The sequence below is a fragment of the Raphanus sativus genome, chromosome 4, assembly GCF_000801105.2.
Source record: "Raphanus sativus cultivar WK10039 chromosome 4, ASM80110v3, whole genome shotgun sequence".
Taxonomy (NCBI): domain Eukaryota; kingdom Viridiplantae; phylum Streptophyta; class Magnoliopsida; order Brassicales; family Brassicaceae; genus Raphanus; species Raphanus sativus.
The window spans coordinates 28694523-28765317 of NC_079514.1; the positions used below are offsets into that span (position 1 = coordinate 28694523).

General features: G+C 33.8%; 9 protein-coding genes across 10 annotated transcripts; 5 read left to right on the forward strand and 4 right to left on the reverse strand.

The window, feature by feature from the left end:
* Positions 1–10661: 10661 nt before the first annotated feature.
* Positions 10662–11836, reverse strand: LOC108853211 (agamous-like MADS-box protein AGL97). The gene has a single exon (XM_018626657.2). The coding sequence runs from the start codon at positions 11739–11741 to the stop codon at positions 10710–10712; it is 1032 nt and encodes a 343-aa protein (XP_018482159.2). The 5' UTR covers positions 11742–11836; the 3' UTR covers positions 10662–10709.
* Positions 11837–22620: 10784 nt separating this feature from the next.
* On the reverse strand, positions 22621–24252 carry LOC108849462 (uncharacterized). Its single transcript, XM_018623017.2, has 5 exons — positions 24107–24252; positions 23958–24014; positions 23646–23886; positions 23512–23564; positions 22621–22986 (listed from the first exon to the last, which is right to left on the reverse strand). The coding sequence occupies exons 2-5, from the start codon at positions 23994–23996 to the stop codon at positions 22804–22806; spliced, it is 516 nt and encodes a 171-aa protein (XP_018478519.2). The 5' UTR covers positions 23997–24014; positions 24107–24252; the 3' UTR covers positions 22621–22803.
* A 4255-nt stretch (positions 24253–28507) lies between these two features.
* On the reverse strand, positions 28508–29615 carry LOC108852499 (uncharacterized). The gene is made up of 3 exons (XM_018626001.2): positions 29340–29615; positions 29129–29256; positions 28508–29062 (listed from the first exon to the last, which is right to left on the reverse strand). The coding sequence occupies exons 1-3, from the start codon at positions 29562–29564 to the stop codon at positions 28888–28890; spliced, it is 528 nt and encodes a 175-aa protein (XP_018481503.2). The 5' UTR covers positions 29565–29615; the 3' UTR covers positions 28508–28887.
* Positions 29616–30210: 595 nt separating this feature from the next.
* LOC130510773 (uncharacterized) lies at positions 30211–31659 on the forward strand. The gene is made up of 4 exons (XM_057007402.1): positions 30211–30665; positions 30781–31146; positions 31229–31396; positions 31529–31659. Exons 1-4 carry the CDS (start codon positions 30224–30226, stop codon positions 31657–31659), a joined length of 1107 nt encoding a protein of 368 aa, XP_056863382.1. The 5' UTR covers positions 30211–30223.
* A 9-nt stretch (positions 31660–31668) lies between these two features.
* Positions 31669–33937, forward strand: LOC130510772 (uncharacterized). The gene is made up of 3 exons (XM_057007401.1): positions 31669–32388; positions 32742–33539; positions 33621–33937. The coding sequence occupies exons 1-3, from the start codon at positions 31669–31671 to the stop codon at positions 33705–33707; spliced, it is 1605 nt and encodes a 534-aa protein (XP_056863381.1). The 3' UTR covers positions 33708–33937.
* Positions 33938–34892: 955 nt separating this feature from the next.
* LOC108850591 (uncharacterized) lies at positions 34893–38108 on the reverse strand. Its single transcript, XM_018624093.1, has 7 exons — positions 37194–38108; positions 36653–36997; positions 36279–36602; positions 36049–36189; positions 35699–35967; positions 35521–35605; positions 34893–35450 (listed from the first exon to the last, which is right to left on the reverse strand). The coding sequence occupies exons 1-7, from the start codon at positions 38106–38108 to the stop codon at positions 34893–34895; spliced, it is 2637 nt and encodes an 878-aa protein (XP_018479595.1).
* Positions 38109–38817: 709 nt separating this feature from the next.
* LOC108854535 (NADH dehydrogenase [ubiquinone] iron-sulfur protein 1, mitochondrial) lies at positions 38818–41650 on the forward strand. The gene is made up of 4 exons (XM_018628127.2): positions 38818–39324; positions 39441–39687; positions 39755–40049; positions 40121–41650. Exons 1-4 carry the CDS (start codon positions 38898–38900, stop codon positions 41393–41395), a joined length of 2244 nt encoding a protein of 747 aa, XP_018483629.2. The 5' UTR covers positions 38818–38897; the 3' UTR covers positions 41396–41650.
* Positions 41651–44854: 3204 nt separating this feature from the next.
* On the forward strand, positions 44855–47505 carry LOC108849715 (tRNA threonylcarbamoyladenosine dehydratase). Of its 2 annotated transcripts, XM_057007184.1 has the most exons (10): positions 44855–44924; positions 45005–45089; positions 45168–45217; positions 45298–45391; positions 45600–45960; positions 46041–46310; positions 46392–46607; positions 46710–46834; positions 46926–46983; positions 47078–47505. In XM_057007184.1, exons 1-10 carry the CDS (start codon positions 44867–44869, stop codon positions 47186–47188), a joined length of 1428 nt encoding a protein of 475 aa, XP_056863164.1. In that variant the 5' UTR covers positions 44855–44866; the 3' UTR covers positions 47189–47505. The 2 variants fall into 2 exon arrangements, with proteins under 2 accessions (XP_056863164.1, XP_056863165.1); XM_057007185.1 differs by lacking the exon at positions 44855–44924 and having other exon boundaries at positions 44931–45089.
* A 10818-nt stretch (positions 47506–58323) lies between these two features.
* LOC108855706 (aspartic proteinase PCS1) lies at positions 58324–59961 on the forward strand. The gene has a single exon (XM_018629584.2). It carries the CDS (start codon positions 58443–58445, stop codon positions 59751–59753), a length of 1311 nt encoding a protein of 436 aa, XP_018485086.1. The 5' UTR covers positions 58324–58442; the 3' UTR covers positions 59754–59961.
* Positions 59962–70795: the final 10834 nt, after the last annotated feature.

The following is a 70795-nucleotide window of genomic DNA, read 5'->3' on the forward strand; positions in this document are numbered from 1 at the left end:
GCGATCTATAATTAAAATCACGAAATTCTTGTTTCCGAAAATATGTGCGAAGAATGGAAAACTATAAGATGTCGATTTTAATTTTGAATTTCAGTTTCCATTTCTACTATATATCGAAATGTAGGTGGGTTCTTAAACATATATCGTAAGCCCGTTAGGTGTGTAAACATATATCTTGGGCCTTTTCATCTTTTTGGTCGTAAATGAGGAGCCATTTTTTGCAAATAGGTTAAAGATGTTAATGAAAAGCCCTGATTTGCAATTCTTTTTAGAAATTTCGATAAATCGGCTGAGATTTCAGGGGCAGGTTCACAAACTGTCAGCTGCTTTAATAGTATAGATCTTAATAGTATGAATTAAATGAAGAATATGCTAGATTGATCAAAAGTATGAGAAAACATTTTCACCATTAGGAGCATACTAGACTGCTGCCCAACAATAATGTGATTCAATTAAATCTTTGTGACTCGTGAGATGGTTGAGTTTGTGAGAGAAGTGAATGCGTAAATGAGAAAGATTGATTTTAGGGCATATGATCAAAGACAATCAGTGACTAGAAACTGTAATCCTAATTTTGATAGATTGACCAACGAAAACGAAGCATGAGGACTAACAAAAGATTAGTTTAAAAGCAATCAATGGTCCAACCTTAACAAATCCAAAACTATTTTATTTAATAGTTGCTATAGAAATTATAATTTCATTGTTTAACTATTTTTTTATATAAATTTAATAATATATATCATTAACAAAGTTACTTGATTTCATTTTAAATATATATAATTAATGTCAAATACATATTAAGATAATTTTTGATTATATTTATTTTTATGCTTTTTAATTTAAATTTAGTGATTTAAGAGTTATGTTATGAGTTAGGGTTGAGTTTTGGAAAATAAATATTTGATTTTTAAATTAAAGTATTAAGGTTTTTAAATTAATTAAAAATTAAAGTTTATATATTGATTTTACATACTATAGTAATTAGTTTTCTTTTTGCATTTGGAAAATTAAAGTTTAAAGGTATGAGTTTAGGATTATATGATTTGGGGTATGATTTAGTGTATGACTTGGGGTATAGTTTACACTTAGAGTATAGGGTTAATGTATTAGATTTAAGATTTGAAATTATTATCTTTTAAATATTAAAATTTGAGTTTAAAGTTAATATATAATTTTACCCCTAAATTCTATAAACAAATTTTTAAAAAATTATAATAGCTCGATCTCTCAAAGCACAACTGGTACAACTCTATGCATAGAAATAATTCCCAACGTCATATATCAGCTGTCCGAACTGACACATCTCTGAAACAACCAACACAACCAAAGACAGTCAAACATGTCAAGAGTAACTCCAATATCAATCAACACAATGCAACTGGCGCACCCCCAGACTAAAAGCAATCCAAAGAAACCAACATAATCGCACAACAAACAACACATGCCAACCAATGGCTCATACTTCAAATCACATAACTCGTAAAACAGAAATTCGTTTAGTGATAACTTGAAATTTGGTGGTGCCCGAAACATCATATATCCATTCTTGAAAAAAAAATCTCGAAATAATGACTAAAGAAACTGATAAACCTCTCAGCAATCTGACAACCTGATATTAGTATATTACCCATCTGCTGAACACCTGGTTAGAACCTTGTTGTGCGAAGGGTGAATGACAGATGATTTTATTCATCATCATTAAAAGAGAGAATTGAATTAGTAATTATTGAACAGAATGGTGCTAAAAGAATTTCCAAAAACTTTTTATTATTATTAATATATATATGTATTTTTTTTGAAATGTTGAAAACCGAATCCCTTAATAGCCACATAAAATATCGTGACAAATTCATAGCTAATTTAAATATAGCTACAAAACATTTGTGACTAAATCGTGACAAAACAATATTTTGTGTATTAACCGCAATTTTAATAATGTTTTATTTTGTGGGAATTCGTCACAAAATATTTATGGTAAAATTGTTGTTATTTTACCATAAATTGTTGTTATTTGATCAATTTTTTTTTGTTATTTTTAGTCATGTTTTACCATACCAATTTCGTTGTTTATTTGCTAAGAATTTGATATGATTTGCCACATTTTTACTTCGTAACTTTTTAGAAATAACTATAAAATATTTGCGGTTATTTCGTGGCTATAGCCGAGATTTTTACTAATGGTGAAACTGTGGAGAGACCTGTTGGTAACTTTCCCGTGCTCACCAGAGTCAGAGCCTTGTGCTCTGCTATCTTATCTTCCATGCCTTACACCCTCTCTTGTTTCTACTATTCGGTTTGTGCTTGGTTTGTAAATCAGTTTTCTTAAATTGTTGTTTTTCGAAGTCCCGGATCCCGCTATAAGACTATACTTCTTAGGGGTGGGCACTTCGGTTATTTTATCGGTTCAGTTCGGGTTCGGTTTGGTTAATTCGGTTCAATGATTTATCCAACCAAAGTAAACCATAGTTAGTTCGGTTTGGATCGGTTTCGGTTCGGTTTGAACTCAGTTCGGTTTGAATTCGGTTTGGTTTTAAAACACAAACGCATGGTCATAAAATCATTGTGTTGACGATTATAAAAAACTAAATTATGTTGACTAAATTCAATATAAAACCGAAAAAAACTTTTAGAAACACAAAACATTTATAAGAGCACAATCAAATCAAAGTTAACTATAATAAATAGAAAATTAAAAAAACATCGTTAATAATACCTCTACAAAATAAACTAAATATAATGTAAAACTGAAAGAAAAACTTTAACAAATTATAAACATCAAACAAAAATTAACTAAAGTAAATAGAAAACTAAAAAAAAATCCTTAATAAAATTAACAATAACTTTAGTCTTAGCATTTTAGTATATTGTATATTGCTAATATGCACATTGGTTATGGATTCGGTTTAGTTTGGTACGGTTCAACGTGGTTCGGTTCGGATCGGGTTCGGTTCGGTTGGTTTCGGGTTGGGAAAATCTTAAACCTAACTGTTTGATAATAGACTTTGGTTCGGTTCGAATCGGTTTCGGTTCGGTTGGTTCAGTTCGATCGGTTCGGTTCGGTTTTTTTGCCCACCCATTACTTCTTTCCGATCTGCCCGTTTAGGTTTTCATCAAGATAATATAATTTTATAAAAACTGCTTTCAGTATTGATTTATTTCAATATTCAGGACACATATTTTTGAACTACGTATTTTACCCGCGCTTGCGGACTTAATAATTTTACAAAAATTTGTAAATAGATATATTATCAATTTAAAAACAATTAGAATAAATAATTTTCATGTTTTTGAAATATTTAATAATTAATAAACTTAAAACATTCATATATACACAAAACTAACTACATGGATTTATATTTATTTAAAATTTTTATGATGTAATATATTTTTAAATAACATAACATGGAATCCATTTTAGATAATGATTTTTTAAAAAATAATTAGTTTAGTTTTAAATTTATGCATAATTATATATTATATGATATCAATACTATTAAATTTGGAACATGTCTAATTGATGATAGTTGAATCCAACTAAAAAAAAGATATATATAACTGCTTATATGCCCATATAAATATAATTACTTAATCTTTAACTTTATTTAGAAAAAAAAACACGCCAACAACTAATTGGTCGAAAAGACAACTATTTTTTAGGAATACGCAGATAATAACTAACTGGTCAAATAAACAGTTACACAATTTTTTAAAAGAGTCCGAACTGACACGTGGCAATTTGTTGAATGGACGACAGTTTGTTAGGTTTTGCTGGTTATAGCTTAAATTTTATAAAAATTATATTTCTCAAAAATATAAAACAAAGAATATATCCGTTCTTATAAGGACGAATCATAAGTGTGTTGGTGGATTTTGAATTGCACTTACCCGTTGACCCGTAAAGTATTTAAAAAGTAAAAATTAAAAAATTAAATATTTTTTAAAAATACAGGAATTTAAAAATAATAATTTAATTTTTTTTTGTCATCAAATTTAAAATTTAAATCATGTATAATTTTTTATTATAAATATATTTTTATAATAACTAAATTACATAATGATTTTTAAAATATTTATAACCCGTGGATGACCATAAAATTAAGCAAAGCGGGTGCAAGTACCAAATTATTTGTTTGCGGGTTACGTAGGTCATATTTTAACCAAAAAAATTGCAAATCCGCGGGTTGGCAGGCCAGAGGGCAAGTTCGACCCGTAACCCAGCCTTAGCCGTGCGTATACCGGATTAATTTTTAAATTATTATTATTTAATAAAATATATTTTGATTAAAATTTATACACAAAATATGATTATAAAAAAGATAAAATATAATCAGAAAGAAAAAAACAAATATCAAAAAATAAATTTCAAACAAAAAATATATCCGCCTTTAAAGTCGGATCAAAATCTAATCTATTCTATTAAAACAACAGTATACCCTATTGATATGAGGTTGTGTCAAACTATTATTTAAATTAAATATACATTTTAAACTAAACATCTTCCACATTTACTTGATGAATGAAACAGCCACCATATCCCCTTAACAATCTGGTGGTGCAACAATCCCATAACTGCATCAATATATTAAACAACAATTAAATAAATATGTAACGGACAGCTAAAAGTATTTGTTACCTTCAGTTTTTTTATTTGTAAAACATATATATTTTTCCTTATATAAGGACTTTATAAACTGCTCGATATCTTTTATTCCTAGGTCTAAAAATGTCCGTGCGGATCACCTTGCAAAGGGTGCCGAAGCTCGATCACGAGAAGTTAATTCAGACTATGTAAACTGTTTTGCTCCTTGAATGAAATTTTCTCTTTCGATGTCAAAATAAAATAAAATATGAGTTTAATATGATAGTATTTGCTAGGTAGCACGAAAGCTTTATCGGATGTCCGCTTCCCGCTTCGGAATCGGAATCGGAATCGGAATCTTGTGGAAGCTTACGGAATCTCGCTTCCAAAACGTTTCCAAAATGTTCTCTTTAAAAACACGTTGGAAGCTTACGATTCCATTTTGGAATCACGCTTCCGTTTTATTTTAAAACCCATTGTCATAATTCATAAAAATACAAAAACATAGTTTTTAGTTTATATAAAATCCAAATTTTAATAATGAATTAAAGAAAAGAAATATACAAAATTAAAACTAATATTGTACTATAAATTATCTTTATGTATTGAAGTTTTTATTAAAGATATATCACATATTCAAATATATTATGTCAATAAATTTATGAAGTTTTAAAAATAATTATTATCATAATTTATTTAAACTTAATTTATGTGTGTTTTTATAATTTAATATGAAATTATTTCAAAATTATTATAAATTAATAAATGCTTTATTTTAAATTTAAATCATATGATTTTTAGTTCTAAATTATATTAAAATTTTCTTATATTTATATATATATATGGATATACGATTCCAACACGTACCCGCTTCCTAATTTTTTAAAAAATTTCGCTTCCTCACTTCCATACGCTTCCACTTCCACGTACCCGCTTCCGTTTCCATGTAACGTAGAGTATTTGTGACGGGTTTTGTGTTGTACACAATTACATGTATTTTCTTTCAATCCTTAGAAACTTATAAAACAGAGAACTCATGCCGTGTGTCTCTTGGTGTGTTCCTGGGAGTTTATTCATGGTTCAAGTTATGTTCTTTCTCGTATCTACTGTTCCTCTTTGTTGGGAACTCCCAAGTTCCATATAAGATGTTCGAGAAATGGTTTGTTTCACAGATAATCAAACTTCTTAACGCCTTCCAGACAAAAACTTATAGGTTTTTGCCAAAGGCATTATTACCTGTTACAGGCTGCAGCAAACTACTTGTATACACAGGTTTATGACGAATTTATGTATTCTTCCTCTTCTAGGTTTGATTGCCCAATAGTTTAGTATGTGTGTTTGAAACCCCACCCTAGTTAATGTCAAATATCAAGAAAGAGATCAGAGGCAAAAGAACAGGGATAACACACATGGAAGAAATCAATTTATAGACATTTTTATATCCGCCGTTACTGCAGTTTAGTCATGCCACGGTGTGACATTACCGAGTTCCCAAACATCTTAAAGACCCTTCAAAACTTGCAACATGTAGACATTTCCAGCAACATAATCCTAGGAAAAATCCCCGAATGGCTCTGGAAAATTAATAACATTGAGAAAAAGTTAAAGATCGACCTTCTCATTGATGAGGAGCATCTCCTCTCCAATCAAAACTTACGGTTGCGGGTTTTGAGCCTCCCAAAAATGGATGAGATGAAACCGCAACTCAGCTCTGTGTGGACTCTGTGTGACGTCGGCAAAGAACATGATGTCGGCACACCTCTCATCGGAGACAACACCCTTGCCCTGACGTTTGGTTGAAAGTGCGGAGGACAGAGAGCCTTGAACGGTCGGTTTCACAACATTTCGGGAGAAGCCGTCGGCTACCAGCCTACCATCAGTTTGGAGTAGCCATCGTCCTTGGGATCTGACCAGCGACCCATCGCGGAGGAGCCCTCGTTGTCAATGACTGACTTGCGGCCTCCGGAATCTGGACAGTGACGTTTGGATTCCATCGGAGTGTATGAGCCATCGGTCTTCGTCACCTTCTTTCGATCGACCGCGGAGGAGCTGTCGTTCTTAGACATGAAATCGCCGGAGTTTGCAGATTGTCCTTTGGATTCCATCGGTTTGATCTCTTGAGAAAAGTTTGCGAAGTAAAATGGTAAGAGAAAATATGAAATGAAATTTATAGTGAAATACTCCCTCCGTTTCAAATTATATGTCGTTCTAGAGGAATTTTTTTGTTTCAAAATAAGTGTTGTTTTCGGTTTTCAATGCAAAATTTATTGACAATATTCTATTTTCAATTTTTCTATTGGTTGATACATGGTTAGGTGTATTGGTAGTAGTGTTTTTATTTTGGAAATATGTAAAATTAAATGTTTTCTTAATCTGTGTGCAAAAGGTTAGAACGACATATAATATGAAACGGAGGGAATAGATGCAAAGGGAGGTGAAAAGACATAGGTAATGGACGGCTGGACTAAAATCTTGATACATTATTCTGAAACCAATGGGGAAATCAGCGCCACATGGTTTAGAGCCAGAAGTTATAACTACTTTATGTTAAAAAGACTTACATGGCACATTCTTCGTAAGTACCATCCCGGTCGTTTTGGGGCAAATGAATCACTTTTCTGGAAATATTCATCAATCAACATCAAATTTCCTGATGAGAAAATATGTAATTTTTAGCATTATATATCAAGTATCCATGTTCAAAGGTGTATAATATAACACAAAAGTTGTTACCAGATCACTATGGAAGAGTTTAGTCCAGCAGTCCAGGTCTTTCTACAAATTTATAAGAAGAGTAAGAGACCCATAGAGAATCTGAACTTTCAAGATATAAGAAGAGGGCCACATGGATTAAACGAAGAAGCCTGCTAAAAGGATGTACTACCTGAAATCGAATCTGTGACTCAGCTGGTCTTGGTGAGATTTCGTTGAAATAGACGGCGACGGGAGATATACCGGTGGTAAGCTGAGACTTCATTGTAGATTTCATTCTGATGTGGTTTTTGCAGAGTAGGTTTTTTGATTCGGGATGGATTTAGGTTTAGTGATAAAGCTCATAAATTTGGAATGCGCCGGTTTAGTAATATAAACAAAATTTGTTATGTTATGGAGGAATTAATGAAACGACAGGAGATTAGACCAGTGGCATTGTAATTTTTGTGTAAAACTTAGGTCTAAGTACTATTTGTACTTCAGTTTTAATAGATTAGATATGAGGTTCAGTATAAAATAAGGGATTATTAATTCTAACAAGAAACTTTGTATATTCAAATAAATAAGGCTTGGACCATGCAGACAGAGTAAAAAAAAACTAATAAGCAAAGCAGAGTAATTGTGAAGAAACAGAGTAATGGTGAAACAAAACATGATAATTAGCTAATAATCATGCAAAGTAGATAGATGTTTGAAGGGGGGAAAACTCTGAAAAGTTCAAACTGAAAGGAAAGCAAGAGTTAATAATTAAAAGGAAAAACAAATACATAAACTACTTTTTCGGTTCGGGTTCGGTTCGATTTTTGGATTCTGAATTTTTTTTGCCCAGCTCTATGTGTGTATATGCAATGAGACGCAAAGAATGTTCCTTTCTTGGAAATTTGGAAGTAACGGCTATTTGTTTTGTTTTTTTTTAACTTACCTACACTAGAGATGGCGTTGCTGAGGAATTGCGGCCATGGATTTCATCAATGGAGGTTGGAAGTTGGAACGATCAAACGCGACAGTGAGATGTTCGGAGCTTTGCGAAGAGCAACATCAATGGAGGTTTCAAGAGACGTTTCAACAGAATCGGCACAGCCCGGAGCATCTTATGAGGGATTCGTAGAGATTCCTATCATCAGAGGAGAGGCTGGGTCTTGGTGCAACAATCGTGGCGTCCTTTTCAGAATTGGAAAGACCTCAAAGGATGCAATGTTCCTACGGTATGGGAAACCATGACGATCCAGAGAGAATTGTTTTTTTTTTTTTTGCTTGGAGTTGGAAAGAAAGTGGCAGGAAACAGAGATGTTGAAGCCATCACCATCGTTCTTGGTGACAACGATCTGTAAAAAGGAGACGATTAATGAGTCACAATCGTTGGAGAAAGAAGTTGTTGTGGAGAATCAGTAAACCAAAACAGAGTCTCTGTTTCATTGGAACAGATTTGATCAAATTTCACAACCTAGGTCATGACAAAATCAACTTGAGGTATCAGATTTTCAGAAATGTAATAGAATGCTCTTGAGAAGGAAAGCACTACATCACAGGAAGAAGAGAAGTTTGGCTCCAAAGTCTTTGGATGTTTAAATCAAGGTCCAGCTAGAGAAGAAAAGGCGATTAGAACGTCAACGTGGGTTAGCATATTTGCATAGCACTGGTAGTACTAGACTAAGAAAGAGGCATTTGCAACAGTCTGGGATGTTTAAGAACAGAACTGTTAAGCCATCCTTAATAACAAGTGGGGTGGCGTATCTACAAAAGAATGAATCCTTATATAACAAGAGATTGGTGGCAAGCACACTCCAACAGTACCACAACGGGTTGATAGAGCAGAAGAGGATATTTTTAAGATTAGTTGACATATCTCTAACTGAAGCCAAGAGTGATTCTGATTGTCTGTTGTTGCAGCAATAGTAAAGTCTACAGAAACAATGGGATTACAACAAGATTGTTCAGGAACAATTTTGTTGGAGAATAAAAGCAGAGATGATGCACAACTTGCAGTACAAGTTATGTCTGAGTTGGTTCACCAAAGGAACAATAACATAGATGCACTTCTAAGGAAACAGTTTTTGATTGAGGCTGAAAAATTTCACGTGAAGCACAGAGGTGGATAAGTAATATACCTCTGAATTTTTGAAGAAGAAATTACAGCAGCATGATCTTTGTGAAAGTGTAACAGTAATTATGCTTCCTCATACTATTCAAAGACAAGGAAAATTTACTGCTGGCTTGTTGTTTGAGCGAAGCAAGGTAAGGAGCAACATCATCATGAGAAGGGAGACTTTTATACAATGGGATTGTGGCTGTTCAAGTTTAAACAGAGGTTATTGGTACAAGTGAGACACAAAATCCTCTCTGGTTGTACTTGGACAGTGTGGCAACAAGTGTCTACTTTTCTGTGTGGCATTGTTGGAAGTACAAGACATTGCAGCATGTTTGTCACGGCTTATACAGTTGGTGGATCTGGTCACTGAAAAGTGATATGAGGCCATTACAAGTGCTAAATCAAGTGGAGAGAAGTCTGTCTATATAGTACTGACAGATCAAGACGATGACCAGATTAGAGAGTTGCTCATTGAAAGAGTTGTCATATAGCAGGAAAACATTGGATGCTTAACAGAGAGTATATATTCTGGTTGTTTTGAAACAGATATCTCAGAGCGTTTTTGGCTGCTGCAGTTTGGGAAATGGTCGTATTGGGAAAAAAATTACAATTGGTGCTACAACACATGAATCCACCAAATCTGGATCATTTTTTTAATTTGCTTGGTAAAAAAAGACGTTATCGTCATTCTGGTCAAGAAAAATCTGCTTCGTGTTCCAGTAAAACGACAACAGAGGCTGCAATAAATTTTACAAGTCTCGCATGAGAAATCAATTCCAGTCGCTTGACTATTCCATGCGTATCAGAATGTTTCTCAGTGAGCCAAGAGATGAAGATAAGATTTGCAGAGCTTGAGGACAAGCTCTATTTGAACCAGGGGGTAATGATAGATACTGAATGCTAGTATTGCATGGCTGTGGGGTGCTTAGCTGGCAAGAAGAAAGGAGATGACAGTTAGAGATCAGAAGATGAGTGAAAGAATATATATAAATAGAAGCTTTACCTTTCTTGTTGTTTATGGATTGTTTGAGATCAGATCATTAATTAGGCTGATAAAAGTGCGAAACGTTTGGAAAGGATATGATAAACTAGTCAATTAGTTCAAACTTCTCACTGATAAAAGTGCGAAACGTTTGGAAAGGATCTGTTCTGACAAATTACCAAAAACATAACAAGAAGAAGCAAACAAAACTCAAAGTTTTACCTGAACAAACATTTTTTATTACATTAGATTTAAGACATTGGGATACAAACGAAACTGTTTTCTCCTCAAATTAACATGAAAATAGTCTCTAAACAAGATTTACATTAGATCGAGCTTTCTTTCTATACATACATCTTATACTCATCACTAAGAAGCTCCTCACCGGATGCAAAAACAGTATCCCAATCAATATTCATCGCCTCTTCTTCCAGGCTTCCAACTACTGCTTCAGGTAATGATACAAAGTTGTTGCAGGTTTTCTCAGACACATTGTGATCCTCTTCTTCTTGGTCAGTATTGCCAAAGACAGGTGGCTCTGGTACATGATCACAATCTTCCAGTAGTTGATTAAGAACCATCTCGCTCCATTCATCCAATTCAGGTAATGATACAAAGTTGTTGTTGTTGCAGGTTTCCTCAGATACATTCTGATGCTCTGGTACATGATCACAATCTTCCAGAAGTTGATTAAGAACCATCTCGCTCCATTCATCTAATTCAGGTAATGATACAAAGTTGTTGTTGTTGCAGGTTTGCTCAGACACATTATGATCCTCTTCAGTGTTGCTAACAACATCATGTAGTGGTGGTACATCATCACAATCACAATCTTGGAGGAGTTTATGAAGATCCATCTCGCTCCATTCATCCGACTCAGGTGAAATCTCAACCATGTCCTCATCGACCGTTGTTGTTGTTGTTAGGGTTTGATCCTCCAATCGCTTGAGATGGCTCTGTAGTACTTTCATAGACTCCATCGCTTCCATAAGCTCTTCCGGATCATTCGAGTTGACGAGCTTGTCATCGTCCCACCAAAACCCTAACCCTAGGTCCTTGCGAGCCATACATATACCTAGGTCTTCTCGCGTCGCTTTGGTATTATCACACGTTGAAACAGGAGCAAGTCTCTGTCCGGAGAGATAAGCGGAGACCACGGACTCAACGGAAGAGTGACCAAACGAGAAGAAGGGAGTGTTGGAGTTTGAAGAAGATGGTGTCGCAAGGATAGCGATTTGAGCGTCGGTGATAACACAAAGCTGAGCCGCTTTGCTGTAGAGACCGTCTCTGCGTTTGGTGAAAGTAGTAGCGCGCGAAGCTTTGTTAGCAATCTTCGTCATCACAGGCTTTCTCTTCGTACCTCCCTTCTTCACCATTCTGTATTTTCACCAAGTAAACGAAACCCTAGTTTTTTCAAATCGCCAACGAAAGTAAGTAAACAGAGAAAAAAAAAAAGAAAGCAAAGTGAGGACGCTTGCTTAGGTCAAGTGAGGTATATATAGGCTCCGTTGTGGCGTAATTAATTAAATCGTAAGTCCAATATTTCGCTTTTGTATAATAACACTAAACCGAGACCGGTTCGATTAAACCAAATTCATTTATTCGTATCAATGTTCGGTTCGAGGGAGAGGAATAAATGAAAAACCCAAACTGTTTTTTCTTTTCTTTCCCTCAAACTTAGGGGGTTATTGGTAGAATAATTTAAGAAGAGTTATTAAATTTTGAGATTCTATTGTTATTGGTTTATGAATTTTTAAAATCTGAATAGAATCCATTGTTATTGGGGTGATGATTTTTAAATTCCACTCAAAATCTTTGGCTATTGGAAAAGTTTAGTTTTTATTGATTTTAACATTCTATTGAAATCTATTGTTATTGGGATGTAAATTTTCTTTGTTTTTACTCATAAAACTCAACTCTGAGAATATCAACTATATCCATAAGATTTTTGAAATCTATGCAATAAAAATGGTTTTTTAGTTTTCTGATTTTTATTTAATTTTCTAATTTTTATTTATTTTATTTTCTTATTAATTAATTAAATAATTGTTTTTTGAAAAAAACTAACACATCACTATTTTTATGTGTACAATAGATTAACTTTTTATTAGACGAGCAAGTAAAATATGTTGAAAGTTTTTTTATGAGACAAACGTTATTTTGAATGTTTAAAGTGTTAATAGGTGACGTTTTTGAAATTTTTTTATGGGATTTTCCTACTCTGAGTATAAAGTTAAAAACTTATCAAAAACTGCAAAGTGTAGACAAGTAACTGATCCAAACGATTTGGTAAATTACTTATAGTGGACCATGCTCTTGATTTTGATGATGTCATATCAGACATAAAATAAAAGAAGAGAAATTAATCTACGTAGCATGGAATCGTTGGTGGGCATGCGTTTCGCGCTTCCGAAGCGGAAACGGAAACGGAATCACTCGGAACCGCTCGGAATCGAGATGGAATCACGATTCCGGTTTTGAGACGTTTGGAACCGCCATGGAAGCACGCGATTCAGAATTGGAAGCGTCGATGGTGTGGTTGGAAGCGTAAAAGATTGAACAAGTTGTGTTTTAGAAAACTGGAAAATTATCTTGGACTTTAACTTCGATTTGTTTTGTGAATATGTAATTTAATTAACCCATTATAATAACAAAAATACCTAAGGGAATTAACTCCTGTTTTCTATATGACGATAAATTTCGAATTTAAGTATACAAAATATATCTTAAAAACATAACAAAAAACTAAAAAAAAATTATCTATTGGTTTAACCAGTGGTTCAACCGATAACCGGGTTCCGAGTTTTAGTGATTTATTTTCAATTTTATTGGGTCTGAATATTTTGGTTTTTTTTACAAAACATAAACCGGATTTATCTTGGGTCACTGGATTTATCAGTGCAACCACTGGTCCGGAACGGATTTCAAAACACTAAGTATGAGACTTTGATTTTTGGGTCGAATTTCGAGTTGGGTTTTTTGGGTACAGATATTATTGGCTAATTATGTTAATTTTTGAAATGCATATGACACAAGTATATAGTTATGCAACTTGACATATTTAATATAGTTACCAAAAATTATATTAAATTAATATTAACTACAAATGTAATTACAAAAAACATAGATATAAAAATTAATTCTCAGAAAAAAATAAAAAAAAAAGTATATCCTCCCTTTCAAATATTTTTTTTTAGTTTTCGATATGGATTGGATTTGATATTGGTTTTTGGATATAATATTTTAAGAACCATTCGAGTATATATGCCACGTTTTAATAGAAGTCTAATAGAGTATGAGACTTTGATTTTCGAATCGATTTTGAATCAGATTTTTTTGGGTACGAATATTCTTGAGGTAAATACTAATATTTTTTAAATTATAGGAATAAAGTGCAAAATAGATTCTGAAATGCATATGACACAAGTGTATAGTTTGCAACTTGACATATTTAATATATTTACCAAAAAATAAATTAAATTAAATTAACATTAAACACATATATAACTAAAACATAAATAAATAAAAAAATTCTCAAAAGAAATTAAAACAAAAAATATACCCGCCCTTTGAAAGGGCGGATCAGAATCAAGTATATGTATTAAAATAGAATCAGTTTAATATTACTAAACCAAATATAATAAACATATTTTAATATTTTAATATTAATAAACCAAAATATAAACATATTTTAATATTTTAATATTACTAAAGTAAATATAATATAAATTTAACTATGATATTATCATTTAGAATTTTTAACTATTTTAAAAAATTTATTTATAAATATTAATAATTAATCATAAAATACTATCAAACTTAAAATTATGGGAAGCAGAGATTTAATAACTAATTAAATATTAATTTTTATATAAAATAATTTTTCAAAATAGAATATATTTTATTACGTAAAATAAATGTGAAAACATTCATATATACCTAAAACTATAAAATTATATCGATGGATTTATATTTATTTTAAAAATATTATGATATAAATATTTTTGGATAACATAATATATAATTATTTTATATAATTATGATTATAAAATTAATGAAATTCCTTTTAAATTTATGGGTAAGTATATATTATGTGATATATATATATATATATATATATATATATATATATATATATATATTAAAATAGCATCAGTTTAATTTTAGTAAACCAAATATAATATAAACATAAACTTTTTTTAATATTACTCAAAATAAATATAATATAAATTTAACTGATATTATCATTAGAATTTTTAATTATTCTCTTGATAATGATAAATTATAAGATACATCACTAAAATTATTTAGTAAGAATAATAATCATTTATAAAATATGAGTAAACCTAAAACTATGAGAAGCATAAATAAATAAAAAAATAAAAAATATTTTTATAGCTGAAATAAAATATCATTTTTCCAAATCTGTTTATTATTAAAATATATAAAACTATTGATGAAAACTATTAATTAAGCCTAAATCAAAGAGAAGATGACAAGTAACCAAATTAACTTATCAAATAATAGTATAGAAGTCATCCTAAGAAGTCAATCAGGACCGTTCAGAATGGCTTTCCCACTTATTCACTCAAATAAACGTTTTAGGTTCGATGTATAAACTTGTGACAAAATTAAGATATAACTATACCAAACAAAAATTTCAAAAAATCTTAAATCTTACAAATATATTTAATTATATATAAAATAGAATACATCAAACAAAAAGGTAAAATTTATAAAACGGATTGGAAATTTTCTATAGTTGTATTAGATATAATCTACTCCATATTACTATAAATAAAAAAAAATACAAATGAATAGTATAAAATAAGATAGTATCAATATAACTTCATATTTGTATGGTTCAAATAAACTAAACCTGTTATATTTTAAAACGATTTATAACATGTATTATGTTTATCATAAAGAAGGTAAAAAAAAACTACAACTATAATAAAACCTAACGACAAATATATATTTTTATTAAAATATATTTATAAAATAATCCCACAGGTCAAAATCTAATATTTGAGAAAACAAACTTGGTATATTTGATGTCAAAAAAACAAACTTAGTATATTTATGTGTGTGTGTTTGTAACGATGATGATCGAATTTTCTAAAATTGGAAGAAAGATAACTATAAAGTAACTTTTCCACTCCAAAAGGATAGCATTTACTTTGGGTTCTCCTCCACTGCATTTTTTTAGCTTCGACCTTGCGCTGTATCTAAATGCAAGACAATACATTTCCAAACACGACGTAATGCATCGACTGTCCATGGCTAATGAGCCATCCACGCCTGTTCACTCGGTCCATGAACCCCATCCCGTTTCAACGGTTGGTCCGTTAATTCTTCCAAGGCCTGAAATCATTGTTTACTGATGACCTTGCAATCACTACATGACATTTTCTCCTGTTTTGGCCTCATTTACACGCTATCGCGAATCACTTCCCGATAGGTCATCAATTCTTCCACTACTCCAGCTCAATCACACATAACTCTGGAGTTCTAAATGGATGCGTGTCGGAAAAAGTAAGCACACTTTAATAACATATATAGATTCAGATCAATTCTCTTAAGCCTTTTCCATATATAGCTAGTTATGGCTTTGGTTAGTGGAGTAGTCTTATTTGTCTCTTCATCTGGGCCTCCAATAACATGAATTATAAACTTTTCAATCCATGTGATCTTTTGATGTATAGCAGAGACTATACCCTGAGATGAGTACTGATAATTCAAATCAAGCATGTCATACCTGATGCAGTTTCCTTAACGATTCTTTCAAGAAAAGCAAGCTTTTGATGTAGCTTGCTTTGGTACTTAAGAATGACATGGAAGTTTCTTTCATTCTCTCTCATCTCCTTTGACATCTTAATCTCCTTCCCAACGTTATTAATATATTTCCTTCATAAAGCTCCGCCAGTTGCTTTCAGTATCTTAGCTTTACAATTAAATTAGCAACTTCAGATTTTTCCCTAAAAGCTTACTGTTTGGATCAGAAATGGTCATTTTATACCTCTCTACATCTGGAACAGAGCTTAGATCTGCCTTAGTTTTACTCTCTTCCTCCCAAAACCAATCACCACTCTCACCCTTGTTAAGAGAGGCATTGTTAACATTTTTTCCACCATTATTGACTTGAAATTGTTCCGTACCTGCAGTTTTAGTAATTACCTTCCCAAAAGTCCAATGAGAATCCATATTACACATGAAAGAAAAATGTGTGTAAAATTTTACTCTATTAGCATGAGCCGTGCAATAAGATTCAAACAAACAATTAGTTTAACACCTAGAGACACACAAAAAATATCACCGACACCTGTTGATCTAAAAAGTCAAATGGCATCAGAAATCACTACCCTCAACATCTACCTCTCCATCTAGACATCTGAGAAATAGTAGGAGCCATAATCTTGCCACCAATGAAAGCAACCCATTCATGAACTTAGCCCCACCTCACTAGGCATTTACGAGAATGGGTCCCAGAACCTCACCGCATGGATAAAATGAGTTGGATATCGTTGGGGTATTGTTTCAATGGGCTTTACGCACAAGTGCAAGATATAATAAACATCACCTCCAGAGTCCAGATTGTATCGTATGTCACAATGATGGTGCTCTGTAGCTTAACTGCCACTAGTTGTTTGTCCGCGAATTCGGGAATATAAATATTGTATGAAAATATATATTAAGTATAAAATATCGTAAAGTAATGACATTTAGTAATAACAAATGCTGGTGAAATTATATATACAATTATCACATTCATTTCTCTAACATATATGATGCATACTTTTCGACCTTTTCTTCTTTTTCTAGTTATTATTTTTTTACCAAATTGTTGCTTATATTTTCCTTATTTTTTACATATTTTTGCCAAATATTTATCTATCTCTCTAAATAGTAATACAAAACATACAATCAATGAACCTAAAATTCATCTTATAATTGTTTCAATCATAGCTTATCTTATTCACTGTATTATTTGACTTAAATGAAAAATATTTTTATCAAAATTATCACATGTTCTGTTCAATATAATTTGCCCAATCTTCAAAACCTAAACATTTATAAACATATATGGACATTATAAGATATTAACAATTATAGATACGTGTTAGTTTTATATAAATATGAAATAATTATATTGTTTCCTATAAAGTTTTCTATTCATTATTTTATATTGGTATATAAATACAAAATAAATAATTGAACATTATTACACTTTCTATAATTTTGAAAATTAGCTACCACAAATTGTTATTTGTAATATTATTTATGTTATTTGGTAAGTGATAATAATTAGTTTAGACTTACAGTTTTTTTTAGAATTAATTATAATAATTAAAAGTTTCATTCTTTATATTATGTAGTTTATACATATAAATAAAGAATTGATCAAATATTATTATTCTTTATACAATTCCAACCAAGGTTCTAAAAAGAACAACTTTATATAATTTCAGTAAATTTAGAACAGTTTAAACCAAATTGAATCATATAAATCGGTTAAAATCAATCTAAATATGTTACCTTAAGAAATAATGTTAATATAAATCCGCAAATTTTTCTAATTTATTTTGTGTTGTATATATTGTTTTGATTAGTCATCACAATACTTTTATAATTAAACTAAAAAACTAAACTATCTCAACGTGAAATATGTATAAAATGAATCAATAATTCGTTAATGCCAAGGTCTCAGCTAAGCCCCAAATTATCTGCCTAGTCGCTAGTCATCTATAAAGCGCGTAATTACAGGTAGCGATTTCTTGAACATTATGTTTTATAAAATCTTATAAATAATTTAAAATTATGAAAATAATAATTTTGTAAGCCATGATAAATAGTTATATAAATGATTTAACTTTTTTATATATATGACTTATAAAGCATATATGGACATTATAAGAAATTAATAATTATTACAATAGTTTTTTATCAATATAATGTTTTATATAATTATTATATAATAAATATTTATATAAAGCACATATGGACATTATAAGACATTAATAATTATTATAGTGCTTTATTTATCCTTATAATGTTTTATATAAGAATATGAAATCATTATATTGATTTATCAATAATTTGGGTTTAGGTTGGTTCCTTTCAGGTTTGTATTCATAATTCAAATATGTAATTTTTAATACATAACATTTTTGGATTAATTCGAATATTTAAGATTCGAAAAATTTGAAATATCCAAAAATCTGAAAATACTCGAAAACCAAAAAATAGCTGACACAAAAACATACCCCAAAACTCAAACGGAGATCCAAAAATATTTCTTATCATATAACTTTGTAATATAATAATTTACAACAATCAAAAAATATTATTCCTATCCAAATTTATTTATAATCCAAAATAACCAGCGCTTTCGAAGCGCGGATAAAAATCTAGTATGGACATTATAAGACATGAATAATTATTATAATACTTTATTTATCAATATAATGTTTATATAAGAATATGAAATCATTATATCGATTTGTACAAGTTTTATTCTATTAATTATTTATGTAGTATATAAATTTTTAAAAAATCAAACATTATAACACTTTATACAATGTTTACAATTAGTTACCATAAATTGTTATTTGTAATATCATTTATATTATTTGGTAAGTGATATTAATTAGTCCTAGTCTTATCTTTTATTTTAGATTTAATTAAATACCTAAATTGAAAATCTCTCAACTAATCAAATTATAACAATTTATATTAAACTCTTTCTATGACTGACACCTAAACAAAAGTCATTTAAGTGACATATCATTTAATATATATGAGAATTTTTATTTTTTATAAAAGTTATAAACTCTTATAAATAATTTAAAATCATGATAATATAGTTTTGTAAGCCATGATAATAATTATATAAATATTTTATTTTTTTATAAATGACTTATAAAAATATATGGACATTATAAGACATTAATAATTATTAGAATATTTATTTATGGATATACTGTTTTATATAAGAATATAATATCATATATCAATTTTGATAAATTACGTTATATTAATTATTTATGTAGTATATAAATATGAAAATAAATTAATCAAACATAACTAACTCTCTATATTATACAATTAGTTACCATAAATTATTAATTGTAATATCTTTTGGATTATTTGGTAAGTGATATAAATTAATTCTAGAAGACAAAGAAAATGAGACAAATGAGAAGCTAAAAGAAGAGAAAAAACCTACTTTTAGATATTCAGAGAACAAAGGTGACAAGATGAAAAATGATTCTCATGCGATAGGAGAAGTGATGTCGGGATCTTTAGGTAACTTCATGGCAGTGAAAGAAGCTGATGTTCCAACAGAAGTGGTGAGACAGAGGTCTTATTTAGTGAATCGATTAATTCAAACCATGGCAGCTAAATCCCTCAATTGCATCTCCTTTGTGTATTTGTGTCTAGAAGACAAAGACAAAGAAACGAAGGAGAAGCTAAAATAAGAGAATGAACCTGCTTTTGCATATTCAGAGAACGAAGGACGAGATGAACAACGATGCTCATGCGATAATAGAAGTGATGTCGAGATCTTTAGGTAACGTCATGGCGGTGAAAGAATTCGACACTTTCGACATAATTAGTTAGACAAAGGTCTGATTTAGTGAATCGACTCATTCAAACCACGGCATCTAAATTCCTCTATTGCATCTCTTTTGCATTTTCATGTCCACAAGACAAAGACAAAGAGATGAAGAAAAAGACAGAAAAATCTAAGGTTACTTTAGAACGAGGATCCATGTAGACTTGGATTAAAAAAATGGTCGAGGATTTTCATTTAGCCGAAGTAAATATTACAACAGTCAACGGAGGTAATAATTTCACCGATGGAGAAATCTACTTATAGTTTGAGAAACTCTTGTTGGTCATGATGATCAAAGCTTTCTTTACGTATTCACAGAACGACAGTGACGAGATAACCAATGATGCTACACGATAGTAGAAGTGATGTCAAGATCTTTAGGTCACGCATGGGCGGACCCACCTTATGACTTGTGGGGTCATCTAACACCACAAAATATAACAAAATGTTACTTTTGTTTTGTAAATTGTCAAGAATTCAGTAGCATAAATGGTAAATTGTGATTTTTGACCCCTCAAAAACCTGGGTTCAAAACCCACTAATGACACTTTAAATGGTTAAGCAGAGGCTTCCGCACATGCGTGGATCTGGTTCTATTGGAGAGCAAACAATGATGTGTGGATCTGGTTCTATTGTAAGTTCTTTCACAAAGCACTGATCTTATAGAGTTAAAAACATTCAATAGACGTGGTTGTAACGAAAAACATATGTCGTATGATACATTGATTATGGTTCATAAGTTACTCAGGAAAAGGGCATCTCAAAGGTATGTTTAGCTAGAATCTCTTTTTTTTATTGAACTAAAATTGCACTGTTTTGATTTTCTTAGATGGATCAATTCTTTTGCTTTCAGTTATTCTATTTCTGGAAGGTATTATTTTGGGCTTCCTTCAGAAGGGACAGAAAAGTTTGATGGTGATCTTGAAATGGGCATTCAATACCGCAGAGGTTTGTTTAGAGTCCTTAATCTGACCCAAGATGGGCTGCATCTTAATGCAGGTAAACCAACTAATCTCTTGCATGAATTGTTGATTAACCAAGATGTGCTAACCAAATGTTGCTATGAATTTATCGATATAACTGAATTTGTCGGCAAATACCTTAACATCAGTCAGCAAAAGTATCTAATCTATAAAAATAGAGTCTTATTTTTATCTACCTAAGAAACTTCATTTTAAAATTTTGGATTTATTCAATTTTCTTAGTATGCTACCTTATATTTTGGACTTATACGAGTTTGTTATCATAATAACTTTATACACACTAACTAAATAATATAACCGGCATAATATAATATAATTTGTTCTTATTATTTTGTTTTTTTTAGGTTCACCAACTAATATGATTTAGTTATTCTAGATATATATATCTTATTTCAATACAAAAGTTGTAGTTGAACAACCATTGCATCTTGACAAGAGACAACAGTAATAAAAAAGATACAAAGATCATATCATGTAATCTCACTGTAGAGTACTACTGATTCGATATTCTTTCATATCAAAGTAAAACAATTTGACAGTTTAAAACAAATAAAAAATATTGATGCGTATAAAGTATAAAATCATATTATACAGTCTCATAATCGATTTGTATTGATTAGTTGAAAAAAACAATTTCATTCGAAAAAAGATTAGTAGTAAATTTTTTTACAATCAATCAAATATGTAGAAAAAATGATAAACAATATATATATATATATATAAAATACACCCGCACGGAATCTAAGTTTAGACATCAAATTACACGACTGGTTCTTATACTTAACCACACTTTTCAAAATTGTGTGGTTCTAACGAAGCTCATGTGACAAATCAATAGTCTCTCCTAATCTGAGCTTGTCTATTTAGGATCTTGTTCTTCTTTTTTTATTCTGGATGTTGTATCAGTAATAATTCAGTATACAAATGCATATATGTTGTTCGTATAGGCGCTATTGCACTATCATCTAGATGTTGTATTTAGATGTACAGATAGTATTTAAAAAAATCTAGATTTGAGATGCAAGAAAAAGTAGAATTTAAATATAACTTAAAATCTAAAAGATTAAAATACCCTTACTAATAAAAATGATTAGTTTTAAATAATTGAGTTTTATCTTGAAATCTGTATACTCGAATTTTCCAATTATTCAAGATATCCTATATCTCGAAAGATATCCTATATCTCTTGAAAGCAAAATGTAATTTTAGATTTTTTAGCTAAAATTATAAGATTTTCTTTGGAAAGAACTTTGTTATATTGATTATTTGTTCCGGTCTGACTGTCCAGACCACCTCAAATTTAAATAACAGAAAGAAAAAATTGTTTATAACATAAACACTTGAATAAATACTGTTGTATTTCAGTAGTATATAATGCCAATGTCTTTTTAAAGTTTTTTTTAATATGATAGAAAAATTCACAAGCCAAAGAATCTGATAAACTTAACATTCCATCTTTTGCATCTTGTGACCACCATATGCAAAGACAAGCACAAAACTTCATTTGACCTAAATTATTGAAATTACAGCTAAAGGAATGCTCAAATGCTGAAGAATTGCGATGAGATGAAGTACTTGTGGGCAAATCAATTTAGATTTTAGGACATTTCTCGAATGTAAATGTTGAAACTCACAAGAACTTAATGACCAAGCAAATCAGAATCATCAATCACTATATTAAGATTACAACCATGTCCATCATTCACAAGATAAACATCATTTACAAAACTGATTGGCTCTCCACGGAACGTTCTCTAAATGAGTTAGATAGACAAATAAATAAAGCCTTAACTATTATAACATCCCAGAAGGTCTCTGTGCTTGGAAAAGTGTCAATTATTACATGGAAGGATTGTTAAAGAGCAATATCAATTTAGGAAGGTTCTCAAGAGCTATTGTGAAGAGGCCACCAAGTATAAACATCAAAACAAATGCAAACATTATCCTCCCAATGTATTTCAGACTTTGGTCTCCTTCAACTTCTGCTTTCATAACTTTTGCAGGCTTTGAATCTTTGGAACCCTGCAAAGCAATACCGTACAATGCTGAAGCATAACTATACACAATAAGACCGCAATTTGGAAAGTAGAAGAAATAGCAAATAAGATCTAAAGGGAAGAAAACGAACTAAGAGAAGTAAAATATTAGTGAAAGAAGAAACTTATTTGATTATCCTGTCTTACGAGAGTCGCTTTTAGTTTTGATTATCGTTGATTAGACAAAACCAAAATGAATCAAAAGCTAGAAAATAAGCTTATATCAAATTAAACTGTCTTACGAGTTGTATTTGTTACACTTGACTTTCATTTACATATAAACAGAACAGACTTTATGGGTTTTAGTTACTATGGTTGAGAGAGTTGAAGATTCTTTTAAACTTAACCATTGGTCCTTTGGTTTATATCTCTCCTCTAATTCTTTGTACTCAGTTTGGTAACAAGGCAAAAAAAAGATGATTATATCTATTCTAACAGAACAAAGACACGGAGTTCCTCTTCCCTCTCCTAGAGACATCAAAATGCAACGTTCACTAGGTAAGATACATACCATTGATAATACAGAAGGGAACAGTCTCTGAAAAGTATCCTCTTTCTCCGTTCCTGCATCAAGAAGATAGACAACTATTTAACAAAAGGAGAAGTAGACAAAGAAGCAGACATGTTTCTGGAATCTGAAATTACCAGGCAAAACAGAATCGTCAACCACTGTCTTAAGCCTCCAACCATGTCCGTAACTCACAAGAGAAGCACCATCCCCGAAACTGATAGGCTCTTCACCTTCCTTTACGGCTTCGATGTAAAGTGCTTTGGATTTGGACGAACCAACAAGTTTGCGATTGATGACGGAGACAGCAAACTCGGCCTTGGTCCCAGCTGTGAATCGGTAGTCTTTACCGGATATTTCACAAAACACCTCCACAAACTATAGTATATTTACACAATCAGCAAAGGGACTTTTTTTTTTTAGAATCTAAGATTAAAAAGGACACTTACGGGCGGTGTCGACGGTACGGGGGAGGTATCTTCCGCCATTGACAGATGAGGCCAAATCTAATTGGAAAATTAAATTTTAGGAGAGTGGAATCATAGAAATTTAGGAGTAAGAAGAATCTCCAGGAAAAGAGAAAGATTCAACAACTTACAAGAGATCTCGAGCTGGGGAATTCTATGTGCGTGTCTGGGTCTGGGAGACGGATTAAGCCAAATCTCCAATATAGAAAAGTCAACTTAGATAACCGAAATTTTTATTTAATTTCTCTCTCTCTCTTTTTCTTTTGATCAGAATCTATCTTATTAACCGAAATTTTTATTTAATTTCTCGCTCTCTTTTTTTCTTTTGATCAGAATCTATCTTATTAAAACAGAAACATTTTATTGGACCTAACATTTATTTTGTAAGTTTTTAAATTAAATACACTTTTATATTTTATAGTTAAACATACATTAAATCACTAATATTCCTTTCTTTATACTACTATCCATGTTTCCAAACAATATACTTATTTCTTTATAATACTATCAATGTTTCCAAACAATATACTTATTTCTTTATACTACTATCAATGTTTCCAAACAATATATTTTTATACTACTATCATTGTTTCCAAATAATACAATAATTAATCTTAGTTATTTTATATCTATCATTTTCTCTTTAAAATTTTGTAAAAACGTCATAATTTCATAAATTGCAAAATAGTGAACTTTAAAATTTCGATTATAAGATTACAAATTATGAAACTATTACAATTTAAATCCAATTAGATTACATATCGGTCATCCATCAATTTAATCGGTTAGTCTCGGGTTTTAGTGATTTTTTTAATATGAATATTTTAAAAACATAAATTGAATTGTCAGATCTCCGGATTAACCGGTATAATCACAATCGGGTTGAATTTAAAAATACTGATTTAAATACAAAAATATTTTAAATACACACTCTTTAAAAATTACCAAAATATTTATTAAATTATTAGTAAAAAATTTTATCGTAAAATATTCCGCGCTTCAAAAGCGCGGGACAAAATCTAGTTTTTATTTTAATTTCTTTCTTTTTTAAGTGTCAACATTTGTTGTTTCCCCACGACCGCTTTGAGTTGTTTGACATTTAATCATTCAAAATACATCTTTTTTTTTTGAAACCAATTCAAAATACATCTTTTAATTAATATTCTTAAATCTTTAAAAATCAAAACCTTTAGAATCAAATTGTCATGGATAGAGATACTTATAAATTATTAAAATGATTTTAAATTCATTTTATAGTAATATGATTTATAGTATAGATTTTTTTTGTGAGTTTATTCATATATTTGTAATATATAATATTTAATTTTAAAATCTATACTATAAATCATAATTTAATATTTATAACATGTTAAACTAGTTTCTGATAGTTTTATCGATTATTAATATGTTTTAATTTAACAGTTAAAGATTTCAAAATTTAACATTGGTTTTCAAAAAAAAAACATATAAATAGTAGATGTACTTTTTTATCGCTATTGCATTCGTTAATTAACTTGAACCATTTGTGTTTCGAACTACTGAACCAGTTATATAAAATTCCAACTATTTTATGATGTATTTTGAACAGAAGACAAACTGATATATTTTCTCTACATAATTGAGCTCTAGTTACTAGTTTATATCCTTCATAAATGAGTGTGTTTTTTTTTTTTTTGCTAAAAACTCGAATTGAATAAAGAGAAGTAAACGAGTGTGTTCAAAAAAAGAAAAATCCTTCATATAGACGACAAATTAGAGTTCAAGACAATGAACGAGAAATAAAATTGGAATCTTGGGGAGCAAGCCAATCTATTTGTAATTCTTGGTGACCAAGTCTTCCTTTCAATATAAACTCACTTCTCTTCTCCTTTCTTCTTCATCTCATACAATTTTCTTCTTTCTGCATCTGAAAATATATTGCAAGACATCTATACATCTCTCAGTTAATGGATCAAGTGACGCATATTCCACTTCTTGGATGTGTTATGGACCTTCTTTTTCAAATATTTACGTCATTCGAGACATCAGATTCACGCAAGGCTTGCAAAAAAATTGTTGTTGACACCACCGCTATAGCAGGAAATCTGGAAGCTCAAAAACACTTCACACAACTACAGTGTATTAAGCTTGGTTGATTAGTATTTGGCCCCAACTATATAATCTGTAAATAGCCTACCAGGTTTTATTTTATTATTTCAAATATCTATTGTGCCATAGCTTGTAACTTCTTTTTTTCAACACAATCTTGTAACTTTAATTTTTATATACGTATACTTTTGTTTTTATGTATAACTAAAAAGAATCAGTATAAATCTGGAGGTTTCCTTTGTAGACCAGCAGTAATTACATCGACATGTTAAACTTTAAACTTATTTGAAAAATTTAGATTAGAAATTTCAAAAGTAACTTTATGATTTAAACATATGTTTGAAGTGTATTTTTATAAGATATGTTTCAATTAATTGATTTTTTTGAATATATATATTATATATATATATATATATATATATTGTGCAACTATATTTGTATATATATATAACTTCCAATATATTATAAATGAATATTTTAATTAATAAGAAATATTTAAATACTAATTTTAAAATATCAATTATCCATTTGATGAACTGAAGTTAAGACCATCTTTAACGCTAGGTTCTTAGCTTAGTTTTTAAGATTAAAAATAACTAAAATAGTGAAAAGTTAAGATATAGGAAAGAGAATAGTCTTTAAACAAGCGCTTTAATAAACGGTTATCAAATTCACACACGTATATGTCAACCATTTATTGTTTTTTTTTGTAAAGAAAAAAATAAAAAATAAATACATTTTTATAATATTAATATTCATTTTCTTTTAAAATCATGCACGGGTTTGAGCGATAAAGATGCACTCTAAGAAGTGTATATCTTGAAGCAAACTCTCTCCATCTCTCTCTCTATATATAATAACTAATTTTTGTGTAGGTTGAAATACTAAAAAGGTGATTAAATATAATGGTCCAGCAATGATTTTTTTGTATGTAGATTCTTTTAGTGGTTTTATTTTAATAAGAGAGATGCCTTTTTAAAGGTTTTTTCTCCAAGAATATAATATGAGAAGAAAATTTATAAGCCAAAGAATCTGACATTCTTAACATTCCATCTTTTGCATCTTGTGACAAAGACAAAGCACAAAACTTCATGTGACCTAAATAAATTAAATTGCAGCTAAAGGAATGCTCAATGCTGAGCAATTGCAATCTAGAATCTCATTGTTTTATGTGAGATTCTAGAGTTATTTAACAAAAAATCATATTAAACTATCCAATTCATATAAAATCATCTAAAAAACTAATCACAAATCAAATCATTTCATAATCAAGATTTAATACACCCCCTCATTCTCTTCACAACATTAGTACACCCCCAGTATTACCAATTAGTCTTGCAAACATCAAGTTGCAGATCTATAACAAGGATACATGCGAAAAAGATGCATTAGTTATAAATATATGGTGGATGATCAGTCCACTAGTGGATGATCAAACCCACAAACATCTCCTTGTATAAATAGATTCCAAATCTATTTGATTGGTGAAAATCATATTTTTATATTTTCTTGTAAGCAAAGAGCATATAGAAGATCATTTGTAATAATTTTCTGGTTCTTCAACGAATATCCATATGATATCTTTCACATCATTTCTAAACCGGGATGGTAAAATCGGTCTGCCAAACATTACAATTTCGGTAAATTTCTAGTTTACTATTATATTTACAATATAGTAGTGCCTTGAATAATACTTTTTGTTGAAAGTATTCAACATTTTTCTTTAAGTATTGTCTCAACATTGTTAGATTCTAAATTCTTTAGCTTTATTTTATAAAAACTCTTTAAATCTATTTTCAGTGTGAACATATATTTCTGGATGTTCCACTTAGTGCAGAGCCAAGCTCACCACAATAGAAGCATGAGCCCATGCCCCTCATTTTTCACCAATATTTGAGGTCCCATGGACCATGCATACAAAATACGGTAGATGTTCATGGAGTATGAAGAGTGTAAAATTGTTCGCTCTTAGCTTGGCAAATGTGTGAAAATCTTGATTTATGGTTAACCGGTAACCACATCATGGGCATGACTTCCTAAATATAATAATTAACTAATAGGAAATATTAAAAATCTATAAAACATAAGAATTGTTTCTTTCTCAATACAATCCAATACATAATATTTCGTTCAGCATGATGAGTTTGCCTTTATAAATGATATGAAGTACTGAATACCAATGTCGAGAGACTCAGGAAGCTCTAACCGAAAACAGATAAGTAATCAGAGGGGAAAAAGTTGCAAACATAGGACAGAGAATCAAGTTTGAGTTAAAACAACATGCAATTACATTTAAAGATTTTAGAGTCTCCATCTTTTATTTGTAGGCTACATAGTGTAACGGAATCAGTTAGGAAATGTTGTGTTTTTTTTATGCTAAGAGCATATTTGACAAACTATTCCCCTAATCCAGTTTTTTCTTTCCTTTTCTTGGAGGTTGCAAGTGAGGCGAACAAAAGAAAAATTAGTTTTGACCAAAAAAAAAAGAAAAATTAGTTACCTACATTACTTAAAAGCACATAATATAATATTATAATTAGAGTTTCAATAACTAGTCAACATCCTAACTCCTAAGACAAAAGAAAAAGCCAACAACCGTTTAACATGGCTTAGAAAAGAACATTAGTAGGAAGAGGCTAAAAACAGTTAAATAATCCCCAAAAGCAGAAACCTTCTTCCCTTGTTCTCGAATTAAGCAGACGCTCGGGTTTGCTAGCTTTGCTTCAAAAGTCATTTTCTTGATGTTCCATTTCATTTTTTCATCAAGCAATGCCTTCCACTCATCGGTTAGTTAGTTCTTTCTTCCTTTGAGCCGCAAGGTTTTTCAGATTACGAAAAAGTATCTTCTGCTGATTCTTACCAAAAGTAGGAAACACAGCCGACGCTTCGAGCACCTCTTGAAGAATGCATAACTCATCCGAACCATCTTCATCCTGTTCTGTCTCCACTCTTGTAGGTTCGTGATCCGGACCAGGCACATCCTCCATGAAAACATGAACCTACAATCATTACACATCAGTTAAAGGTCGCATTATAAACAGAACAAAAACACACAAAGTAACCACCTTCGCTTGGTCCGAAACACCTTCAGTTTCTTTATTTCCCCAGATGATTGTTGACAACCTGAAGACTTCTTCGCCATCTGTACCCGTAAAAGCAACTCCTTCCCCATCCTTTGGTAGTCCACAATACCCTTACCCCCACACAAACAAACAAACAAATTTTCAGAAATGTTTTTTACAGAAAAAAAAGAGAGAATGTATTTGACAGAGAAACCTTGAGAATGGCGAGCTCATTGTTCTTGGTCCAAATCATCTTTGAAGTCGGAAGAGAAGAAGAAGATTCAACTGATATTGTATCCTTCTTCCGTTGTTTTCTCCTCCTTCCGGCAGAAATCTCTTCTCCTTCTTCGTAGTCGTCGTCGATGTCACGCTTCCTCATCATGGGTCTTCTGATTTCGGAGCAACCGATATCCGAACCGCTGGAATCAATCAGAAGCATTGATTTCGCTAGGGTTTTTTCAGCAAATTTTTTTTAAGCAAGTTTTGTCAGTAGAAAATATAAAGGGAAAATTTGCAGAATATACCCAATGGAGGCCCAAATTAGAGCTTTGCCACATGAGTGACTTAAAGGGCTTAATGCCCACAATTTGAACCAAAATAAGACCCAATTCTCCTCAGGGCTTGGACACGGGAAACGGCGTGGAGCAGGGATTTCTGACATGAGGAAGATATGTTCAGGGTTGTGTCAGTGCTCTGTTCATTAGACTAGGTTGTTAGCTAGTTGAATTTAAACCACACGATTGCTCTGGTTGTTGTGCGACAGAGTGGATGATATGGGGAGTGTTGCATCGGTAAGGTAAACGGGAAATCTAAACTAGAAAAGTATCTCATAAATATATAGGTAGAGAAGAAAACTAAAATTATCAGTTTGGTTTCTTCTTAAAGAAAAAAAGGGAGAAAACGAGAGCTGTGACTTGAAGATCCTGTGATCAAGAATGGTTTGACAGAGATCGTTTTCTCTCCAGACACGAAAAGGTTAGACCTTTACTTGGTTGTTAAGGAAAAATCTCCATTGTTATGGAGCTAGAAAGTGTTATCATAAATGTATATATAATATATAAATATAATTATTTCCGTCCAGGAGGGGAGCTTAGGAAGATGGTTCAGCTGGTGAGGCTGGTTTTAGGTGACTGGCACCGTGGAGCTCAAGGTCAGTGGAGGTTCAACAGGAACCACGTTGAGCCGAAGTTTGATGTTCAGCTAAAGGAGAATGAGAGCTACAGCTCCATCGTCTCAACTGTCAAGGATAAATACAGGCTAGACCAGTTCCTTTCTCCGACAGCGCCTGTGCTACTGACATATGAGTTGCCCGACTGGATGAAAGAAATAGATGACTACACCTCGGCGCCGTTGGAGATAACTGACGACGGAGATGTAGAGGTATTCATGGCGGTGAGGGTAGACTGTGTTTGGCTGGAGCTTTATGTGACATACGGAGATGAAGATGTCAGCCGTTACCGTCGTTCGGTCGCAATAGAGGAGGGTCAGATACTCAATACGGACCCTGAGGTGGATAGACACCCGTTAGCCCACTGGCGAGGTTAGCAGATATAAAACATTAGGAGTATTGTCTTTGATAGTTGTCTGTTATCTGAATGTTTAACATTACAAAAAGAATTAGCCGCTAAAACAATTAATAACTACTAATATGACAGGGACTGCTGAGCGGGGCTACTTGTTAGCTAGCGAGGAGGTGTTGATGGAGATATGCACTACAGAGGAACTTCAAAAGATAAAGAGACACTCTGAGGCTCTAACAAGGGAGATGGAGGATGATGAAAGGTTCATAATCGGTGGTGATTCTTGTTCCTCCGCGGACTCATCTAAACGGCCAGACAAAGACGATGATCCCCCTAGCACAGGTTCTGTGATAAGACTTCAGGACATAACTGAAACGTCAGCGAAAGACTACTGTCCTACGATGGATAAGGGGAAGGGCATCATGACCGAAGAGAGAGTTGAAGTCCCACCGATGGGAGTCGGTATAGGGCCGAATTCAGGAACTTTAGCACTGATGCTAGGTATGTGGTTAGTAAATGACTAGTTTTAGAAAGCATTAGCTGAAATAACAGATTACTTAACAGATACACCATTAATTGGCAGGTACATGTACTGGTAACAGAGATAGCATCAGCCACACTGGGTCAATCTGTGATCTAAGCGTAGTTCGAAACATGTCAAGCGAGTTTGATGAGCCGACGCAGAGCAAAGCCCAGCATCTGTTTAGGGGCGTTCCATTTGAGGGGGATTCTGATGATTGTCAGATACTTGGTAAGTTAGTCGTTGGCGGTTAAATCAATGTTTAGTAATCAAAATACACGATATCTGTAGCCTGCTAATTATCCTGAATAATAAATAGCGAGTGAGATATCTGAATTAAATATGTTGTTTGTGCATTAACAGAAGGGAAAGACTTGCAAGCAAAGGGCCATCTCCGAGTGGGCCAAGTGTTCGATAATAAGGATGCTTTCAAACTCCATATGACGCTGTACGCAATCGCTAACAAGTTCAGATACCTGGTAAAACGTTCATAGCCTGGTAAAATGTTACTTGAGTGTGTTGGTGAGATTTGTGGGTGGAGAGTCTATGCTACAAAAATGGGTGGATGTCCTAGGTTCGAGATAAAAACATTGGATGCGCAGCATACATGTTCACTGGCTGACCGGTGGGCTTTCCGCAACCATGCAACAGCCTCTGTAATTGGAGGGATAATGAGACAACGCTACGGTGCTGGACAAGGAAGTGGCCCAAAACCGGGGGAAGTTCGAGAGCTGATGCGAACAGATCACAGAGTCCCTATCACTTACTGGAAGGCTTGGAAGTCTAGAGAGTCAGCTATAGGACAGGGTACTGGAAGCGCAGAGGCTGCTTATCTCTCATTGCCAGCCTACTTGGAGCAAGTATCTCTTGAAAATCCTGGGTCGTCAGTAGCGTTGGAGACAACTCATGGACCAGATGGTGCACAGAGATTCAAGTATCTGTTTCTCAGTTTCGCGGCATGCGTCCAAGGATTCCCGTACATGAGGAAAGTGGTTATAATAGACGGTACACACCTAAAGGGGAAGTACTCTGGGTGTCTGCTCACCGCTAGTGCTCAAGACGGGAATTTTCAAATATTCCCAATTGGATTTGGAATAGTGGACACCGAGAACGACAAATCGTGGAGTTGGTTCTTCAGTAAGTTTCAGGACATTGTCCCAGATTCATACGAGCTTGTGTTCGTGTCAGACCGCCATACTTCAATCTACTCAGGGATACGCCGGGTAAGAATCGACTTCTTGAGTTCACAATATCATATAGTTTTTTCATATATCGATATAATTAGCTGTTAAATATTGCTGCTACATATATATATCAATATATAAAAATATTTATCTATTATATATATATATATAAATATATATATAGTTATCTGTTAGAAATCGATACAGTATATATATCATATATTGCCATATCTTATAATATTATCATATCATATATTGATATAATTAGCTGTTAAATATATATTTATACTGCTAGAATAGTCTTTAAATGATAAGACATTGAATATATGTAACCGAGCCAGTAGATAGTCATAACCGGAAGTGATGATGATTTAATGAACTTATATTTTCAGGTTTATCCACAGGCTCAACACTGCGCATGCCTTACGCATCTCCAGCGCAATGTCCAAACAATTTTCAAGAAGAAGCACCTACTGTACCTTATTGCCAGAGCTGCAAGGGCATTCCGAGTGGAGGACTTCAACACCCACTTCAACGAGATCAAGGTGATTGACGTTGCATGTGCCGACTACCTCATAAGGATTGGGTTCGTGCATTGGGCTAGATCTCACTTCGTCGGTGCTAGGTACAATATCATGACTAGCAACTTGGCTGAATCTTTGAACAATGCGCTATCCACTGCAAGGGAGTACCCTATTGTGGGCCTCATAGAGTACATCAGAACAATGCTAATGGGTTGGTTCTCCAGCAGACGCGTATCTGCTAACACTAATGTTAGCGCGTTAACTCCCAAAGTGGCTGCTATCTTGACTCGGAACTTCGCTTTATCAACTGGATATCTTGTGCGACACATAATCAACGGGGAGTATGAAGTCCGTGATGATGTGGGTGACTTCAATAGAGTGGATCTCGAGAGAAGGACTTGTTCATGCAGAGAATTCGAGACTATGGGAATTCCATGCACACATGCTACTGCTGCATCCGTTAACGGGAAGCATAATGTTGAAGGACTGGTTGCTAGGGAGTACACAACAAGTTACTGGAGCTTGGCCTACGCAGGAAGCATAAACCCTGTGGATCCTTCAAAGGTCACAAACATGCAGCCTGGAATGCAGCTACTACCGCCAAGCACGAAAAGGCCAGCAGGAAGGCCAAGAAAGGCACGCATACCGTCGGCAGGAGAGATAAGGGTATATCAATCTATGCAATACACTTGACTTCTTTGTTACTGATAATGTTATATTTATCTGCTAATGATTTTATTGACACAGAACACTGGTGTTTTCAAGAGGAGCAGGGCATGTAGCAGGTGCGAGGGGAGTGATCACAACCGCGCAACCTGCAAGATGCCTATCTGATCTGTTATCTTTATGTATTAGGAGTGGCAGCGGATGGTAGGATGGTCTTCTGAAGGTCAGATCTGGGGCGACCTTCCCTTTCTATGTAATATGTTAAACATGTTCCCCTAAGCTACTCTCAAGTTGACAAATATGTAAGTACGACTTGGGAGTAGAATAATGTTGCCCTCTATCTAAAGACTTGGAACTAGTATTCGGATGTGTTAATGGAAAAATTTGCATGGCCGAAATCGTTTACCTGATGCATTGCATTATGTCAGTTAACTAATCTTATTAAATGTCAGGTCGTAAATGTCAAACGAATAATTTAACCGTGGTTGAACAACATATCATTAGTTACATGTAACAAAAATATTTACCTTCTAATAACATATGTAGCTGATAATCTAGTACATTAGAGGTAGTAAAGGTTGTTAAACGCATTATTTACAAGAACTGTGGAATTATATAGACCAATGAATTATACACAACCTACTAAAGGTGGTAAAAAGGTTTGTAGCTGATAACAAGTTCGGCACCAGTCGCATGTGACCAAAATTGTAACGCTATTTATGAATGTAACGTTATTTATGAATATAACACTATGTATCAGGCGATATCTTATGTAGCCGGTAAAATTTTCATCATTGGTCACATTTAACCTACGTATCAGGTAATAACCTTTGTAGCGGGTAATATGTTCATCAATGGTTATATTTAACCTACTGCTCAAATAATAACCAGCGAAGCGGGTACCAGGGACAACTTACATGAACCAAATTATAACTCGGGAGGAGATTGTCGAACTCACAGATTTGACATATTTGAGATCCGGATCGTTTGTTACATATAACAGATATATTTAGAAATTAATAGACTATGTGGCTGATAATCGAGTAAATAAGAAGTAAGTTGATGGAGCACACAGGATAATAATCAACGTAGCTGATAATAAATAGCTTATAAGATACAGAATCAAGTACAACTGAAGAAAAAAAGAAGGAAATGATGAAAACGTGCTGCCAAAAGGTTCAGATTCGTAAATTAAATAAAAAAGTATTGGACACAATTTATTAAAAATAGATGAGGCATATAAGAATTTGGTTAGCCAACATTTAGTTTTATTCCAGGACCAAATATGACGGACTAAACTTCCCCAGGCTGAACGGAAACCGACTCTTTGACGTGTTTGAAAAACTTGACTAGTTACTGCTTCGCAGCACCGGGTAACACTCTGGGAGTTATGGTTTTGCAGGCATCAACACCTCCATCTTTGTGTGCTTCAATAAGGAGAACTGTCATTACCGCCGCGTCTGTAGTAGCTGAAGCCTGGGGAATTCCCTTGCACCTGGTGACCGATAGAGCCTTGGGAGTTACACCGGTATCGGCCTTAGATCCATCCATGGCGATGAACGGCAGCATTGTTGCGAGCGGGTTCAGCTCTTTCCTCATAAGGCTATCAGTCATCAGAGCTGTGTTGCAGTCAAGCACATGGAGCACACCGGACTTGAAGTCGACGCATACACCAATCCAGTGTTGCTGATCTATGTTAAACGGAAAATATAGCCTCCCTTTGAAACCACTGCTTATGCAACTAAGGGATTGCCCGGAGAACTTGAACCTCGTTCGGTCTTTCAGCGCCGTCTTCAGAAACCGTGAATGGTGAGACATAAGGGTCGCAGGCAGTTTGGTGCATGAAACAAGCACTATGTTTTCGGATGTTGGCGTTTGGCTCCTGATGTACTCCATTAGAGAGTCCATTACCTGCCAAGGATTCCGTTAACAGTAAAGAAACAAAAAAATTGAAAAGGTTAAGGTTTGCATAAATAAATACCGTAGAAGCCATTTGGGTTGATCTAAGCGCGATATCCACGAAATCAAAAGCGCTGACCTCTCGGTCACTGCTTATCTTGATGGACCTACGGTTTCAGGTAACCAGGAAATTGTTAATAAGCGAGCCAATAAATGTTTTGTTGGTTAATAAGATATTTACCAATGAAACATGTGCTTACTTTACCCATGTGACCTGCTCAAGGACGTCCATATAGTGCCGTTCCAAGTCTTTCATGAAAACTAAGCCGCCTAAGACAGTAGCGTCACATTTGAAATCTTCAAGACCTGCAGGAGTAACACGAGCTCTCTTGCTTTGACGAGACGGTTTGGTTGGCTGAGGAACCTTGACCTGCGGCAGCACAAAGCCAATGGGGGTGGCAGAGACGACCTCCGTGGTGGGTTGGGGCTGGGAAACACCAACGCCGAGTGAGAATGATGGTTTGTTCCCCTAAACCATGAGATTATCATTAAGGGTTGTGTAAGACAGTGTGCTCAAAGGGATAAGGAAAATTATGAAATGGTTTATTACCTCTGGAAGAGGAATTGACGGGCCCTGTTCAAACACAGTATGGGCTGAGTATGCGGGGACCGTTGTCTCTGTTGGGATTTCAGAAAGAGGGTCAACTACCTCGTGATTCGGTTCTGCTACCTGTTTGGTGCCATCGTCAACCTGAATTGTAGCATGCAAAGATGTTTAAACCTTAGACTGCTGGTGAGAACCCTCTATAAAAAAAACTTAACCGCTAATTAATGTTTTACCTGCGATTCGTGTAGATCACTTAGGACCTTCCTGATGGCACCTGAGGGATCTACAGTTGGTTGTTCGGGATCTTTAGGGTCTTGTTCAGCCGATGAGGACGTGGGCATCGTCGTGCTAGCTGGTTCTTTGGAAGTCTGTGCTTCTTGGGCGGGATTGAAATCAAGGTCATTACCGGGTAATTCTTTTCTTAGACGCGATAACACGGTGTCGATGACAACTGCCTGGATCCCATCTATTTTCTCAGCAACCATACCAGCCATGCGCTCCTCCATACCAATTAATGGGGAGAAAGAATCCTCGAGCCTGGATATGCGATCATCCAACTTAAGGCCCAATATCGTATTTTGACCTGATGTTCAACCCCTTTCGATACCTTCTCAACAATGCGGCTTATCTCTTCCTTCAGTTTGATGGACACCATGTTAGCTAAGTCATTGCCGGAATCTTGGTCAGTAGTGTCTTCGCCTGAGGAGTCTGAGGAATCGTCACTCTCGTTGTTATCTTTTGGCATTTTGCCCTTGCGCTTCTTGTTTCTGATGCGAGACAATTCCAAGACAGTGGCGCCACCCTTGAACATCTTCTTCTTGAAGCGGAAGCAAGACGACACAAGGTCAACGACAGTGTCAACTAGGGCATCCTCCAGTTCATCTGGGCATTCAACATCAGCCTCCAGATCCCACACCTCGTGTGGTGAATCCAAAATAGACCTACCCCGTATCTGCATCACATGTGTGCAAATTAGCTTCAACAAATTCATTACACTAACGTTTATCTAACAAGATATTTAATAAGAAGAACTAATCAAGGTAACAGGTAAAACATTGTTTAACGAGCAAAATATGTCAACACTTAGCGGAACTTCGAAGTTTATAATACATCTAACTAGTTACGCGCTAACGGAGAAACAAATTTACCTTGCATTCGAGGTCGATTGCCTTAGCGTGAGCAGGTACGAGTGCATATTTCGTGTTTTCCGGCGGATTTGCAGAAGCGGTTTTGTCTGTTGCTTCCGTCTCCGCATGGAGTTCCATGTCCGCCTCCTCGCTGTCGGAATCTTGGACAACCACCGGAGCATTAGGGGTGACTTCTTCCTTCAGTTCAGGAACGGCAGCCATCAAAACCATTTGAATGGCTTCAACATACCCTCTCAGGGCAAATGAGTCCTTCGAAAGCGCTAGCTCGTCTTTCTTGAGCAGAGATGACATTAACTCTTGAAATGACAAACGTCCCCAAGGGTATGCCATGAATTCGTTTAAATCACGAATCATCTCTACATGTTCAGGATGAATCTTCGGTTTGTGGGAAGATGGCAACAGTATTGAAGAAACAATGGCGAGACATGCAAACTTGAGTCTGGTTTCTCTATCCTTCACCTTCTTGTTCTTGAGCATCTCCACGACCATAGCAACCGAAACAGACTTCAGAGACCCGAAAAGCTCGTTCCAGTATAGCTTCTTGTTCAATGGGTTCTTCTTCCTGCTGTTCTTCGGATTGGGCAACTTACCGCAATTGAGTCCGGTAACAATCGCAAACTCTCTGAGTGAAATCCGAATCGGAGTTCCGGCGAAAAGAACCCAAATCTCCCATTTTTTATTAGTCTTCAGTCTCCTAGCCAGAATAAAATAGCAGAAGGCTCCGGAGAATGGAGGATTATCATCAATCGCTATTACCTTTCCAAATGAAGAATTTCTAAGAAACAAGATTTCATCTTCAGAGAGGGCATCGAGGATGGATTGAGTGACCTTGACTTTGTGATACGAGTTCACCCTATAGCCAGACGGTTCTTCCCCGGCGGCGAAGATACAAGATGGGAGTTCCGGAGTCGGCATTTAGAGATTAAGACAAAGTCAGATGAAGAAGAATCCAGGACGAGAAGAAGAATGGAGAAGAAGTTATTGAATAATGGTTTTAAAAATAAAATAAAAGCGGTTAGAATTTACGAAAGAATGCCATTATAGAAAAACAACCGTCGCGGATTTCAAATTACAAAACTGCCATAATAATTTAACATGCATCCACGCGCGCCTTTACTACGCGATTTACTCTCCTCGGTAGTTAAAAACCGACAAACTTACAGGCCTATATTACAGACCTAGCCACTCTAACAGTTCGGCTTATAGGGTTAAAATCGTCCCGATAACTAGAGCATGTTGAGCAATGGTATAAGTCTAATAACGACTCGGTTTAGCGGTACGTGCTCCAATTATCTCAAATATATAAGACAAAATGAGAAGAGTGTCGACTTTCGAAAGTACAAACATTATGTTGTTGTGTAATAAACTTCGTCTCAATTAATATCCAAAAGCCCATTATATCACAGATTCGTGTCACTTTCCTAGCCGCATAAATGCTTCAGAGGGAGAAATCAACAACAAGATCGCGAAAAACACTATTTTTGTCTGAGAGGAAGTGAAGAGTAAAGTTCGAAACCAAAATACATACCTTTTATACAATCATAGTTTTAGGCTTTAAGTCGTTGGCCCATATAAAGGCCCAATAACTCACAGAGATTCGTGTCACTTTCCCTAGCCGCACAGATAGAAAACAACAACAAGATCGAGATTATACACACAAAGAGGAACGACGAAGAAGAAGAGATCCACAAACAAACAAACGCAATGGGTGTAGGAATCTTAGCTTCTCGAGCGATTCGCCCCGCTTCTCGTCTCCTCCGATCCCAAACCTCCAACCTCTCCCTCCGCACCATCGTCTCGAAACCAGAGCTCCAATCCCCGGAAGCCGCAGCTGCCTCTCAGCCTGCGGAGCCTCCGAAGAATCAGATCCTCCCTCCGAGGAACCCCGTAGGCGGAGCGCGTGTCCATTTCGCCAACCCCGAGGACGCGATCGAGGTTTTCGTCGACGGTTACGCGGTCAAAGTCCCGAAAGGCTTCACTGTTCTGCAGGCCTGCGAGGTCGCCGGAGTCGATATCCCGAGGTTCTGTTACCATTCTCGATTGTCGATTGCTGGAAACTGCAGGATGTGTCTTGTTGAGGTCGAGAAGTCTCCCAAGCCTGTTGCTTCGTGTGCTATGCCTGCTCTTCCCGGTTAAGATTCGATCTCATCCTCCTTGATTGATTTTATGTTTGATTGATAAACGAGATAGGTTGTTAAGTTTGGGGGATCTTTGTTTTAAGAGATTGTTTTTTTTGTTTTTAAACAGGGATGAAGATTAAGACGGATACACCAATAGCAAAGAAGGCGAGGGAGGGAGTGATGGAGTTTCTGTTGATGAACCATCCTCTGGATTGTCCTATATGTGACCAAGGAGGAGAGTGTGATCTTCAGGACCAGTCTATGGCTTTTGGTTCTGACAGAGGCCGTTTCACCGAGATGAAGAGATCTGTCGTTGACAAAAACCTCGGTCCTCTTGTCAAGACTGTTATGACTCGGTGTATCCAGTGTACAAGGTTAGTGAAAGACAGTTCGATTCAAGTGAATGCGATTCTTATTTGATTATGTGTTGTGTGTTTGTAGGTGTGTACGATTTGCTTCTGAAGTTGCTGGGGTTCAGGATCTTGGAATGCTAGGCCGTGGAAGCGGAGAAGAAATTGGGACTTATGTTGAAAAGCTTATGACCAGTGAACTCTCTGGAAACGTTATTGACATCTGTCCTGTGGGAGCCTTGACCTCAAAGCCTTTTGCCTTTAAAGCCAGGAACTGGGAGTTGAAAGGAACAGAAACCATTGATGTGAGTGATGCTGTTGGTTCCAACATCCGTGTTGATAGTAGAGGACCTGAGGTGATGCGTATCATTCCACGTCTTAATGAGGTAATGTTCAAAAACATTGTTATGGAATCTTTTGTCTGGGTGTTGAACATGTGGTTATTGTTTTTGTTTAGGATATAAACGAAGAGTGGATATCTGACAAAACCCGATTCAGCTATGACGGTCTGAAAAGGCAAAGGCTGAGCGACCCTATGATTCGAGATTCAGATGGACGATTCAAGGCGGTGAGCTGGCGTGATGCCTTGGCCGTTGTGGGTGATATCATCCATCAGGTGAAGTCAGATGAGATTGTTGGAATAGCAGGTCAGCTATCTGATGCTGAATCCATGATGGTATTGAAAGACTTCGTTAACAGAATGGGTTCAGACAATGTCTGGTGTGAAGGAACAGCTGTTGGTGTTGATGCTGATCTTAGGTACAGCTATCTAATGAACACTAGCATCAGTGGCCTTGAGAACGCCGATCTTTTCCTCCTCGTTGGTACCCAGCCTAGAGTTGAAGCTGCAATGGTGAACGCTAGGATCTGCAAGACAGTCCGTGCATCCAATGCCAAGGTTGCTTACATTGGTCCACCTGCAGATTTCAACTACGACTGCAAACACCTCGGGACTGGACCTGATACCCTCAAGGAAATCGCCGAGGGACGTCACCCGTTCTGCTCTGCTCTCAAGAACGCCAAGAACCCTGCAATCATTGTTGGCGCCGGTCTCTTCAACAGAACAGACAAAGATGCTATCCTCTCTACTGTTGAGTCCATTGCACAAGCCAACAATGTTGTCAGACCAGACTGGAACGGTCTTAACTATCTCCTCCTGTACGCTGCTCAAGCAGCTGCTCTTGATCTTGGTCTCATTCAACAGTCTGCTAAAGCCCTCGAGTCTGCGAAATTTGTCTACTTGATGGGAGCAGACGATGTAGATGTTGACAAGATTCCTAAAGACGCCTTTGTGGTTTACCAAGGTCACCATGGAGACAAAGCAGTTTACCGTGCAAACGTAATCCTCCCTGCGTCGGCCTTCACCGAGAAAGAGGGAACCTATGAGAACACAGAAGGATTCACCCAACAGACTGTTCCCGCTGTCCCAACGGTTGGTGATGCAAGAGATGACTGGAAGATTGTGAGAGCTTTGTCCGAGGTCTCTGGTGTGAATCTTCCTTACAACTCCATCGAAGGTGTTAGGTCCAGGATCAAGAGCGTCGCACCGAATCTAGTCCACACAGATGAACGAGAGCCAGCTGCTTTTGGGCCTTCATTGAAGCCTGAGTGCAAGGAGACAATGAGCACAACGCCGTTCAAACCAGTGGTCGAGAACTTTTACATGACAAACGCCATCACGAGAGCATCAAAGATCATGGCTCAGTGCAGTGCCGTTCTCTTGAAGAAGTGAGAGCTTTTCTCTGCTTCACTTTTTTTTTTGTTTGCAAAAAATAAAGGCTCTCTTTATTTAAGCCGAGTACTCTTTAATCTTGCGGTGAAACCTATAAACAAAATGGCAATAACCACATTGTTAGATGCAAAACTTTGCTGTATTAAATTGGATGTTTTGATTTGTTGCATCTTGTGTTTGTTCTTTGTAGGGATTTGAATATTCATGTGTACTTTCTCTTTAATGTCATATCATATATGAAGAACGTTTTGGGCATGGCTGCTATAACTACAATTTTTCTCATTTATAGTAATCTTTTACCCCTTCTGATAAATCTGCATCGATTTTTTATAATGTAAAATTTCAATTAAAGGAACAAGAAAACTAAAACAGAATATTGAGATTTTATTATATGAAGTTTAGTTATTTAAAAAACAATAAATTTTAGTTATTCAAAGCTGCTAATTAATATAATCACGAAATACATCAATTAAAATTAGTATTATTAAGATGTGTTAAATAACATTTTTCAGAAAACTTAACCTGAAGAATTATAAAAAATATAATTAATTTTTTATTAGTAGATTTTAATTTTATAAAAATATTTACAAAATATAAAAGAAAAGCAATTTGCATATTTTTAATTATTTGATAATTTTTTTTTATGAAAAAGATGTCGGGTAAAGATAAATACAAAATGAAAGACATAATTTTAAGATAAACTTTTCCTCATAAACCAAAATATATTTTTCTTATAAATATTTAACTGTATTTTTCTCTTTTATAAAAAATCATAAATCAAATAGAACTGTTTAAAAATCCTCAAAGTAATTATTTAATTGTAGTATTCTTAAAATTTATTATATACTTTAAATTTTCAAAATCTATAAGAAAGATAATATATTACATATAAAATTTAATAACAAATATGTCAAAATATCCAAGTTTCCAAACAAACCTAATTTGTACTTCAGTTTTAACAATATGGAAACATTATACTAAATGTTAAAGAAATCATATATTATTAAATTGGTTACTAAAAATACATTATCTCAAAAAGGTAAAAAAAAAATTTCATGTTTCCATAACTAAAGATCAATCGTTGGGTTTGGTTTTGAATTATACAATTGGTCATATGTTTTATTAATTTGGTTTTGAATAATATAAATATGGTTTATTATTTGGGCCATATAGTTACCAAAAGCCCAAACAGATATAAACTTTTATTTCTAACCTAACAGCCGAAATTATGGGTTACGAAACGAACGGGATTTTCAAATTATGAAAGAGTTATTATTGGGTTATTAAAAACGACGGTGTTTTAATTAGAGTGGCATGAGAAGGTAATTTTTGTGCAAAACTTAGAGTTAAGTATTATTTGTACTTCAGTTTTAATAGATTAGATTTCTAACCTAACAGCCGAAATTATGGGTTATGAAACGAACGGGATTTTCAAATTATGAAAGAGTTATTATTGAGTTATTAAAAACGACGGTGTTTTAATTAGAGTGGCATGAAAAGGTAATTTTTGTGTAAAACTTAGGATTAATTACTATTTATACTTCAGTTTTAAATAGATTAAAAAATAGGAAAGAATTGAAAACCCATTAAAACATAAATACAACACACCATCTACGAAAATACATTAAAAACACATGTACATTCTAAAAAAAATACTCTAGCAAATGTGGCTGTCTGAGATTAATTTTTGATGATGTCATCGCCCATCCGTCACCGCAGTTCAAGCACCACCATCTGTTAATCTTCCATGTTTATCAATTGTCAAGTATCTTTGGGGCATGAATCACACATATGCTTGTTCCTTGAGTATATTTTGCTTTAGACACTGGATCAATAACATTCTCTTTACCACCAGTTCATAAGCACTTAGATTCTATGAGAGATCTGAAAATCAGAACATTTACGAAACATTTTCAAAATGAAAACTCCAATTCTACTTATTCTGTTCCAAATCCATCAAAAGAAACTATTCAATTTTCTTATTCTAACAATTTGAGAGCCTTTGTCCCAATAAGAAGAGGAAGAAAAGAGTTTAATCCCTTTGTTAATAGAATCAAATATAAGAACTCTTTATTTCTTCAGAGCAGGACGAGTACCCAAAAATGTGGATCATTTATAGACCAAATAAAAGGAGGAAAATACAAGATCCTATCAACATTTCATGTTTGAATATTTGTAAACAAACTTATTGTAATTATCGCCATGTCCAATACGTTTTTCATTTTATTGTGTCTATAATATTCCAACATGAAAAGTTTTGTATTTTCTATACAAAAAAAATTTGATATCAGATCAGAATCGAATCTAGAACTGAATAGATACCGGAATATCTAAAAAACAATGTGTATACATAAATATATTATATATTTAGTTTTAAAATAATTAAACTAAAATTCTATTAAAAACTGAATTACTCAAAAAAAGAAAAAAGAAAAGAAAATTACCTAAATACTTTTTATCCAACATATTTAAAATTATCTGAATTATTTTAATATAAAATCTGATCATAATTGATGAACCGCATTAGAATCAAAAATTTCTCAGATATTAGCCGGTCCCCACTTTGTTACCTAAACAGAATCAAAAAGTCAAAACTAGGGGTGGGCGTTCGGGTATCCATTCGGGTTTCAGTTCAGTCCATTCGGGTTTCGAATTTTCGGGGTCAAAGATTTCAGCCCCATTCGGGTATTTATAAATGTCGGTTCAGGTTCGGTTCGGATCTTTGCGGGTTCGGTTCGGGTTCGAATAACCCATTCAAATTATTTCCAAAATTTTAAAATTTATTATATACTTTAAATTTTCAAAATCTATAAGAAAGATAATATATTACATATAAAATTTAATAACAAATATGTCAAAATACCTAAATTTAACATATATATTGGTTTTTTGAATATTTGGATAGAGAATCAATATATATTTAACTATTTTTGGTGTTTCTAGTATACTTTAGCTATTTTAAACATTTACATTTTACTATTTTCATATATTTTTTGAGTATTTTAGAAAACTTAAAAGTATCTTATATATTTTGAATGTTTTTAATATACATTATATCTAAAAATAATTTATATATTTAAGTATATAAATCTATTTCGGATACATTCGGATATCCGAAATACTTCGGTTTGGATCGGGTTTGGTTTCGGTTTTTTAAATACCAAAATTTTGAACCTATTCGGATATTTAATCAATTTTGGTTCGGTGCTACTTTTTCAGATTGGGTTCGGTTTGGTTTTTCGGATTCGGATTTTTTGCCCAGTCCTAGTCAAAATAGATGAAACGAAACTTGTTTAGTTTATTAAATATTTATACCGTTGTGTATACTTAGGAAAATTAAACCAAAAAAAGAATGTCAAGACTATATAATGATCAGAAAAGACAGAGATGGTTTTTTAATTGTTATGTGTGTTTGCAAGTGGACCATAACGGACCAGCCCACTTAGCCCAGAATCCTAACAAAAGAGGAAGATGATGGCGTCTGCATATTACGTGACGGTCGGCAGAGGTTTAAAAACATCAACTTTTGGTAAGAGACATCTCATCAGTAATAAATTTTATTAAACCCTAAAACCCTTAAATCGATTCGTGTCGTTGTCAAAATGGAAGAAAAACTAAAGTATCTGAGTCTGGTCGGAGCCGGAGCTCTAATCGGATCCGTCTCCACCGTCGCCCTCCTTAAACTTCTCTCCAGGTAAGAAAGCGCTGATTCGATAATGTTGTTTGCTTTCAGATAATTAATTATTCGAGTTTTCTTTTTGTCCACTTGCAGGAGCTCAGTGAAGCAGCAGCATGATGAAATCCCACTAACTAAACTGTTAGGTACTTACTTGTCTATTTATTATATTCTTTTTTTTTTAATCCAAAATCAAATTACAGACTTTTTTTTCTTTTTGTTGCAGAAAATGGTTTTGAATCTGAAAAAACACAAGTTACTGCAGCAATTGGTCATGAGGATCTTTTGGCAGATGAAATTGTTTCTGAACATTTAACCAGGTACCCCTTTTCCACACTTTGCTGTCTCTCAATCTCAGTGAAATTTATTTGTGTTGGGAGCGCTTTGACAGTTTTACAATTATGATCTTTAAGTTATAAGAATCTTCCTTTTACATTTGTTTTATTTACTATGTTGGCATGTGTGAATCTTCTTGTATTGAGGCTAACAAGCACATAACCTGATGTTAAGCTGATTTTATCTCTTTAGGAATATCCAGTTTTTCGATCTTGAAGCTCAGCGTAAAGTAACTGGATCATATGTTGTGGTCATTGGACTTGGAGGTGTAGGGAGCCATGCTGCCTCTATGCTCTTGAGGTCTGGTGTTGGGAAGCTCCTCCTCGTTGACTTTGATCAGGTGTCACTTTCATCATTAAACCGACACGCTGTTGCAACACGAGCAGATGTCGGTATCCCGAAAGCTGTTTGTCTCAAGAAGCATTTCTCTTCGATCTTTCCCGAATGCCATGTTGAAGCCAAGGTGTTGCTGTACGACTCATCCTCCGAGGAAGAGATTCTTTCAGGAAACCCAGATTTCGTTTTGGACTGCATTGACAACATCGACACAAAGGTTTGGTTTTTCTTGAATTGATGATACATTATAGAGAGCTTTTTGATGCACACTACTACTGATGCATGCACATTTGTTAGGTGGGGCTTTTGGCTGCTTGCGTTAAGAGGGGTTTGAAAGTTCTGTCTGCAACCGGTGCGGGTGCTAGAGCTGATCCAACAAGAATCAGAGTGGCTGATTTAAAAGAATCGACTATTGACCCTTTATCTCGATCTGTAAGACATAGATTGAGGAGAGAACACGGCATTGAAGGAGGCATTCCCGTCGTGTTTTCCCTCGAAAAACCAAAGGCGAAGCTGCTTCCCTTTAAAGGGCCAAACGGGGAAGACGAGAATCCTTCAGATTATCAAGTAAAACTGAATTTTGAAAATACTCAAAACTTGTACGTTTAGTCATTCATCTTAGTTCCTGCTTGTTTGTGATTTTTCCAGGTAGTTCCTGGCTTTCGTGTTCGGATAATTCCTGTTCTAGGAACCATCCCGGCTATCTTTGGACAGATCATGGCCTCCTATGTTATAACACAACTTGCTGGTTTGCAAGTTCAGATGGAGCCTATAGTGAATCTTGATTTGGATCATTACCGAATGCTTCATCAACGCCTTATTGAGCATGAGGAAGCTGTTTATGGAACATCTGCTCAAGTCCAGGTATTAGATCACTTTGCATATTCTTGAGATATGCTGTAATACGTTTGGTCTACTTCTTGAAAATGATTTTAAGGTTTAGATTATTATTTTTTTTTTTTTTAGGTAGATGTTGAGGAAGTGAAATACATAGTGAAAGAGTTGTGGCATGGACGAAGTGCTAGAGACGAGGCTGCAAAAGATGTGGGTAGAGGAATGTGGCGAGCCATGAATGAGCTGATGCTCGTAAGGTATGTTCGATTCATCTATTGAAACCAAACATAAAATAAGGATTGTGTAATATATTCTCAAGTCTCATAATGTGAAGTTATGATTAATCAGATGGGATGCAAAGAAGCCAGCATCAGTCTCAAACTTGATTCTTTTGAAGTTTAAAGAGGTTTGTTTGTTTTTTGCTTATTAATGATAATAGCTTGAAATCATTACATGATTTGTCGATTTTCATTGGGGTATATGATGTTTTGTTATATTAGGCGGATGAACATGAGGCTAAGACTCTTGAGGAAGTGAAGGAAACAGAAGCAGAGTTCTTTGAAAAAGTTTCGTGCGTGCTGAAGAAGGCAGAGCTTGATTTCTATGGCTAGAAGAACAAAGAACCTATTCAACAGCAGTCACTAGGGATATAGACTATGAAACTACATGCACCCTCTTCTCCTTTTCTTACAAAAATGTGAGTTCCTCAGATGATTAGACAAATTATGTTGGGAACTAAATTGGGGAATATCTATGTAGTAAAATTTGGGAATATCTATGTAGTAATCAGTTTTGAAAGGAAAAGAAAACCATTTCACTATCATTTTGTTGGTGAACCTTAATTACCAAATATATCTGTTTTTAGATAAAATATTCATTAATAATCAAATTCTTTTTACGATGCAATAAACTTCAGCATTATGTTATAGTTAAAAAGATAATCAAAGTGACTTTTTAATTCCTTTAAAAACAAAATTAAATTTCAAATAAAGATTCAATCAATTATTATAGATTGAATTTTAAGCATGTTAAAAGTGAAAAATATAATAAAAGAAGATTTTATAAGTTTGATTATAAAACATGATTTTGCATTTCTGAAGGAAAATAACATTTAATATTTTGGTAGAAATTACAAGATTTTACTGTTTTCATGATTTTTTCGTTTAGTTAAAAAAAAGAAAACAATTTGTGATCTAACAAAAAATGCAAGTTTAATGGATAAATTTAATTTTAAAATTTTGTGGAAAATCTTAGTTTATGATTTTGGCAAAACATAATTTTAAAACATTTGTGGTAAAATGATGTTTTGGCAGAAAACATGGTATGGTAATATTTGTGGCAAATGTATTTTGTTGATGCGGTAGCGAAAAAGGGAACAGTTGAGTTGAAACGGTACTAGAAAGATCATCCGTTGGCTCAGCTATCGGGTGCTGGTGCTCAAGTCACAAATGGTGGGATCTTCAGTGACATTCTCCGCCTTGCTTTCAATCTCGGCGCTCCTGTCTTAAGTCGCACTTTGTTTCTTTTAGGAACAAGTCTAATGATCAAACGTTGTTTCTTATAAGCTAGAATCTGTAATTTGCATTTCAGAGATTTTGATTCTTAAGATATCAAACTTCATGGTAATAATAAAACATCCTTAGCTTGATTTTAAAAGGCACGTCTTTTTATGGGTAATGGCGAGACTAACGCTTTATAGTTTCGTGGTGGGTAAGGTTGTATATTGGTATCTTGTATCTCCTCCGCCTCCTCCACCGAGACAGCCAAGTAGCCTTTAGGAGCAGCTGTTACATATGTGAAGGATAGTGTTTTGTCAGAAACATGATGCTCTTACGTGGACTTCCAGTTTGTTGAGGTTGTTGTTGTCTTCTTTCTTGTTGGATTGTTTTGATGCATGTGTTTAATGAGGGCGATATGGTATCCGATTACACTGATTATGTTGACTACATTTTTTTCATTAGTTAGAGGCAAGCCTTTAACCAGGAACACCCTGCAGTACACTTTTGAAAAACAGATCCGTAGTAAAAATGGACAAGAGCTTTTGGTTGAAAATTAAACAAAAAAGATGGTTGTACACAACAAAAACACTCCTTCCACACGACTTCGACCCAAACAAAAATTCATTTTCAGAAATACTTGTCAATCTATACTAAGGCCAAAAACTTATTCTACAGTCTGAAGATTGTATAAACTCACTCTGTGCAAATGGACTAATCTGAGATCCAATGTAGTTTAACCTAAGGTCGTTTCTCAAGATCTAGTAATACTCATCAGCTTTGAGTGAGAGGGACACCATCTTCTCTCCATATAATCTGCTCTTGGCAGATGGCAGCAACCACCTCCACATATAGTTTGTGTTCCTAAAAGCCAAAAAAATGAAAGAAGCATATGAAATCTTCTGAAATGTGAAAGTAAATGCTCAAAATGTTTTTCTCTAGTACAAGTACCTCATGAAGAACCCTTTTAGCCAACTCCTCAGGTGTACCATTAGCAACCACAGGGACTGCACTTTGATGGCAGCAATCACCTCCACATATAGCCAACCAGATGGCAGCAACCACCTCCACATATAGCAAAATAAACTATTCCCTTTTTTATGTGCTGGTTTTTCTATACATTGGGCGATGACGCAGCCACTAAGCATGGTGGATCAAGTAGAACACAGAGCCATCAGGCGCTCCAGCAAAGTACAGCCTCAGAAGGAACTGAGGGCCAACGTTTCTTGCAATTTATAAATATTAGTCTTTAGATCCCAAAATCTATTCTGGTTATGAGATGATCAGACAAGCATGAAACAAACTAATATTGCTTTCGATGTTGAATCAATCTAATTTAATCTACTTGAATCAAACTAATATTGCTTTCAATGTTGAATCAATCTAATTTAATCTACTTTAATCCATGATGGCTTCCAAGGAAACGTCTATATGGTAAGGGTTAGTTTTTTCGAGGTTATTGGTTTTAGTATTTTAATGGATTTATAAATTATTCTCAAATTTAATTCTTTTGATAAATTTGTTGATTTTAAAATCAATCAACTAGATTTTAGAGCTAATGATATAGATTTCAAAATCAAAATAAATGGACTATTACTGATCAATCAAATGGATTTGCAATAAGTTCTTCTTTCTAGTAAAATAACATATATATATATATATACTACAACATGTGTTTTCTCATTACATATATCATATGTTATTATGATAGTATAAAATCTCTCTACATATATCATATATGTTGGTATTATCGCTCTTGCATGATAGACATGTGCAAGCTTAGTTCAAGTTTATGCAAGCTTCTTCTTCATCTTCTTTTTGAATAAATGGATAATCAAATGTTTGAAGAGAATTATTCTTTTTTTCCTTTTTCTATGAGAATACAGAGGGTAAAAACCTCAAAGAATTATTTTCTTATGGTAAGGCACATTGACATGTTTTACCTGGATTCAACAATTTTTTTTGCTATTATAAAACTTGTAATTCTCTCTGCAGTGACGGAGTAGGTGAAACACAATTCGAGCAGGTGTTGCGCTTTGAGCTGCATGATATTTGCAAAGCTTGTTTGTCGATAGAAAATGGTTATTCACCAGCTGTCACGTTTGTGGTTGTCCAGAAAAGACAGCATTCTCATTTCTTTCCCGCCAACAAGATATGATTGATAAGAGTGGCAATGTTCTTCCAAGTTTTGGTAAAGTCTTCTTTTTGTCAACCTAAAAGTTATTTTGATGATCTCAGCTTTAAACATCGCATTTCCTTTTTATTTTTATTAGGTACTGTTACTGACACCAGTATTTATCACTCGTATGAGGTATACTTTCTATTTGAATAGTCACGCTGTTTTGAGGGTAATCATCAATCTCTTCCCACCAATCATCAAGTTCTCGTTGTCTCATTAGAATTATAAGATTCATTGGATGTTTAAATGTTTATGGGTACACACAGACTTGCTCATTACCATGTTCGTTCTGCCGAGGACCATATTTCTACTGATGATTATGCAAAAGCTCACTAAAAGTTTTTGCTGCACGTAAGCAATCATAAGATCTCACTGTGAACATGATAATTACAAACTAAATACATAAAAACAAACTTGTGGATTTACCAAGATTACAAGATCTGTGTCACTCTTGTTATGACAGTATGAATCTCGTAACTATAATTTTTCTCATTACAATGATCTTTTATCCCTTCTTTAAGATCGTGATAATTTTGCATCGATTTTAATGATGGCTAGAAGAAGAAGTATATTGTTATAGTTGTACGACTTTTCTTCATTAACAAAAATTTAAATAGTTTTCTCACAATGTAAATTTTCAACTAAAAGAACCAGAATATTAAAACAAAATGCAGAGATGATAAATAAACATGTGGACGTAATAAAATCCTCTTAATGAACTATGTCAAAAAAGTATAAGAATCTTCCTTTACATCTTTTTATTTATTGTGTTGTGATGTGTGAATCTTCTTTTATCTAGGTTTATTAAGCTTAGTAAAATGATTGGTACCAAAAGGACACAAAGCTATGATCTTTAAATATAAGATTCTTTCTTCTACATATGTTAGCTTACTATATTGTGATGTGTGAATCTTATTTTATATTTGTTAGTTTACTATGTTGTGATGTGTAAATTTTCTTGTATTGATGTTAATAAGCACATAACCTGATGCACATAGAATTATTACGCTCATATCTCTCTTTAGTCTTTAGGAATATCCAGTTTTTCGATCTTGAAGCTCAGCGTGAAGACTGAACAATATGTTGTGATCAATGGACATGGAGGTGTAGGGAGTCATGTTGCTTCTATGCTCTTGAGGTCTGGTGTTGGGAAGCTCCTCCTCGTTGACTTTGATCAGGTACTATGGAGGGGAGTGTTGGAATGTAAAGCTTTTGTTGAAATAGAGGAAGTGTTTTAAGTGTTTGAAGAGAAAATATTGTGTGAAGAAAAAAAAATTTATAACTTAGAAGAAAATTTCTTATTATATGGATAAAATATATCTAGATTTTTATCTTAAGGAGGTGAAAGATTATTTAAGAATTTGGGTTAAGGTTGGACAAAACATGATTACTGATTTGTTAGCCCAATAAATTTACTTTTCAACACCCCTCTTAAACTTGATTTGGTTACTCTAAGCAAGCTCCTCATCTTGATAAAGTCTTTCCGCTTGAGTTACTTGGTGAAGATATCAGCTACTTGATCATTTTTCTTCACATACTCCAATTCCACATCTATCTTGGTAACACATTCTCTAATGTAATGATAACGAGTATCAATGTTCTTACTCCGATCATGGAAGACTGGATTTCTTCGCCAATGCTATTGCCGACTTGTTATCCACAAAATATCTTCATTGGTTTCTCTTGTGGTAGACTCAACTCCTTTAGCAAAATTCATAACCAAATAGCATGACAAACACATAAAGTAGCTGCCACATACTCCGTTTCACAAGTAGAAAGAGTGATAATTGATTGCTTCTTTGACATCCATGTGAAAGCGATTTCTCCAAATAAAAACACGAAGACACTTGTGCTTTTCTGGTCATCTAGGTCTCCACCTCAATTGCTATTGCTAAATCCAACAAGCTTGTAATCGTCAAAGATAGAGTAATATAAGCCAAAATTGATTGTACCTTTGATATAGCGTAGGATCCTCTTTGCTGCCTTGAATTGAGTTTTTGTTGGATGCTCCATATATCGACTTATAACTCCAACTGTTGTTTTGTTGTGGAAAGTATACGAAGCACATATATACTATAGTGGTCACCGTTCAGAAAAGTCTTAGAAGTTAAGACGGGCAGTGACTTAACATCTAGGTATTCCGTAAGATCTGATTTCTCTTTTGGAATGTTCTATACTAGCTTTTGATGATATATATTGGTATCTTTTGTTGTTTTAATGTTTTTGCATTTGTTTTGGGTGTTATATCCACATTATGCTTTGTTATATTGTTCTATGTTAGGTCATTTCAAATAAATGAAACTCATTGTTAAGAAACAAGATTTAACACCTAGCGTCTAGAGCGGTTAAACCGACGTCTACATTATTAATTAGGCGGTTTAAGAATTTATAAAGCGTAATAATATATTAAATATATAATATTTTATTACATATCATTATTGACATATGAAAAAAATATTTATCTTAATTACATAAGTGTGTATCATAATATATCAATTATTATAATTTATAAATATTAAAATTACATATTATTTATTATAATAATAATTTAATTATCGAACTGATTCAGAATCATAACGCCAAAAACATAGTCTAAATGGTCTAAAACTCTTTAAAACATTATGGTACAAGAATGATTTTTACCTTCTTGAGACTCAAAACAAAATAATTTTGATATAACATGTCAATTAAGTTCTTTATATTCATTTGTTTTCTCTTTATAAGTTAATCTATTCAAAATTAATATCACTAAATGTGTTTAAAATAATAATCAAATATAAGTTAACTAAATTTTCTATTATATTGAGGGTTATTTTAATTTTTATCTTTTGAAGTATAACTATTTTAGCACTTCATGTATCTATTTTTGATGTAATTAGTTTTGCATCTAAAAATGAACCTCTATAAAATAAATTATAATGTGTTTAAACAAGCAACAACTAAATATGTATATTTCGATTTAACACAAAAAGAAACATGTCATATAATATTATTATGAGAAAATGACTAGAATAACAGCAAATCAGGTTTTTGTCACAAAAATAGCATCACAAAAAGGAAAATGACCAAAAAAAAGTTTTATTGAAAGGTAAATATGCATTTATAACCATTGGGTTAATTAATCTAAAACTTATGGTTTAGAGTTAAGGGTAGGATTTTAGGAATGTATTCAAATTTTTAAAAATAAAAAATTAAAATTAAAATTTTCAAAACAAAAAATGCTAATTTGGTCATTTTATTGTTTGAATGCTATTTTATGACAAAAACTTAAAAAGTGTTATTTTGGTCATGAAACAATTAAACTTTTATTTATTTATATAGTTTCACTTTCCCTTGGAATCTATTGGCTTATCTCTCTAGAAATTATTGTTAATATTAAGATTGTGTTTACTAATATTCCCCAAATTTTACGACGATTAGCTTTGAAAACTTTCAGCACAAACAAGATCCATCCGGTTAAGCTCCAGAGAGAGTTTTACAAAGAGAAAACAGATCCAGTTTTGGGTCCGGCGTACGGACGGCGCGTGAGCGTCCGTGCCGTCGCCGGAGCCCTTCCTTTCCGGTTGTTTCGTTTCTTCTTCACTCCTTCTGCGCCGTTCCGTCACTGACCGCCTTGTCCGAGCTCTGGTTTCGCAACCACCATACTTGGTGGCTCGACGTTTGGAGCAACGACGCTGTCCAAGTGGAGGTACCTGAGGGAGAGGGAACGGTCTGTAGGCTCAGTTGTTGTGTCCCGGGAGATGGAGGCTAACTTTGATCTGTCGTCGCCGGTCTTTGCGGGAGGTGGAGGTTTGTTTCAGACCCACCGTCGCCGTTTCAGTTCCCGGGAAGGGGAGTTTCCTCAACTTCCGCCTTCGCCAGTTTTGGTCACGGAGAGTGGAGGCTTTTATAGCTCTGCGCTGCCGTTAAAGAACCCGGGATTTTTGGGTAAGGTTACTAGTCCGATCTGTACTTTAGTTTTGGTGTGGTTATCGGAAAGATGGGTGTTTGAGTTACTGTGGTTGGTCGTCCGGTAGACGATGAGGATCTCCGGTGACGGAGACGATGTGCGAGGGAAGTATGTTTGGGTTCTCGGTTCGCCTGTCCTGGATGTGAAGTGGTTCAAAGTCGGAGAGATCTCGATGTCTCGATGGAATCTTTCTGGCGTGAAGACAAGGCGGTGAAGAACGGTTTGTTATCGTCGGAGGCTTGTTTGTTTTAGAGCTCCGATGAAAGGGATGGCGAGCTGTTCAAGTTCCGGCGAGTTAGAGACGGAGGTGGTCGAGTTGAGGCGGATTGCGACGCGTGTCGCAGGATCAGAGCGGAGAGCTCCACGTGTTTAGTCTCCTCGACACGCCAGACGCTCTGTCGGTTTGGTCTTTGGGTTTGGGCCGCGGGCCTGTTTAAAATCTTTCGGTGAACTGTTGTTTTTTGGGCTTTAAGCCATAGATCTTTGTATTGGGCTTCGGCTGAATGTTGGGCTTGGCCCGTATTAATTATAAAATCATTGACGGGGAAAAAAAAAAAAAAGCTTTGAAAACTTTATTGAGCTTATTGTAGGCTCAACATGTATCCAAAAAGTATGTAAAACTTTTTTTTTGCGTTCACCAACCAAGCTTGCCACGTAAAAGATGTTACAGTCTAGCACTTGTTGCCGAGTATGACCACTAACTAACTCTAAATATGACAATCATAAATAGAGTCTTAATTAAAAAAAAGATCCAAACATTAACGGCCATGAAGATAGCTGTTTATTAATTACACGGACTTGTGTTGGATAAAACAACGACACTCCAATTGTAAAGATTTAAAAGTATACAAATAAAAAAAACGCCATGAAGAATGTGTTTAAAGTTCACGATCCGATGCACAAGTCCCTGTCGGTCATTTTTGTTTCCTCCCACAGTTTTCTCTTTTACTCTGCTTTTTGTAATATATAACCAAAATTCAGACTAACTGTTATGCAAACATGATGGTATATGAAAAAGTTCGAATGTTCATACCATTTATAACAAGTCATATTCGAAATTACAGTGGGGGGCTCCATGACCCTACAGTGAATTCTTCAACCCCTTACAAGTTGATTTAATATATTTTGTTGGCCTGTATTCAAATGAAAAGAAAAGGATCGATTCGGAGTTGTTTCTAAAGTCGGATTCGTGCCTTGTTTTGTGGGAAAGAGCATTGTATTGAAATCTGATTTATGGGGAAAGATGGTATGAAGAGAATCTCCCCCCATTTTATGACAAATTTGTTTTATGTTAAAACAATTTCATAAAGGAAACATGGGACCGAGATGACAATCGATATTTTTAAAGAAACATCAAATGTATACATGAATAATTAATGACAAGAACCAAAAAGATGTGAATATAACATCAACTCGTAAGGAGAAAACAAAAATAGAACATCAATTTATCTTTCTAAAACTAAAGAAGTACGATTAACTGATGACTTTCTAGACGAGAGACTTCCGAAAAACACGAAGGTAAGTGTTTCCTCTGCAAACCCACAATCCTACACTCTTCGAATGTCCTTGGGCGAGAGTCGAGACCTCTCACTCAATAAAGACATATTTTTCAGATATATAATTTCTAGTGGAACATATTTAACTCAAAGACATTTATCAAAGGTTAACCAAATTGAATTAACATATATAGACCTAACATTGTCTCGAACTCGAACAATATCAACTTTATATATTTGGTCATTTTAACAGTATTTAAATTTTTATGTTATTTTAATGAAATATCATTTTCTGAAAGCAAATGTATATATTATTCAAAAATAAAGAAATTTGTGAGAGTAATAGAACAAATCAAAAAAATTAAAACTAACCCCAAAATAAATAATATATAAGCTTTATATGATTTTACTTTTTTTATTCTATCCTGATAATAAACCATAAATAAAATAAAAACTAAATAGATCCAGACCAAACTGTATATAATTTTATATTTTTAACCATATTTGACGATTACTTGACAGTTGTATAATTTTAGTATGTAAAATTTAAGGGCGGATGTTTGAGCATTCATTCGGGTCCGGTTCTATTCGGATTTTGGGTTTTCAGAGTTAAAAATGTTTGGGCACTCATTCGGGTTCGGTTGGGATTTGGTTCAGATTCAGTTCGGATCTTGGTGGATTTTTTCCGGGTTTAGTTAACACATTTAAATTATTTTAAAATTTCAAATATTTATATAATTTAATTTAAGTTTCTCAAAATATAAAAGTAAAAATAATATATAACATATAAATTTAAACAATTTATGCAAAAATACTTAAACTTAACAAAAAATTGGTTAGCTTGAATATTTGAATTTAGAATCAATAGATATTTAAAATATTTTGGTATTTGAGTATTATTTAGCTATTTTATATATTTATATATACTTTCAAATATTTTAGACAGCTTTAAAATACCTTATACATTTTAGATATTTTGGATATTAAAACTAAAAATAACTAAAATATTTCGGTTAGAATCGGATTCGGTTATGATTTTTTACATACCAAAATTTTGAATCCGTTAGGATATTTAACTAAAGGAATTCGATTTGATTATGTACTATTTTCGGATTATTTTGTTTTTTGGATTTGGTTCTCTTGTCCAACCATAGTAAAACTGACTGCAGAATAGTATATGCACAGACAGTTGATAAAATGTCAATAAGTCTTGCACTTGCACCGAAGACCTTTTTTTGGTGCACCGAAGACCTTTTTTTGTGCACCGAAGACCATTTTGTCTTCAATTGCGAAATAGAAGAGAAAACGCGTTTCCGGAATTTCGCTTTCCTCAGTAGTGTATCTCTGTCGTCTTCCCTTTGACTACGTGTCAACTGCTTCCTTGGTCGGCTTTGTTTTCTCTGTCACGTCAATATATTATAACCAGAGTAGTCTCCACTGTCCATTGTATCTTTTCACCAACGACAATATATTAATTTGTATATCGAACTGATCGTGAAAAGGAAGGAACAGAAACCACTCAACGTAACTTATATCAAATTTAGAATAATTATATGGTATGATTCTGAAGAATGGGATGCTTGTTTGTATACCAATCAATTGTAATCATTTTTGTTTCTTTATGATTCAAAGCTTTTATCACTAATCCAAAATATTATTCAACATAACTTACATGTATATCAGTTTCAGATTAATTATTGGGTATGATTCTGAGTTTCAATCTCTATCTTTTGTATGATTCTTAGTTCTAACTTCAATCTTTATTTTTTGTGCGATTCTTAGGTATGGAATGTTTTTACTGACAGAATAACCTACGTCGGAAATAGGTTGCTTGTTTACCAATTAACATGAGTTTGAAACCAACGTTTTTTTGTTTAATTTATCAAAAAAAAAAGAACCAATGTTTTGAAATCTAAATAGCCATTATAAAATATTTAAAAGGTTAACCAAAGGATTTAAGATAATCTCTAGAAAATAGATTGGCTCGTGTATTTTTTGTCATAAATAAATATTATGTTATATATAATTCTTTAATCAACTGTTTAGTTCATAAATCAATTTATTCAAAATATTTTATTTCTTTTTATTTGACTATTTTAATCATTTTTAAAAATATGTTAGACAAGTTATCACTAATAAAAATTGTATTCCACATCAAATTTCAAATGGTAAATGAAACGTATTCTCTTGACAATAAACACGAATTCAATCACCCTTCACCATTTCAATTGATTGGAAAAAGGAAGTTGAGTACCAACCATAACCATTAACTTTTATTAAATCGCTAATAGTGTTGGTAATAGTGATATAATAAATTCAGATGATCCTAGATTTATTTGAAATATAAAGATGTAGTATTGTGTTAGCCTCCTAGGTCGCTGATTCAAATTTAAAACACCTAGGTCGCTGAACTCAAACCTCTTAATTGACATCTAATCAACCAAGAAATAATAAAAATCCAAACCAAACCGAGAAAAAAATAATAAACACGAAACTTAGTTATATCTCATGGCCTTATCCATGCGTCGCCAACCGACATAAACACTAGCTTAAAAGCATATATTATACACAAACGTATGAAAGCACATCATATATATTATATAGTCATATAAAGCTAACTACTTTCAATTAGTTGCACAATCTCCTTCAACTTTCTCTTCTTTATTCTTAATAGCCGTGCGAGTGTTGTATAAATATGTAACATCGTATCTCTCTCTCATCGCTCACTCTCAGACAGTTAAAAAAATGTCTCTCTTCTTAACACTTCTCTACGTTTTCCTCTGCAACTCAATTACTCTCTCATCATCTCTCTCTCTCCACTTCCCTCTCACATCTCTCCGTCTCACTACAACCAGTAACTCATCCACCTCCTCTTCTTCCCTCCAAACCTCCCTAGCCTCTCGCCGGAATCCATCTCAGTCGTCATCATCTCCTCCGTACAATTTCCGATCAAACTTCAAATACTCGATGGCTCTGATTCTCTCTCTTCCGATTGGGACACCTGCTCAGACTCAAGAGCTTGTCCTCGACACAGGGAGTCAACTCTCGTGGATCCAGTGCCATCGCAAGAAGAAGAAACCACCAACGACGTCGTTTGATCCTTCGCTGTCTTCATCCTTCTCCAACTTGCCTTGCTCTCATCCTTTCTGTAAACCAAGAATTCCCGATTTTACCCTTCCCACAACTTGCGACTCGAACCGTCTCTGTCACTACTCTTACTTCTACGCAGACGGAACCTACGCCGAAGGCAATCTCGTCAAAGAAAAGTTCACCTTCTCGAGTACCCAAACTACCCCTCCTTTGATTCTAGGCTGTGCTGCCGAGTCTACAGACGACAGGGGTATTTTGGGGATGAATCTTGGTCGTCTTTCTTTCATCTCGCAAGCGAAAATATCCAAGTTCTCTTATTGCATTCCAACCAGGTCGAACCGGCCCGGTTTTACCCCGACAGGGTCTTTCTACCTCGGGGAAAATCCCATCTCTCGACAATTCAAATACGTCTCTCTTTTGACTTTTCCTCAGAGTCAACGCATGCCGAATCTAGACCCTCTGGCTTATACAGTACCTTTGCAAGGTATCCGAATCGGACAAAAGAGGCTAGATATCCCAGCCTCTGTTTTTAGACCCGATGCTGGCGGGTCGGGTCAAACCATGGTCGATTCGGGTTCTGAATTCACTCACTTGGTCGACGTGGCGTATGATAAAGTGAGGGAAGAAATAGTGAACCGTGTAGGGCCCAGAATGAAAAAAGGTTACGTCTACGGCGAAACGGCTGACATGTGTTTTGATGGAAACAATCCTATGGAGATCGGACGGTTTATAGGAGATCTTGCGTTTGAGTTCGGGAGAGGAGTGGAGATTCTCGTTGAAAAACAAAGGCTTCTTATTAACGTAGGAGGCGGGGTCCACTGTGTTGGCATCGGACGGTCAAGCATGCTCGGTGCAGCTAGTAATATAATCGGGAACGTTCATCAGCAGAATCTATGGGTTGAGTTTGATGTAATCAATAAGAGAGTGGGTTTCAGTAAAGCTGACTGCAGCAGATCATTACCTTAATGAGAAGGCTCCAGTATTTATCTACGGTCGTGCGTATTATTCGAAAATGTTCCCCGATTATGATCATCTTTGGGTGATTGTTCGATCGGACAGTGTATATTATTAGATCAGTTTTATTCTGGGACTGTGTGGTCCCGTTAGAAGGACATCTGTCTGAAGCAAACTTGTTCTCTTATTAAACTATGTAACTATAATAATCAAATGGTTCATGTACGTGTTAATTCCTGTCACATGTATTATATTGTTTCTGTTCAATATAACTTGTAGACTTGTTTTTACAAAAGTCTTCAGGTCTTTCATTGGTTTTTTTACAATGTTAACTACTAAAAAATAGATTTCGGAAACTAGAAAATGAACAAAAGACGATCATAAACTTGACTTAAAACCTACCTTCTCTCTTATCGAATTCTCATATTTTAGAGCAATAAAAGATTTCCAGTGAATCAGAATATTTTCCAATTTGCTCGGAATCATTAGTTTTTTTTGTTTCATTGATTCTCTTCATCTGTAAATTATCGTTTCCAATCCTTTTCATTTTTAGGTCAGATTTTACTTGATTTCGATATGATTGGTTCTTTTGATTAGTATCTGATAATAAATCTGCTGATTAGTTCTATAACTAAATCTCAAATTCTAAATTATTTTGCTCTTTATTTTTTTTTGCATATTTAAATCTTAATTAGATATTGCATGCGTTTTTTTTTCTGGTGATCTCGTCTTGTCGATCTTTATGTTTATGTGGGAGTAATATTTTAGAAGTAACCCTCTTTGTCTATGGTTGTGCATTTGACTAGAGGCAGAGCTTCTCAGCACACATGAAACTTTTTGTTCTCGTTCTTTTTCCTAAAACGATTCATCAATGGTTCAGTCGACTGTCATCCGTCGAAAACTGGAAAAAGAGTTTTTAGGTAAACCTTTAGGAACTCAACGATAGTGATGCACAATTCGTGGATTTTTTTTGGCAGCATTGTGACACCATCAACTATACATCTCGTACATAAACATAACCACATGTGCCACGGAAGTGCTGTTCTTTTTGATATTGCGGTTATCAATAAACTGCTGGATTAGACCATATTTGGGCTCAATTCAATCTACATATTCATAATCACAAGTTTTTCATATTTTTTATGATTTATCAAAAGAAAAGGGATAAATTTACAAAAACAAATAAAATTTCGTGACAAACTTAGAGAAATAACAATAGAAAAATATTGGTTGAACATATATATTAAATGATCTATTTTTAAAAGTAACAAATTTCTTAGTATTGATGATTTTAATTAAAATAATTACATTTTAAAACGTATGGAATACATATTATGTTATCTCATACTTCCTTCGTTTCAAATTAAATATCGGTGTAGAATGAAAATTTTGTTACAAAATAAATGCTGTTTTATAATTTCAATTTTATTTTTATTAATTTATCTCTTTTGTTTCTATTAAACTAAGATAAACAATAAATACTATGTGCTTCAAATGATTAAATAAGGGTTAATTTTAATGATTAAATAAAGGTAAATTTAAATATTTAATTTCTTAATTTATGTGCAAAATATTAGAATGAAAACTAACTTGAAACGTAGGGACAGCCGTAAATATTTTCCAAACAAAATTATTTTTTTTGCCTCCGCCACTGCGCAGGAATATCTTTTTGATAATCTGCACATTTCTTATTTATATACAGCTTATTGTCTCCAAAATGAAATAAAAAGACCAAAGGAGAAGACATACAAGAATGTATCGACTCTGTCCTCGTTTGTTGTATTGCGACGAACCAGTAAGACAAACTGAAAATTATATTACATCAAATAAATAAAAGAAAATAGAGATCACATAATAATATTTCTGGGGGTATAATATTAAATTGATCACATAATAGGACGATAGAAACTTAGAAAGTGTTCGTATCCGACAAAAAACGTGCTCGTTTTAATCATAAATTAAAGAAGATATATAAATTACTAGTGATGGATTTAGGGAGATATGCAATGTCAGAACCAACAAATACACATGATGCAAATGAACGACAATGACACATGATGATGAAATCGAGCAGAGCACTACTAATCAATTACCTCTGAGATACGGCAAGTCAGCAACGTCACCTTTTTGTTGTAATTTCATTTAAACTCTAGAGGAACCAGCCCCTTTAAGCTTCTCGTTTCCCTTTCTTCCCCATGAATCAACCCGTTTGATAGCGATAGCATTAATCACTTGTGTACTTTTTACTACTAATTCAGTCCAGGTAGTAAGAAACGTTAGAGGTTGCTCAAAAAAAAAAAAGTAAGAAACGTTAGATAAATAGATCATAAATCTTTTTATCCAAGAAAACCAATAAAGATATGAGAGATTTTTGAAGTTACAAACTCTGAGATCTTTTTTTTTTACTAAAGTGTAATCCAATATATAATGGCTTTTGTGCAAATTAGATATATAATACTTGAAACCTTTTGTGTATTGTTTTAAAATTTTGAATTTTATCTTCGAAAACGAAGAAGCAGCACCTTGCATAGTTGCATGAAAGGTCAGAGATGGGACCCAAAGATGAGCTGATAGATTTTTGGGGAGTAGCCCCAGTTCCAAGTCTTCCGCCGATCTCAAATTCACTTAGGATTTGATAATCCTCTTTTATTCCTGACAATGACGTTATTCATATTTTACTATTCTTATTTTAGTTTTCACTAGGTGTTTTTCTACACTATGTGCAGTAAAAAAATTTTAAAATATTTTTTAATAGATAAATATAAATTATATTTAATTTCTTATTAATATTATAAATTTTTTTTTCTTATCAATATTTTAATATAAATGTGCAGTGATTAAGATAAAAATTTCCAAAAATATATATCAGTATTAAATATAATTGTCCATGTCATATTTAACCATATGACATGTCATCAATCTTAATAGCCACGTCATAATTTTTTTGTGTGAAAACGATTGTAGAGAAGACATGTGGCAAATCACTTCTTAAATATAGATTCGGGGATTGTTTGTTTTATTCGTTTGCGTTTTGTTGATTCATGACTAATTATTATGAATATGTTATCATTGTTGCTGTTGCCGCCACTATTATCATGTACTGTAGTATTTTTTTTTTTTCAAATTCACGGTCACAACATTCTAAGATCTTATCCTCCTCATAGTCTCTTAGGAAAAACACGTGTTATTTAAATGATTCTGTCGACTATTAGTTGTAACTTGTAACCCTTAAACTAAAGCCCCACTCTCTCATTACCTTGTTTAATCATCGTAACTCAAGTGTTTGCAACAGCACCAAATCAATAGTTAAATGACTAAAAAGGAGCTTGAATTATTAGTACTATACTCTTTACATATACCACATTGATTTGATATTGTTTAATGCCAATTCGACCATTTTTTTCTATTAAAACTAAATTTTATCATTTGATCAAGCTAGTACCAAATCCACTGATAAAAGAATTACGCCAATACGCTCATGAAGGTTTCGTAGATCATACCCTTGATTAGTAAGTTACATACTCTCTGTTCAACATCAATCAACTCTATGACTATCAATCAATCAGGGCCATTACTATGTGATTAAATCCTTTGAGACATTGGTTATATTTCTCTTTTGGACACATGGAGTGCATCCGAGAAAGAGAAGAAAGTGAAAGGTGAGAGAGATAGATCATTAAAGTCTCCTGGAAAACCAAGCATACACGTCCCTTTGAATTCAATTTTTACTTTAACCAAAATCCAGCATTAAAAGAAGGAAAAAAACATGAAAAATTAGTAGTTTAGTACTAGCTATGTTCTACTAAAGTACTTTTCCCCGAAATAAATTACAACCTTTTAAAAAAATTTACATATCAACGTTTGCAAGGTTTTTACTTTGCTATAATATTACTGAGATCAAGACACCATTAGACTTATTGCTTAACTTAAAAACGGAAAAGGTAGATACATTATTTCATTATCTCCTGTAAAATAGTGTTGCAAAGATAGCTGAGTGATTTCACGTCTTTATGATTGCTGCCACCAGGGGCGAATCCAGAATAGTTTTTTTTTGTGGGTGCAAAATTTAAAAATGGACTAAAAGGGGATTTGAACTTGAGACTATTAGGGGGTGCACAAGAAAAATAAACCATCTTTTCTAGCTGATTTCTTTGTACATTTACATACAAAAAAATTAATATCTATAAAATTAGGGGTGCAAGTGCCACCATAGTGGTAGCTGTGGCTTCGCCCCTGGCTGCCACACTTCTCACTTATGAGATCAGGGACCATCTTTGGATTACAATCGTAATTCATATATTTAAATGGTGACTCTACTGGTGCATATCTATGAACAGCTGTTATGTTAAAGTGGATATAAATAGTCAAAAGCAGCGGTTTCGTGCTCTATAACATTTCGGAAGTTTATTATATAAGCACTATACTCCAAGTAAAGTGGACATAAATCATTTTCCAAAGTGCCAGTTGTAATAATCTAGTAATCCTTAAATTCTTGATTTATTTCCCTTCATTTAATTCCTAGCTTTTTGATGAAGTTAGAGTACTATATAAATGGATTTATTGTATGGCAGTATGCCAGAATTAAGACCATTAGACTATACATTTATTGTATGATAGAGTCAAAGCAATTTGTTCAAGAGACTTTTATTCATAATGTAATTAATAGCTAAGACAAAGATGAAAACGCGTGAATGAAACATGACAAAGGATCCAATAACTCAGAATATATTTTGATTCGCAGGCTTTGTGCCCAAGGGAGGCTGAGAAGCAGTGGGCAGATTGTGTTTGGTACAAGGGCTCCATTCCTAAGCATTAATTCATTCAATATTTGGGTGTCAAATCTAGATAGACTGCCTACTAGGGTCAGATTGGCCTCCTGGGGACTACAAATCCCCACTTCATGCTGCTTATGTTCAAGAGAATCCGAGACAAGACACCATATTCTTCTAACTTGTCATTTCAGCAGGGACGTTTGTAAGCAAGTACTCAGACTGAACCCACCATGATTACTTTTCAGAGATTTGAACGAGCTCCTTTCATGGAGTAGAATGTCAACTGAACACAGCCCATCAATCCTTCGAAAAGTCGGGAAACAAGCTACAATCTTCCATCTCTGGAAACAGAGGAACAATGCATACGATAACAGTTGTGCGGTTGATCCTGCTATGATATCGAGACTAATCTATAGAGATGTGAAGAACATAATTCTGGAAAGAAGAAATAGGGAGCAATTTCGATACCTATTGACTCTTTGGATCATGTAATTTTCTGGTCATTAGTGTCAATTAGGACTAGGCATTTTATCCCTTAAATTTGATTTGATCTGTTATTTGTTTCGATTTGATTCAAAAAGTTCGGATATGGTAAAGTTTCGAAGCAAAACAAATACTAAAATTTAATACCCGTTAAAAACAAAGAAAATCATAAATACTAAAATTTTAATAACCAGATATCCGCTCAACTCCGACAGCTATATAAATACATATATATATATATATATTGATTAAATGTAGATTTTTAAATGTATAAGTTTATATAATTGTTATTATCATATGATTTAATAAATTATATTCACATTGTTACTTATAAAGGTAGTAAAATAAAAAACTCAGAAACTTTTTATGATATTTATAGTTTTTTCTTAAGTTTGTCTTTTTTATATGTCATATAAAATATTTTAAAGAACAAACTTTAGATTGTTTATATTAACTAAAACAAAATGATATATGCGTAAGTATTCACAAATATCCGCAAATATCTAAATATTTTCCAGATATCCTGATAACCATATTTTTCCGGAGCAAAGCAAACTGAAAAATCTGATATCCCTTAACATACAAAACAAATCACAAATACTTCAAAAAATAACAATGCCCATTTTTCTCTGCTTTGTTTTTACCAAAGTAGAGAATCCTTAGAATTTCTTTTGTAAAATCTGAACATCATTAATATGACAATAGCATTCTTAGGCTGCGAATGTTTAGTGTGGTTCATGTTCCATGTAAAACGCCATTTGGTTACCATTCAAGCAAACTTTAGTATTATGTTTCTAATTAAAATAAAAAAAAATTAAAAAATGCAAATACAGATAACTTCTTGATAGACCGCACCTAGAAATAAGAAGAAGAAGAAAGGGTGTGGTTTTTTTTTTCCAACTGGTTTTGATTGATGAAACAAGGGAACATACAAGACTGAACAACTAAATCCGGCGGAAACACGTTAACATCCCCATAAACTTATAGCACACACAGGGGAAGCTCAACCCCAAGCAACGGGTGCCATACAAAAATTACTACAAACACAATATCAATCTTAACTTTTGCATCCAGTCTCGAACACAAACCTAGTCTTGAACACAAAACTTAAGGAAGAGAATAGAGATAAGACTTCTGAGTTTTGAGTTTTGACGAGCCGGACAACTTGCCGCGAGAAGAAAGGGTGTGGTTATATCACAGTTTAGCTGCTTAGCTATTTTATTATTATTATTATTATTATTATTATTATTATTTCATGAAAAAGGTGTAGTATTCTTTTTATATGTTTTTTTCTTTATTATACTATCCCATTTCTAGAGATATTAGTATAATTTTTTTAAAATTATACAGAGGTATCATGGCCCCACAAAATTGGTCCAGACTAGTCACGTGTTGCCACATGTCGGTCCTCTGTCTCTGGCGATGCCAAAATGTTAATTTCCCAGTGGCCGGGATTCGAACCCAGATGACGGAACTCACAGCTGTGAACCCTTTACCAACTGAGCTAGAAGCCCCGGTTTTTAGTATAATTTTATAAAATACATAAATGGTAATGTATATTTTTTTGATTAATTTACATACTTCTTTTACGATTAATGTGTTCCAAAATTTTATTTAAATACTAATTATAATATGATTGACTTATAAAATGAATCTAATTTATAACAGTTTTTTATTATTATTTTTACTTGCCTCACATTATAATATGTCAACTAATTTTAATGACAAGAATCCTTATAATATTACCTTCTTTATTTAAAGATAATTATTTTTATTTTTTCACATATATTAAAAATACATTAAATCATTATCATAAATGTATCATTTTCTAAATTTTTTAATTTTTAAGATAATTAGCACAATTATTTTTTTAAAAAGAAAATAAATATCGACTAGAAAATCTCAGTAATAACATATTAAATTTCATATATATATAAAAATTTAACTATATATATTAAAATTATATTATTATTAATAATTTATTTTAGTTTATAAAATATAAATATATTATATATATCCCGTATTTATACTATTTATTATATGTGTCACAATTCATACATTATTTTGAACCGCTTATTTTAGACGAATAACAGTTGTTCTGCAGTATACGGTTTCTTTATACAAACTGCAACTAAACCGCACCGCAGTATCTAATCCGTTTATGATGTACCGCTTAATCCGCTGTTACCATTTAGAGCCTTAAAAAAATATTCAAATATATGTGTACATGAAGAACAAGAAGAATGCCATTTTCTAAGGCTAAAATCACATATAAAAAGATGGTCAAATAATATGTCTTCACTCACACATAGTTAAAGAAATTTTCACCAAAGCACAAACTGACAACCAGATATTGGGTCAGTTTTTTTTTCAATTCTTTTTTTTTTCTCAACCTCTCAAATTTCATTAATCAACAAATATTTAAATCTAGCCTTTTGTCAGAAAAACAAAACAAATATCTAAATCTTTTGTTTTGTATTTTTACAAAAGTCTCATAAACCTCTTAATCAATGTGATTATTGACAGATTTCTCATCACCTAAAATCAAATCAGTCAGAAATCAAAACACAATCTCCTTTTGATCTCCAATCTCTAATGTTACGTTTTGCTACATCACCAAAGATTTATTTTACTAGATGGTCTTACCAATTGTAAAGATGAAGATGTTTTTCAGATGTATTAGGGTACTGACTTTACAAACCACTTCACTGTACTGCCTGAAAGACTTAGTGGTGGATTTACCTTATCTTGGAAAGCCAATGTGCAACTAGAGGTTTTAATTTCCTCAGCAAATATAATTGATACAAGCATCACTTATAATGATAAAAGCTTCTTTATATCATACACTTATGGAGTTCCTCAACGAGAAAACATAACTAAGTTTTGGGAAGAAATCTCTACCATTGGAGCGCAAAGAACGAAAGCTTGGCTGCGTAAGGACAACTTTATGAGCTTCCTAACAACTCAGAAAAAAGTTGATGAACCTTTGAGATGGGAAGGATCATATTTATCCTTTCTAAAATTTGTATCTCGATATGGTCTTTGGAACCTCTAATTCTCTGGAAGTTTCCTTTCTTGGAGGGGGACTAGGTATTCACACTTCATCCAGTCTAGAGTGGACTATGGCAAACATTGAATGGATGGAGTTATTCCTAGCTGCACGGAGTGAGTATCTACGGTTCAAGGGTTCAGATCACCGGCTTGTCAACACACATTTTGATCATAATCTCAAAAATAAAAAGGGATCTTCCAGTACGATAGAAAACTGAGCGAAAAACCAGAAATTCTAAACTGGTTGAAAGCACTTGGAGACAAAACTCGGACTCGGTCCTGTCTGATATTTGCAGCATTAGGTAAGGGCTCAGACTTTGTCAAGCAAAGACGCTCTGATACTACACCCTGAATTGTTGCAGAAGGTCCTATCTGATCCGATAAAAAAAACCAGGAGAGAATCCAGGAAATTCAAGTTGCATTGAACAAACCTTATGCCGATGAGGAGGCTTTCTGGTGCTAGAGAGGCCGCATCCAGTGGCTGAATGAAGGAGACAAAAATTCTAGCTTCTTTCATGATGTTACAAGAAGTCGGAGAGCGATTAAAAAAATTCTCAGTAATTGAAAAGAGGAAGGCCAATCCTTTTACGAAGAAGAGTAGATTGTTGACGTTTTTGGTCTTTTCTACCATAAACTGTTCACATCCAGATACACTGATGGTAAGGAAGTGGTTCAGAAAGAGCTTTCACCAAAGATCTCGCTGAAGATAATCTGAAACTTATTACTCTCCCGAATAAGGAAGAGGTCAGAGTTACAGTCTTCTCTATCACATCCCGATAAAACCCGGGCCCTGATGGGTTCTCAGCGACTTTCTATCAATCTTTTTGGGATGTGATATGAGAGGACATATATCGGTACATCCGAAGTTTCTTTGAAACGAGTCACCTTCATCCGAGACAAAACGAGATCTATCTAAGGCTGATTCCGAAGACAACGAGTGATAAGCGGACCTCATAATACCAGCCAACAGCGTTGTGCAATACCCACTACATGATCATAGCAAAAATCTTGGCAAAGAGAGTGCAGCCACTCCATCATCTCAGATAATGTGCTAATCACGCATGAGAACCTCCATTTTCTAAGGCAATAAGGAGCAAAAAAGCATGTGTCTAAGGCGGTGAAGACGGACATGATCAAAGCCTTTGATAGGATCGAATGGAGCTTTCTTCGGGAATTTTAACAAGATTGGGTTTTCATGAAAATTGATACCATGACTTATGGACTGTGTGTCATCGGTTTCTTATTATTTCCTGATAAATGGGGGGCCTCATGGCAGAGTTCTTCCCTTTAGACGGCTTCGGAAATGGGATCCGCTTTCTTCGTACCTCTTCATTTTATGTACGAAGGTTCTCTCGGGATTGTGTCAACAGGCGCTGATAAAAGGGAAACTCCCATGAGTAAAAGTTGCAAGAAACCGTCCACCGATAAATCATCTCCTTTTAGCTGATGATACCATGTTTTTGGGAAGTCTAGTGCCTCAAGCTGTGCAACTCTACTCTCGATTCTGAACGGTACGAGTCTTCCTCAAGGAAATGCATTAACCGAACCAAATCAGCCATCACATTCTCACTTAAAACAAGTCAAGCAGCAAAAGACAACATGAAAAGATGAGCTGAAGATTAACAATGAGGGTGTAATAGGCAAATACTTGGGCTTACCGGAGCACTTAGGGAGGAAAAATGACACATTTTTCCGTATTGTGGACATGATAAAACAACAAGCACATAGCTGGACATCGAGATACTTATCTGGAGCTGGTAAAATGATCCTCCTTAAAGCAGTTATAGAGACGATGCCAACATACGCTATGTCCTGCTTTAAGTTTCCAATATCGCTATGCCAACAGATTCAATCTGTGCTCACTCGGTTCTGGTGGGATGTTAAACCATAAATCCAAAAGATGTGTTGGGTTTCTTGGGATATACTTACTCTCCCAAGAGAAGCGGGAGGGCTTGGATTCAAGGAGATTGAAATCTTCAATTGTGCTCTCTTAGCAAACCACACAAGGAGGCTGCTAAAGAACCCAAATTCTCTGTTGGGACAAACCTTGCTGAACAAATACTGCCGAACCGAAAAATATCTTAGAGGGCTATGCTCCAAATTCCTCATCGCATGGCTGGAGTAGTATACTAGCAGGGAGAGAAGTAATCAGGAAAGGGCTTGGTTGAGCAATTGGTGATGAAAGAACAGTCATGCTATGGGGAGACAAATGGATGTCTTCGTCCCAACAACTTAGCCCGATAGAAACCCCAATCAAAGAAGCGCAAAACTTATGGGTATCTAATCTGATGCTCCCAAATGCATCAGGATGTAATGTAGAGAAGGTTAAGCTCTACCGACCTCAGTATGAGGTGGACATCAGAAATATAGTCCTAAGACTATCTACAATGGTTGATTCATTCAACACCTTCTTTTTTTTCCTTTTAACACTCTACATCATCTTCTCTCTCTTCCACCTAGTAATTCAACACTTATTTCATTTCCATCATCTATAATATTTTTGTTTAATAAAATTCAATACATTACGCCACTATTTTTATTCATATTTTATTCTTTATAATCAAATAACTACATAATATAATAGTTTTGATTGTAATTAACGTAAAAAATTAAAATGTAATAGTTTTAATAATTTTCAATTTTTTTTTATATTTTTAATTAGCTTTTTAAAAATCAAATACTAAAATTAATATTACTAAAAATAAGGTTTTAAAACTTTAGATACACACAATACACCCACAAAAAACA

Excerpts from the sequence above, each read along its gene's own strand:
- LOC108853211 (XM_018626657.2), bottom strand. The coding sequence starts at position 11,741 with ATGGTGAAGAAGGGAGGTACGAAGAGAAAGCCTGTGATGACGAAGATT.
- LOC108849462 (XM_018623017.2), bottom strand. The coding sequence starts at position 23,996 with ATGGCGGAAGATACCTCCCCCGTACCGTCGACACCGCCC. Across the intron at positions 23,565-23,645 it reads TGACGATTCTGTTTTGCCTG|GAACGGAGAAAGAGGATACT; the intron begins GTAATTTCAGAT and ends TTCTTGATGCAG. Across the intron at positions 22,987-23,511 it reads TCCCTTCTGTATTATCAATG|GGTTCCAAAGATTCAAAGCC; the intron begins GTATGTATCTTA and ends ATTGCTTTGCAG.
- LOC108852499 (XM_018626001.2), bottom strand. The coding sequence starts at position 29,564 with ATGCTTCTGATTGATTCCAGCGGTTCGGATATCGGTTGCTCCGAAATC. Across the intron at positions 29,257-29,339 it reads ATGAGCTCGCCATTCTCAAG|GGTATTGTGGACTACCAAAG; the intron begins GTTTCTCTGTCA and ends TGTGGGGGTAAG. Across the intron at positions 29,063-29,128 it reads GTGTTTCGGACCAAGCGAAG|GTTCATGTTTTCATGGAGGA; the intron begins GTGGTTACTTTG and ends TAATGATTGTAG.
- LOC130510773 (XM_057007402.1), top strand. The coding sequence starts at position 30,224 with ATGGTTCAGCTGGTGAGGCTGGTTTTAGGTGACTGGCACCGTGGAGCT. Across the intron at positions 30,666-30,780 it reads CCCGTTAGCCCACTGGCGAG|GGACTGCTGAGCGGGGCTAC; the intron begins GTTAGCAGATAT and ends CTAATATGACAG. Across the intron at positions 31,147-31,228 it reads AACTTTAGCACTGATGCTAG|GTACATGTACTGGTAACAGA; the intron begins GTATGTGGTTAG and ends ATTAATTGGCAG.
- LOC130510772 (XM_057007401.1), top strand. The coding sequence starts at position 31,669 with ATGTTACTTGAGTGTGTTGGTGAGATTTGTGGGTGGAGAGTCTATGCT. Across the intron at positions 32,389-32,741 it reads TCTACTCAGGGATACGCCGG|GTTTATCCACAGGCTCAACA; the intron begins GTAAGAATCGAC and ends TTATATTTTCAG. Across the intron at positions 33,540-33,620 it reads CGTCGGCAGGAGAGATAAGG|AACACTGGTGTTTTCAAGAG; the intron begins GTATATCAATCT and ends TTATTGACACAG.
- LOC108850591 (XM_018624093.1), bottom strand. The coding sequence starts at position 38,108 with ATGCCGACTCCGGAACTCCCATCTTGTATCTTCGCCGCCGGGGAAGAA. Across the intron at positions 36,998-37,193 it reads CAATCGACCTCGAATGCAAG|ATACGGGGTAGGTCTATTTT; the intron begins GTAAATTTGTTT and ends CATGTGATGCAG. Across the intron at positions 35,451-35,520 it reads CAACCCAAATGGCTTCTACG|GTAATGGACTCTCTAATGGA; the intron begins GTATTTATTTAT and ends AATCCTTGGCAG.
- LOC108854535 (XM_018628127.2), top strand. The coding sequence starts at position 38,898 with ATGGGTGTAGGAATCTTAGCTTCTCGAGCGATTCGCCCCGCTTCTCGT. Across the intron at positions 39,325-39,440 it reads TGCTATGCCTGCTCTTCCCG|GGATGAAGATTAAGACGGAT; the intron begins GTTAAGATTCGA and ends GTTTTTAAACAG. Across the intron at positions 39,688-39,754 it reads CGGTGTATCCAGTGTACAAG|GTGTGTACGATTTGCTTCTG; the intron begins GTTAGTGAAAGA and ends GTGTGTTTGTAG.
- LOC108849715 (XM_057007184.1), top strand. The coding sequence starts at position 44,867 with ATGATGGCGTCTGCATATTACGTGACGGTCGGCAGAGGTTTAAAAACA. Across the intron at positions 45,090-45,167 it reads CTCCTTAAACTTCTCTCCAG|GAGCTCAGTGAAGCAGCAGC; the intron begins GTAAGAAAGCGC and ends GTCCACTTGCAG. Across the intron at positions 46,984-47,077 it reads TTCTTTTGAAGTTTAAAGAG|GCGGATGAACATGAGGCTAA; the intron begins GTTTGTTTGTTT and ends TTGTTATATTAG.
- LOC108855706 (XM_018629584.2), top strand. The coding sequence starts at position 58,443 with ATGTCTCTCTTCTTAACACTTCTCTACGTTTTCCTCTGCAACTCAATT.